Here is a 72,089-nt window from a genome sequence, read left to right as displayed (position 1 = left end):
CTGACGTGTATTTCATTAACGCATGAGCATCTATCAGGTGGTAGCATGTTGTGATGACTGGAAGGCGAAGCAGGGCGGATATCAATAGGAGAAAGTAACGTTTCTTTATAAATTTCTCAGTGAGTACAGTTGCACTTGTAATCGATATGAAATGTGAGGATGATTTTGATCAAGAAACGAACATACGTAAATATTAAATGGCACAAAGTGTATAGACCTATGTCGTATCAACATAAAACCCGCTAATGTAAACATTAAATACACAAACTTCCAATATCGTCATACACACCCAAGTTAGATTAGCTACATATGAACAAATTGAATAAACAAAATCTGGATATGTCCATATGGCGTAAACACGAATATAAACCTTACCAAGTTGAATTGACACAAAATGTTAAAAAGAAAAAGAAAGTCCATGTTTGTTAAACATAAAGTGTGTTTATGTTAATATTACAAAAAGCACAAACGTTCAAACACACAAACACACACACACACACACACACACACACAAATCGCGGAAACACGGAAATATATGCGTCTATTTCAAATAGACAAAAAGTGTATCCATGATGGGTTAGCATAAAATGTGCTAATGTAAACACTGAATACGTTATACTAAGATACAATTTTACACACCCCGGTTAAGTAACCACGTATATGTCAAAAGTAAATAAGCAATGCAATGTGAATATATCTATATGATGTAAACACAAAATACAAACACGTCCTTAATGAATAGACACAAACTGCAAAACATATTCACCCATACAAGCTGCGTTTGTGATACTTAACTATATTCGTACACACCCCGGTTGAATAAACTATTCATATGTCAAAATTGAATAAGTCCATATAAGGTAAACACAAAATACAAATACGTACACGTCCATACCTGTGTTCTGCATGTAGAAATCACAATCAATAAACAAACAGTTGATGTTAACACAAACTTCAAACTTAAGCACACGAACAACATCATGGAGTGTTCGCAGTGGACTGCAGGCTCTACAAATTGATTAGAGGACAACAGGAGACAGCTACACAACTGGTTGGAGATTACCTCATAGCAAAATGAATGTTGATACGAGGCAAGTTTGTCGGGACACCACGTGGTATTTTCCATGTACCTATGGTGTGTGGGCGGCAATCAATGAAGCAAGATCTGCAACATTATCAAGCTAACTAAAGGTCGACGACAACTGAATAGGTTTATATTTTTCGTCATGCTTTCAAACTAGAATTCAACATGATTAATGCAGCAGAAGAAACATGCCTGCTATAATCAATTATAGGTTACTGATACATTTAGTTTGAAAACCATGACAGTATCACCATCCAGTCAGGCCAGACACACATCCAGTCGTCTCTCCAATGCTACATGTACAGAGTTTCTAATGTTTATAATAACAAGGACACTGTCAGACAGCTGTACTGCAGGATACGACAGACATTCCATCATTAAATACAAACATGATACTCAGTTGCCCTGAGATACCACAGTTATCGAGTATCTGTGTTCAGTCCAAAATATCTAGCACATACCACCATGCGACTGTAGACTGTCTACTTAGAGTTTTTCTAAATCTGGAAATATCAAGAAATCAACCACTGAACATCAATATCAGAACTCTTTTATATTGTCTGTATACTCTACTTGTGAATGCAGTCAGGCACCCGTGTCCATCACAAGGGATAAATATTTCAAATCACCAACTATGAAAGATCTTTTTAGTAACATAAGTTCTCGTTTATTTTTTGCATTTTTAAAAGAATTGGATTTGCTAACGGTTTTGTAAATAGATAAATATTTTATGATCGGAGGTTTAAATTGATAACAAAGATTGTTAGTAACTAGAATTGTTAGTGGTTGTACCCTCAAAGGGGGTTGAAGTAGTGTAAAAGTATTGTCCTCCTGAGAGGGTACGTAAGCCCACAAACATTCCAAGTAAATTCAAACTCTCTGCTATTTTAATCGTAATATATGTGTCCTTTTAAATGCATGGCTAGACGTGCCTAAATTGCTAACAACTGAGGGGATGGTGTAAATCCAGCTAGGAACCATGCAGGTAGCTGAAGTAATGTAATTCCCCATGGCCCCTAGAGTGGTGATCTACCTTCGGTTGTTGGCAATCTATAGTCCATTTTTATGTTGTATTGTCCTCTATAATTAAACTGTTTTATAACTCCTTACTAGTCTTAGATGGATATCTGTGATATATACTAGTGGTTTTACTGTTCTTCGTTAACAAGGTTTTAGTTTCTTATATTCTTTCATTCCACAATGTCATATTCTTTCATTCCACAATGTCATTCTTACTTGTTCCCGTCACGATATGGCTGCAATATTGCCGATGTGACGATAAAATTTAACTCACTCACTCAGGCACCCGTGAACGGCACCTCCTCGTGTTGGGTGCTGGGTAACGCTGAGAGCCGTTCACCTCTGTTGTGGCCTCCGGGGGAATATTTGCTCCACCAACCCGTTTGCCATGGGTTGCGGCCCTGTGTCGGTGGAGGAAGGGAACCTGGTGGTTGAGGGCAATAAGTGACTGTAACCGTGTTCCTGTTGCTCAATACACTGACTAGACGGGAGGTTGAATGGGCCTGGTTCAAGATAGATAGATAGATAGATAGATAGATAGATAGATAGATAGATAGATAGATAGATAGATAGATAGATAGATAGATAGATAGATAGATAGATAGATAGATAGATAGATAGATAGATAGATAGATAGATAGATAGATAGATAGATAATCACTAACGATCAAAACATCAGTCGACTATCTGATTACCGTTGAATCAAAGTGAGATAGTTCCTCCACTCGCATGTCTACTCATCAAGTTTACATGTATGTCTATTCTCTCTGTACTGAGGGGTGATATAGTTGACGCCTCGTTTGTCTCCGTCCTTCCCTAATCATGTTGTTTGGAGCGTAACAAAAATACCCCAAAATACAAAATCATCAATATCCAACGCAACAACAAAATACTCTTCATGGATATTTCTACCAATAATGATTACAGTATGTCAATGTTTTGGTGTGCATGTGGTAGAGTGGAGAGAGTGTGTTGTAAGGTTTTACAGTTCTGCACCGGAAAAGGACACAACCATCAAATTCAGTCGAGGTCGAAATTGTTGCCATGGAAACGCAAAAATATATTTTCAGAAATACAAACCGACCAAAATGCACCAATATACCACCAGATCTATGTGTCAAGTTTAAAGAAGAAATAGTGACCGATTTTAAAGTTCAATCAAAGTTCAGTCAGTCACACTTGTTGTCATGAAACCACAAAGAATAAAAATAAAATGAAATTCACACACACCGTTGCGGGGTATATTGATGACTTTGTCTTCTAGTTCTTCTTGGTTTCCATGGTTTGGCAGATATATCAAACAGATCTCGAAGAGGTCCTTGTTTGTTATTTCAGCCTTATTGTGACTAAACAAGTGGTTGATATTGTTAAAATATGATTCATTGTCGAAGCCCTGAAATTCCTTGTGATGGAAGTGTGAATACAGCCTGGAGAACAGATAGATCATGCTTGACTGTGATTCATTTACCACGAGGCATACAGATTGGATGACCATCATCTCTTAACTGATATCCACCAATGTGTATGGTATGACCTTGTTCAGCTTGACCTGACCAAGTTAATACTAATGCAGTCCTAGACCGTGCACAACTGGTTGAGTCCATTACTGTGAAGGGGTGCACCTTTTCTCAGTTGATTGCTAACATGTTCGAACAGCCAGGACAGAGTCGCCGTTTGACATGTCAATGTAGAAAAATCTTCGGCAATGTACTAACTGTCTTTAAAAATCTGATGGTAGAGAGTGATAACGAGAATGAATCTAATTGTGAAGGTAACTGACGTCTGTAAAGGTAGTAAACCAAATTAAATAGCATCCGACTATATAAACACATAAATTCATATATGAAATTTCTGTGTTCCAGATGTGAGGTTTTCCGGACAGGTTCTGTAACGAATCCAAGTATGCATGTGTTGCAGGAACGCAACATTAATGACATTGTGTGTTCCCCTGTTTAATGAAGTTAACTCGACTTTGACCTACCGGGTGATGCATATGTATAGTAGCTTAGATCAAGCTGGACAAAATGTATAATTGTTGTAAGGGATACAACGTGGTGTTAAAGATTTTATGAGTGCTGCCGTAACCGGTCATCACAACAAAACACAATGCCATACTGACCACTAGCAAGATAATTAAACAATTTAAGGATATATATGTATATTTTACATGGTTGTAATAACAAGGAATTGTATATGGCCTGTTTATTGATACATCTATGATTCGTTAAAAAATGACCTTTGTCAGTCTAAGTAAACTTAGGGTCAGTACTTTTCGTTACACTCCACTACTGAGTCTAACAAAACCTTAGCTAAAAGTATCTGTAAATAATCGAGTGTGGACCATACAATCAGGCCTGATAGGTTAAATCTATTTAACCGTCTCGCGTTTCACAGGTCGCTCGAATGTTTACCTGACGCGACTTTCTACTGGGGTTTGTTAAACTCAGTGGTGGAGTGTAACGAATAACACTGACTACAGACTGTAAGTGTACTTAGACGGGACCTTTATAAAATCTTCTTGAACTGGGAACACATCCCACTATGGCCAGCGTTGATACACTGCAACCCCAACATATAGGTATTGGACTTAACTGCTATTCCCTCATTCATGACGGTGAAATACTCCTCTGCCGTAACATCCTCATATTCAGGCTCTCCAGCAATACCCTCCTCAGACATATCACAATGAGCCCTTTTTATGTGATACTGTCAACAGAAATCGGACGTCAGTGCACAGACACAGCAAACTAAACACTAGCAAATGATTTGATGTACAAACATAGAGTTTTGGAAACTGTTAAAGTAACGTGGCTCTGACATACCTGTAGATAAATGGTTTAAGCATTGTAATGGACGTTTAAACTGTATTTCCTTTGATGATAATATTGAGTATGTGTGGATACCACCAGGACCCAATTGGATTAGTTACTGACTTCTTTAAACCTACTAAAAATTAAGAAGATGCTGATACATATACTGATATCGACTCATATTCCTGATGTATTTTGTCTATTATTTGCCGGTGGTGTATTATGTGTATCAGACACAGCTTTACAGCTCCAAAAGAAAATTAGTATTGTTGAAAGCATCTGTACAGGTACATAAATGAATGAAAGTTAGTCTGAGCTTAATCTGTAGTCCTCTTCGTTCTTATGAGAAATGTTTTAATGGTGAGCGGATAGAAGTTGTGAATATGCACAGATATTTTTCGATTGTGTTCACTCATAAACTGTCATGGCCTAAAGCACAGTCACTTTCAGCAGCTCAAGGGTGTAAAGCTATATTCTCCATCATTAATTACAAAACCATGTTGGATGTGTTAATTATTTTTAAGATATTTCACTGCATAATTACACCTATTCTGTGTTATGGATCACCTATTTAGTGAAACACGTATTGCAGTCATACTGAATCTGTACATATAAAGTTTTGGTTGACTCAATGTCAGCAAGCATACTGCAACAGCATGGTGCTTGGAGAGTTTGGCAGACTGCAATTGTACAGATGCAGATTGTTGCTGCTACAACATCGTAGACTTCCTTACCAGGTCTACCAAATGCTCAAATCGCTTGGTGATTGCAATAACCTACCTGACAAATCATTTCCAGTATGGTATTGGGTTTGTATGGACCTCACAAGAAACTAACTGCGTCGGCACATTGATATATTTCTTTGAGCAGCGATTTTATGAATGCTTCCTTCACTTGACTCTTCATCTAACTCGAAATGCTATTCATAGTTGAAATCTTCAATTTACTTCAACACTACTTGTCCAGTGACCTCCCACCATATCAACGAAAAGTTATATCTATGTTCAACTGTAACAATTTTCGACTGGCAGTAGAAATCGGCAGCAACCCAAGTACATCTTATGATTAACGTTTCTGTCTTTACTGCAAGTCTGCTGCTGTAAACTATGTTGAAGATGGGCTCCATGTCCTATTTATTTGTGGTAAATATTCTGAAGTCAGCAATAAGCAGCCAACCCTCCAACGATTGACGCTACTGTGCTTTTAAATACTTGTACCGATATGGATTATCTAAAACCATAACTACGTTCCTCCGTACTGTGTTATCAGCAAACCCACTACTACAACTAACTGACCCTGTATTGTATCCTACATCCAGCATGGGACGGGGGTGCAGTTGCTTGTGCTACTGTCATTGGATCCAGAACAATATCTTCTAGATTACCAGATAATAGTTCTATTTTTACAGCAGAAGCTAACGCCATATTAACAGCTCTTAAATATATTCAAAGACACCCTAAACGTAAACAGTATATAATATATTCCGACTCTCTTTCTTGTCTTCAGGCTATTAAAAACATTTCTTGTAAACATCCGCTTTTAATTGAAATTATTGAATTGTATAATACTCTTGCTACTGGCCAATACGACATCGTCTTTTGTTGGTTACCCAGCCACGTAGGTATTTCCGGTAACGCAATGGCCGATCTTGCTGCCAAGGCAGCACTCAACAAATCTGTGACACCACTTCTTATTCCATACTCTGATTATAAAGCTAGCATTAGAACTTACATCCGTGATCTGATGCAGAAGAAGTAGGACACCCAAGTAGGTATAAATAAATTACATGAAATAAAACCGCATATAGGTTACACTTACTTGGGTTGTCAGTCCAGATTTGAAGAAGTTATTTTAAGACGATGTCGTATTGGCCATACTAGATATACTCATGTGCACCTTTTGAAAGGTGAGGATCCTCCGTTTTGTATCCCTTGTGATGAGAGAACCACGGTCAAGCATATCCTGCTTGACTGTGTTGAATTCTCCATCACAAGGGAGAAGTATTTTACAGTTAAAACAATGAAGGATCTTTTTACTAGCGTTAATTCATATTTAATTATTGGTTTTTTAAAAGAGATTGATTTTTTGGTTGAATTTTGAATGTTATGTTGTGTAAATAGATGTATTTTAATTACTGGAAGTTTGGATTAGTAACTTGAATTGTTGGTGGCTGTACCCTCGAAGGGGGTTGAAGTATTGTAAAATTATTGTCCTCCTGAGAGGGTACGTAAGTCCAAAAACATTCACAGTAAATTTAAACTTTCCACTGTTCTTAATCGTAGTATATGTGTATTTTTAATTTTTGGCTAAATGTGACTAAATTGCTGACAGCTGAGGGGATGATGTAAATCCAACTAGGGTCCATGCAGGCAGCAAAGGTACTGTAAGTCCCCATGGCCCCTAGTATGGTGATCTACCTTCAGTTGTTGGCAATCTATAGCCTGATTTTATGTTGTATTGTCCGAATAGTGATGTTAGTTTTAACATTCCACACTAGTTTTAATCCTAGTTGTGATATTCTAGTTGTTTTACTGTCCGTCGTTGACAGGTTTTTTATAGTATCCATATATTTCATTTCAGTATTTAACGTTCTCGTCACGATATGGCTGAGATATTGCCGATGTGACGTTAAATATTAACTCACTCACTCACTCACTCACACATCCAGCATGTATGTTTTCTTTATATTTGCACCGTGTTGCATCATGGGCCAGTGGCCTGCATTATTGAAATAAAAGGTCTGTCTGTCTGTCGAGGTAGGTATATCCATGAACACTGCCCGGATGGCACCACGAAACATTCTTCATTCCCCTCAATACTAGGAGACAGGTTTAGGAAAAACAGCATGCTAAGCTGAATGTTAAGATTGGTCAGAACGTTCACTCACTAGGAATCCTACTCAGGAATAATGTTCAGTTGTATGATGTTGTACGTCTATGGGTCTCCCTTTTCCAACCAGCTTGTGGTGACATCATGGCATCATATTGTGTCTGGGGACATGTAAAACGTAGAGCTTATGTAGAGCTTAAAGCCACTGAAGTCATCGTGTGGAGTTAAACTTGCACTCTAGCATGTATGTAAGCTTTACTCAAATCTCAGCTTTCGACTGTACTTTCAAACTTTTGTATGATAACAAACCAAGTCGATCCCACCTTTGGTAAACGTCACATGAAAAGGGTGTTGAAGTGATATCTTTATTAAACCCAATATTCCGAAGTATAATGTAACCCACAAATACCATTACACTTGTGTCGCTAAGTCATACGTCCAGATGTCATTTAGTTATCACAAGACTGAAGAAAGATGTCGGAAACACCACATTATACAGACATTGATGTTTGATTAAAAATGCATATCATTCTGCAAACGTCTTTCTTCTGGGATTAACAGAAGGGAGAACGACTAGGGCAATTTTCTTGAAAATTATGGAGAAATCTTAAGAGAGAACAATTTTATTTCTTATTCATATAGTTTGTTTTGTTTACAAACAATCACAAGCCGTAAAATGTATCCCATGAAACAATTCCCGTTACGGTTGGACATCCTCTTTATTAATGGTACTGACGCATGAAGGGGTAGAATAGGCCTTCAGGAACCATGATTGCTGTAAAAAGCGACTCAGCTTGTCGTAAGAGGCGACTGACGGAATCGTTTGGTCAGACTCGCTGACTTGGTTGACACATGTCATCGGTTAGCAATTGCGCAGATTGATGCTCATGTTGTTGATCACTGTATTGCCTGGCCCAGACTCGATTATTTACAGGCCGCTGTTAGTGAGTGCAGTGACCTTTAATGCAAGGATGCCGCTATATATATTCAGTGCACCAAGCAAAATTCCCATTTCATGATATGAATAAAGTTCATGTCAATGCACGTATGGTTTGGTAAATAACATTCGTTTCCAGCTGAACATATTAGCCATTATGTTTGGCATTTTTTTTATCTCTCACATTGCGTTACTGATTTCAAAATGGACATAATTCCTTAATGAAAAAGTTTCCTTTAACTTTACGCAGCATGGCATCAGCAGTATTCATCTTGTAAAAAGGGAATATTCAAAATTGCATTTCCTTTCCTGCCGTCGATGTGAGCGCTTAAGGGGATGTACCTGGTTTTGGGGTCCTTAATCTGCTGTTTATGGACGCGCATTCTGTCCCTCTGTCCAATGTATTCTTCATGACACCCTTGGCATATAATAACATATATAATACGTTTTGCGGAGCAGTCCATGTTAGAGCGTCCATGAAACATTTGTTTCCTGTTTTTGAACTTTATACATGAGCTTTCATGTATGTACTCACAAGTTTCACAATTTCCCCGTTTTTATTTTGAGACACTGAATTCTGTAGGTTTAATACATGAGTCAAATGTGGCATGTGTCAATATGTGTTCAAGTTGCGGTGTTGGCGTTTACTTTTTATCATAGTTACATTTGCCATAATTTGATTCACTTTAATATTAGCATGTAACATTGGAACATTTTGTCTTATGATATGAAAAAGTTCCGGATTCCTGGGGTTGTGTGTTGACATGTAGGCCAGTTTGAAAGCGTTATTTATTTGGTCATCACGAACTTTCAACAGTGTCTTTCTGTCTGTGTTCATTGCCTTCTTTATTCCATCTTCCACAAGTAGAACTGGGTACCCACGGGACTGTAGATATGATTTTAATTCTTAAAGTCGTATATTCCTTGTCGGTATTTGAGACACAACCATGCAGATACATCTTTCTAAATTATATGAAGTATATTGATGCCTTTATATGACTAGGATGGCAAAATGAAAAATGTAAATATTGTTTAGTATCTGTAAGTTTATAATAGTTTCTAGGTCACGTCCACATAGTTTTACCGTAGTGTCTAAAAATGGAATTTCAGAGTAATTTGAGTTTATGGTAAGATGTAAATGTTCGTTCAAGTTATTTAGGATGTTATGAATCAAAGTTAACTTTTCATCTCCAAAGCCTTTAAGGGCTATAACATGAAGGAATCGTCAAGGAAACGTCGCCAATTTGTTCTGAAGTATTCCGCGACTTCAGGCCCTAAATGTTCTTTCATTTTGGTTTCCAGAGTTCATTCCAGATATCCTAAAACTAACACAGCAGACGTGGGTGCAATTTTAGTTCCCATTGCTATACACTTTATTTTTCTATGGCACCCATGGCGAGCCACTTGCTCGTGGTGGGTGCTGGGTAACGCCAAGAGTTCGCCGACACCCCCGTAGTGGACCCGGGGGGATATTTGGTCCACCAACTCGTTTGCCGTGGGTTGCGGCCCTGTGCCGGTGGAGGAGGGGATCCTGGTGGTTGAGGGCAATGGGAGCAGGACCAGTGTTCCTATTCCTCAACACACAACTTCGGCCCTTACTTCACCTAGACGGGTGGTTGAATGGGCCCGGTCCAACCAATCGGCTGGTCATGCCAAGCCCTGTACATGGATTTTATGTCATTGCACAGAATTTGATTTGGAAATGTTTACATTTTAGTCTTGGCTCCCTTTGTTCATAGAATATTATTTGACTTGATTTTTTAGTACATGAACTTTGCCTAGAGTCTTATGCCCAGAAGGCGGTGGCACATGGGCCAATCTGGTGGAACTGTTAATATTTTTAATGTTTCTGCTGGAGTATATCATCCGAGTATCCTTGGTGCTGTAAGCTGGAGGCCCGCTTGCTTTAGCATTGTCCTTGTGATACTCCGTGGTGGGTGGGGAGCTCGGATTACGAACCAATATACCAATAAACATGGATTACCAAACCCCTAACAAAAAACCAAACGTCAACTGGAAAATGATGATGAACATCGACCCTCTATACAAACTGATCATTGGCCACGTTTTTTGATTATGGAGACCCTTGACCAGACTCCTTTGAAATTAAATCCCTTTGCAATTTCAAAAGGTATTTCTGGCATTGCAGGTGAGGTAAAAGATATCAAACGCTTGCGATCAGGTTCACTGCTGATTGAATGTAGCAGAAAACAACAAGCTACCAACCTGTTATCAACTGATATGTTTGTCGGAGTCCCGGTATTAGTTTCTGCCCACAGAACACTGAATACAAGCAAAGGTATAGTTGGAGACCGTTAGCGTCTTCTAGCAGACATGACTGAGCTTGAAATATAATGTCCGAGATGAAAGATCAAAGAGTATCTTTCGTCAAACGTTTCACAACATGGAAAAATAATAAGACTGTCCAAACCAACACATATCTGTTTTCATTTTCAGGTCCAACACATCCAAAGTCAATCAAAGCAGGTTACTTCAATCTGAATGTTAACTTACATATTCCAAATCCTCTGTGCTGCTTTAAGTGTCAAAAGTTCGGACATGGTGCTAATACTTGCACATTTTCTGTTACATTTGTTCACTGTGCTGAGAATACACATGTAACCGAAGATTGTGACAGTATTCACAAAAAGTGTGCGAACTGTTCAGGAAATCATTCATCCTTTTAGAACGAATGTCCCATTTGGAAAAGGCAAATGGAAATTAACAAAATCAAATTTTCCAGGAACGTCAGTTTTGCTAAAGCAAGAAAGATTATACAGTCTCCTGAGCACACTGAAACTTACGCCTCTGTCACAAAAACATCTGAAACCTTATCAAAAGGAACAACTACGCCAGTACTAACTTCGTCAAGCTCATGTCAGACTGACCTGACATGGGTAAATTCAGATATTACTCAGTCTGTCTCTCCTGATCTTCCACAGTCTATCTCAGAACAGTCTACTCAGACAGCTCAGTCTACACAAAAGACCGTATCTCCTTAATCAAAGTATTCTTCCGATCACAAATCATCATCATCACCATCTCAGTCACACTCAAAGTCTCAATCCACAGTTGATAGTCAGCCACCTGTTAAAAGTAAACCGAAGCCTAAGTCTGATGCTTCAAAACAACAAAGTGGCAGAGCTCCTAAAGGGTCATAAAACAAAATTCAACTGTTTAATAAATATGGGTCTCTTGAAGACATGGATGTTTCTGAAAACGTCCATTATAGGGCACATAGCTTGTCGCAATCCTAAAGAGTGCCGGGTAGATCCCCAATAAGTCCCCCTAAAAGATAGCTTATTCCAATAATATTGTACAGTTTAACTGCAGAGGATCAAAGGCTAATTTACATGAATTGCAGCTATTAGTCCAAGATTTTACACCTACAGCGTTTTGTCTCCAAGAGACATATTTGAAACAAACAGATACATTTGACCTTCGTCATTTTAATGCATGTCATTGTTTTTCACCTCCGGTCAATAGGGCCACTGGCGGACCATCCATTCTAGTCAGACAAAACGTTATTCAAAGCCCTGTTTCACTTAGTACTAATATGCAGGCTGCTGCAGTGAGAATTACTTTACATGTAGCGTTTACACTATGCTCACTCTATATTTCGCCATCTTCGACGTTTGCCAAAACTGATCTTCAGGCTGTAGATGACCAACTCCCGAAGCCCTGTATTGTAATGGGAGATTTAAATGGGCACAACCCACTCTGGAGTAGTGTAACTAAATACACTAAAAGTAAATTGTTGGAGGACTGTTGTTCTGACAATGATTGATGTATTTATAATGATGGTTCCAACACATATTTACACCTATTCTGCTCTTGACTTGTGATTGACAAATTCAGAACTACAAAATGAATTCGAATGGTCAGTCCACGATGACATCTGTGGAAGTGACAATTTTCCTACTGTATTAAAAGCTGTAACTCCATCCGATGCGAAATTTTAAAAAGGCTAACTGGGCTTTATATGAAACACTGTGTGCTGAAAAACTTAAACCTGAACGTTTTATTGACGTTCCTGATGCTATTAAATGCTTTTCTGATGAACTAAATTCCATAGCTGATGAGTGTATACCAAAGTCCTCTGCAGTTTCACACATTCGAAAACCATGGTTCAACGATGACTGCAAACACGCTAGGAAGGCAAGGAAAAAAGCAGAATATTATTTCCGTCGCCATCCCATGGTGCATAATTTCAGTAAATTTAAGATTTTAAATGCTAAAGCACGGCGTACTTTTAAAAAGAACAAACGCCAATCTTGGCAAAATTATGTATCCAAAATAAATTCTCGGACACCCATGTCCAAGGTATGGAACATGGTCCAGAAAATCAAAGGTAAAGGTACTAAATCTACTGTCCATCATCTTAAACATGGAGATCAATTACTTAGTGATAAATCAGATATTGCGACTAAACTGGGCGAAACTCTTGCTAAACATTCTTCCTCCTCTAATTATGTACCTAAATTTCGGCAATATCAAAAACAACAAGAAAAGAAAACTATTAATTTCAATTCTGATAACGGGGAAGATTATAATGAAACGTTTACTATTCATGAACTCCATACTGCTCTTGATCAAGCTCATGACACTGCTACAGGAGCTGATAACATACATTATCAACTCCTGAAGCATTTACCAGAATCGTGTTTAGAGACGCTCTTATCAATATTTGATGATATTTGGACTTCAGGGAAATTTCCTTCTTCTTGGCGTGATGCCATAGTAGTACCCATACCTAAACCTGGACGTGATCATACGGATCCGTCCAATTATCGTCCGATTTCATTAACTAGCTGTGTTTGTAAGACCATGGAACGCATGATAAATAATCGACTTGTTTGATACTTGGAAACAAATAGCCTTATAACAGATATACAATGTGGTTTCCGGAAAAACAGGAGTACTGTCGATCACTTAGTGCGTTTAGAATCATTTCTGAAAAACGCGCTGATAAATAAACAACACGCTGTGTCTGTCTTTTTTTATCTTGAAAAGGCATATGACACCACTTAGAAATATGGCATTTTGAGAGATTTACATGACTTCGGGTTACGAGGTCGTTTGCCTGAATTTATAGCCAAATTTTTAAATAACAGACAATTCCAGGTCCGTGTGGGTTCTACCCTGTCTGATCATTACAATCAGGATCAGGGTGTTCCACAAGGCAGTATTTCGTCTGTTACTCTTTTTAGCATAGAGATCAACAATTTATCTAAAGTTTTAAATGATTCAATTGATGGATCGTTATTTGTGGATGATTTTAATATTTCTTGAGGTGGTAAAAATATGCATACCATTGAGCGGCGATTGCAGTTGTGTTTAAACAAGATTAATAAATGGTGTCTTGAAAACGGCTTTAAATTTTCTAAATCAAAAACCAACTGCATACATTTTTGTCGTAAATACAAACCACAGAAAGACCCTGATCTCTAGATGGGGCGCCTATTAAAGTTGTGAAGGAAGCTAAGTTCTTGGGTCTTATCTTTGATTCCCACTTAACGTTTTTACCACATATTAAAAATCACTTAAAACTAAATGCCTGAAAGCACTTGACTTGTTGAAAATGGTTTCAAATTCGAAATGGGGAGGGGATCAAGCTACCCTTCTCCATCTCTATCGATTACTGGTTCGTTCCAAACTCGATTATGGCTCAATCGTCTACGGTGGAGTCTGCAAAAGCAATCTTAAACGTCTTGATCCTGTCCATCACCAAGGTCTAAGACTTTGTCTTGGGTCCTTCAGAACTTCACCTATTGACAGTCTTTACGTTGAGGCCGATGAACCATCTCTTGCACTACGCCGTATCAAATTTTCTTTACAACATATCACAAAACTATACTCTAACGAATCTAACCCTGCCTATAACTGTCTTCAATCCTCTTTATGAGGATTTGTATAGCAAAACGTCTTCTCTTGTTCCACCTGTTGGGCTCAGAATATTGCTGCTGCTGGTATTGACCTGGACAATATAGCTCCTTTCAGTCTTCTTTCCTCTCCTCCTTGGCAGTTGGTTAGACCACAGGTTGACCTAAAATTAACTACATTTAAAAAATCAGAAAAGAATGAATTACGGCGTAAACAAGAATATAATCAATTGAAACATACATATAACAATTACAAACTTTTTTTTACAGACGGGTCCAAGGACGGCGGCACAGTGGCTTAGGCTACTGTCATTGGATCCAGAACAATATCTTCTAGATTACCAGACAATAGCTCTATTTTTACGGCAGAAGCTAACGCCATATTAACAGCTCTTAAATATATTCAAAGACACCCGAAACGTAAACAGTATATAACATATTCCGACTCTCTTTCTTGCCTTCGGCCTATTGAAATATTTCTTGTAAACATCCACTTTTAATTGAAACTATTGAACTGTATAATATTCTTGCTACTGGTCAATACGACATTGTCTTTTGTTGGTTACCTAGTCACATAGGTATTTCTGGGAATGTGATGGCCGATCTTGCTGCAAAAGCAGCACTCAACAAGTCTATGACACCACTTCTTATTCCATGTTCCGATTACAAAGCTAGCATTAGAACGTATATCCGTGATCTGATGCAGAAGACGTGGGACACTCAAGTAGGTATCAATAAATTACATGAAATAAAACCGTATATTGGATACACCTACACCTTGGGTTGTCAGTCCAGATTTGAGGAGGTCATCACGCGACGATGTCGTATTGGCCATACAAGATATACACTTAAATATTTACTTAGAGGTGAGGATCCTCCATTTTGTATCCCTTGTGATGGAAGAATCATAGTCAAACATATCCTGCTTGACTGTGTTGAGTCACAAGGGATCAGTATTTTAATTCACGAACTCGTAAGGATCTTTTTAATAACACAAGCTCTCATTTAAGTATTGCATTTTTAAAAGAATTAGATTTATTGACCGAATTGTAAATAGATAAATATTTTATTATTGGAAGTTTAATTTCATAACTGTGCTTGTTAGTGGCTGTATCCTCAAAGGGGGTTGAAGTACTGTAAAACTATTGTCCCCCTGAGAGGGTTCGTAAGTCCACAAACATTCAAAGTAAATTCAAACTTTCCACGTTTTTAATTGTAGCATAAGTGTCTTTTTATTTGCATGACTAGATTTCCCAAACTGCTGACGGCTGAGGGTATGATGTAAATCCAGCTAGGTAGCAAAGATACTGTAAGTCCCCATGGTCCCTAGTATGGTGATCTACCTTCGGTTGTTAGCAATCTATAGCCCAATTGTATCTTGTATTGTCCTCTATAGATAAATTGTTTTAGTTATAGTTACTAGTTTTATATTCCCATCTGTGTTGTTCTAGTTGTTTTACTGTCCTTCGTTGACAGGTTTTATAATAGACATATATTTCATTTCAGTATTAAATGTTCTCGTCACGATATGGCTTAGATATTGCCGATGTGGCGTTAAATATTAACTCACTCGTTTTATTTTTCTATACTGTTCTCCATCAAAATTAAATGTATTATGATTCAATATGAATTTAACACTTTTTATGACGAATTCTTTCGAGAATCGTGTTGGCAGTAATGCTCGATTTTCGTGTAACTAGAATGACATACCGATCACCAAGAGACGTTTTACAAATAGAGGAATGTAAGGTCAAGTCCTTCGTGTGTAGTTCTTTTAACTTGGTACTGTTTCGTTGTGTCCGGGACGATAAATCAAACATACTATGCAATAGGTCACATTACAATGCAAGGCATGATTTTTTTTCACATAACTGCCACCAAAGTACACCACTGCAGAGACAAATAGGCATCACGATCCACAGTTAGCATTGAGTTCACCTTTGTAATAAATCACATCTACACGGACATGTTTTCTTCACATACCTGTCATCGAAGTAGGCCACATTATAAACGCATTAATGTCACAGCTAACAGTCTACACAGCAAGCACATTCTATTAGCTTCGTTATTGTCCACACTTCTCCGGCATCTGATGGCAGTGAGATGATCTGTGAACACCGCATTTTTCAAATGGAGCTTCATGCTTGTCTCATCATAACCTGCAAATGTTTTCAAAGAAAATCAGCCATCAACCTACCTGCATTACCAGTTTCCTATACTATTTTGTGACAGTGTTATTCATTGATGGACCGTGGGTGCAATTGTTGGTAAGTGGTGCAAGTTACTATACACAAGTCTGCGTTTATAACAAACACCTTTAAAACAAACTGACAGATATAACCTACTGGATGTTTTGAATGTTTTGGTACTTGCTTTGCATTTAATCGAACTGGGTAAAAAGAACTATGGTTATCACTACATTTATCTTTTCTTTAGGTTTGTTAGTTTACTTTTTTGAGAATGGTCGACACTGGGCATTTTGCCTGGATATTTTTCTGCTTATTCTAATATTACCCGACCCAGAGGGAGGCGGGGAAAACTTGGTCATCTCACAGTAAAAGAAAAACAGTTGTCTGGAGATCACTTTTGTTTTTACTTGAATACCTGCTCCAGCCTATTTAGGACTTGTGAGCACGCTTCTGAATGTATCAAACTATGTCTATACCGAACTTTCTATTTACGAAAGGGTTGATTTCACTAATAATTATTATACATGGATCCTTGGCACTAACATATATTATATTCCTTTCATATTTGATTCTTTTATACAAGTGTGTCCGTACGCATAGGTTCGTATATCGTGTGCATGTTGCTCGTCACCATGATCCGTGAAGGTCCTTTTCTTGAACAATCCTCTTTGAATCCATCTTCTCTGGTGTTTTTTTCCCCACCATATTCTATGGGAGAGTGATACTGGGACCACTATTCTCTATAATATTCTATTACTACAGTAACTACGCCACAATCAGTCTGTTATCAATAATCATTATTACAGATTTTGATAATGGGGGCAGCCATGCTTCTTTACAAAATGCAAAACCCTCTCTAAACTTGGGATCATATGGCGAGTGTTGAGTTTTGTGAAAGTAGTCCGTGTATTGACCTAATTTGCGTATTTCACCATAACGAGATACCACGTTTATAAGTAAAGTTAATATCAATTATCAGCTTGTTCTCCCTGCGGCCATTTCCACAGTGAGTTTGTTTGCCACGCTTTTGTTGTTGTACGAAGGGAGAAAATATCTCACTTAGATCGTATTACACTTTCACCAATGGAGGCAGCAGGTTATATTCCTGCCTTTTTTCATCACCCGCCTTACTCAATACTGACTCGATCTCAGACTAATTAATTATAAACGCTTACTTCCTGTGTCAATGCTTAGATGACGGTTGTAGGAAGAGGACTACACAGTGGGGACTCACAAAGAGCTGAATACGTATTATTAAGTGTCATGCACTAAATATATCGTTCCTGCCTTTTCATTTATACACTATGCTATACAAATGTATTTACGATTTATAGAACATCTCTAATGATCGATGTGTCTGACGTTATGATAGTAACACCTGTTTTGATGTTCTCTGCATATTTTCTTGGCAGTTCTCTGCTGCTTTTGTTTGAAATTCAATATATGTTAAGGTTTTAGTATATGCAAATTTGGCAATAACGATAGCTGCATATAAAAGTCCTGATCATGTGGAATATGCCGTGTCACCTCTTGGCGACCAGCTATGAATCATGGCATAAGACAGCTCATTACATTATGTTACTGTTCTCGACGCATGAAACAACTCATATGCATATCCTACCATATTATATTTTCCGTCACCCTTGACTTCCACACAAAATGCTGTGGTGGTGCTCCGTTAAGCAGTTTCTCAAAATTACAATGCCCAATCTGTTCACAAAAATATGCATTCCAAAACTGAAAACAAAGCAATCGTAGCATTTATGGGCAATACATTTATAAACCTGAATGTAAAATATTAAGTGACAAACATCTTCCTGAATCTAAAGACAATATCAACACGTTTCCGCTAAATAAAAACAAATTATCTTTGGGGAGGAAAAAACAAAATAAATGCAAATAAATAAAATATTTAATTTCGCTATTCATTAGAAAGGAACATGACTGCTAACTAGCATTTACCATATTGTAAACAGGATTGTCCTTAATACAAAAATGCCAAGGTAAACGATATATCATTTAGACCTATTGTTGGAGTACAGTTCCTACGTAAAGTACAAGCGACTTTGTTCAGCATAGAATCATTGAATGCATACTGGAGGGCAGTACCATTTTTCAACAAGAATTTTGTTCATGCAAATACATGGAGAAGACATGGAGGCATCAAACAGCCCCTGTCAAGTACTGCTTTTGGGATAGGATATATAGATGAAATATTACATTCCAAATGATCTGAAAACTGATTGATGAAACCACAGTTACACAATATTCGTAAAACATGGAGACGATAATATACCTAACAAAACTTTGTCACAAAATCGGTTACATTAACAATGTTTGTATCCTGTTGATATTTAGATGGACAAAGGATTTGGTTATGAATTTTGCCTATTCCTACGCATAGGTGTACTCTTAAAAACCACATAAAACAAAACAAAAACGCCAAACATAATTAAGCCACAATTATCACTTATTCATGACACAGTACACGTTGCTGATGGTGAATAAAGAACAAATATTGTAAGCGTACAGTATCGAGTCAAAAGTGCAATATTTTGTACTTGGGGTCACTTCCCTCGAAACGAAGCACCCAGGAGACCGAAACCGGTCATAGCGGGGGTGTGTGCACTTAAGCGTAAGGAAGACATTTCATAGGCTTGTTCATTTCCCGATATACAGGGGGCTCATTGCGTGATGCATATATAGAGTGAATGAGTGAAGTATAATTTGTCACATCTGCAATATTCAGCTGCAGCCATTTAGTGACGAGAACCAACATCAAAGAACTGTAAAACAACTAGCGTGTCACAATTTGAATTTATAACTAGCATACGAGTTTAAAACTAATATCACATTTTGGACAAGACATAATACAAACACAGGCTATAGATCACCAACAACTGAAGGTAGATCACCATACTAGGGTCCAAGTGGACTTACAGACTGAGTACGTTTGCGTAAGTTTACTGAGTAAGTTTAAATTTGACAAGGGGACAATAATTTCACGATACCTTAACCCCCTTTCTGGGTACAGCCACTAATAATCGCAGCTGCTAATTCACACCACCATTTTTAAAATACCAACTTTTGTTCACAAAACATTGTATATAGAGATGATCTATTTAGATGTCTGGTGAGTAATAAGAAAGTAAGATTGTTTTTTTATGAATAACAACTTCTTTTATTGTTTATAATGCAGTGGTTCCATATGAATTCATATACCGTTGTCAAGCAAGAGTACGTAACGGTATAAGAATCCATACTGAAACGTTGCATCATATACAATAGAAGAAGTTGTTATTCAGAAATAATGTATACACAGATGTTGGCTTTTGTAAACACATGCACTCTGCATTTGCGTTTAATCCACTCAAGAAACACTGAGATAGTGAACTACTGCGTGACACGAAGCTTCCGTTCGTCCAAGTACCATGCAGAGTTTGCATCGGTGTCCGTCCGATTCAGTCATCCGGGAAAATTGGATGCAGTTTGTTTTCAAACCACAGACATAATAACATGCCATATGTACAAGTATCATACCTGCCGTTCTGTGTAATTACATAATGCAGCACAGACGGAACCCAGGTGCACGAGTCACAAGTGAATGTATTCTGTTAATAGTGTATAGCCTGATAGGTGTTAAGTTCAAATTGCATGTGGTCAGTGATTGAAGTTGTGTATTAAATTTTGCGAATTGTCATTAGCTGACAGGCAGGCAGACACACAAGTGTCAATAATACAGACACTGAGTTTTGTGAATTAAAAAGTTTCAAAGCATGTTTTAACAATGAGATTGGTATAATACACATTCTTGCAAACTTGGTTTGCACATCCGTAAGTGTGGGACAAGTACATTTTTATTACTGCAGACTCAACGTGCTTGTGATCACTTGTAAGAAACAGCGATAATCCTCCTACGCATCACTCACTGCCTATGCGCTGTGGGAGCACAGCTGTTGAAACCACCTTTTCGCTGGTGGAAAATCAGTGAATCGTTTGCACTCTGATTTTGCTGGGGTTTTTTAATCTCGCTATTTTTCAACTTTCTATATTTTTCAACTTTATATAATTTGCATTTTTGGTAATGTGTTAGTGTCTATACCAAAGAAATCCGAATCTGGAAAGTTGCGTTTTGCGTTGCATGTGACGTTTAACTGAACATGTTTTTCAGCAACAGTGGAACGCTTGCCCTCAACGTGGGTGCAAACAGCTTTGGGAATGACGTCTATGTAATAGTTTCCTTTGTTTTTATAAGTGTTTATCACTGGAATGTTCATGGCCGAGAGAGTCTGAATATATCTAGGTGCCCTTTTGACAGATATCTTCAAAGCTTCTGTCAAGGGCTTAACTATAAAGAAAGTAATTATAGAAATGATCGTAATCATATACTCTTAACTAATCACACGTTAAACATTTCCATCAGCAGTGTTCTCTTTTGCACGGACACCGAGGTTTGGCAAAGTCTCCTTGTGATGTCACTGTACCATTCTGAAAGTTTTCTCATATCTGCGACCATGTCCATGAGTTTAGCAAACCTTCTCATTGGGTGCATGTACGTTGCCTGCAGGTGGGTGAGAAGTATATTTACCATCTGCCACTGGACGGCATTGACGATGTCAGGTTCACTCAGTGAGCAGCGGTCTGCAAAATAACTTTAAATGTTTATACAAACACACGATTAAACTGGTTTACTCTCTGCGAAGGCATTTGATGTGTTGCATATATGTTTTACCTGTTTTAACAAGAATAGCATGAATATAGTAGGTTACAAACAGGTTTTCACCACTGTAGCGACATTCCTGGCAATATCAAAAAGGGAACACCAAAAACTTGGCTGACACATTGAGAAATCGAACCTGTGTCGTTGTCGTACCAAACAGTTGATACATCGCCCAAGCAAACTAAATGTGAGCAATTTAAGAAACATGTATAATCGTCATAACAGATATACTCTTATTTAATGATAGACATACCTTTACTAAACTCCAGGCTAGTTGTTTTCACCTGACAAACTGGAGTGTGACAGCATGAGTATGCACTTAAATGGGGTACACTATGTGCATTTCAATGTCATTCCACGGCTTTGTATTAAAGAGGTAAACACATGTGTACCTGTTGCTAAGACGCAGATAAGTTCAGCGAAGATAATTTCCTTTAGTGTCATGTTCAAGTGTTTTAGACGTTGTGTGAAACGGACGACTTCATTGACGAATTCTGTTCCCCAAAGATCGTTCAGTTCCTGGATAGGTCTGCATGACAATGATGATGTGCAGTACACGTTCAAGGCTTCGTTGAAGCCAGGGTAGTCTTCCAGTAAGAAGAAGTCGAAATGGCCATCTGTTGAAATAAACTAACGCCATTGTAACCAAAATATGTATGTATAAAGTACATGTATACCTCTTCTTACGATCGGGATACATGTATCAGTGCATGTGTTGTCGATGGAGTACCCAAACATTGTATCTGATCTTTTATTTTTTATTTATTTTTTTATTTATGTTTTTTTGTGTGTGTGGAAAGATCATGCCATTGTGTTATATTTTTAACTATCTATCCATTTTCAAGTAAACATATTCTCTAGGGCAACGAAAAAGCCCCGTCATTGGTAAGTGAAATTTATCCTAGAAACGATTTTTTTCAGTTTCATCTAACTATTGCCGTTTAGAAACCTAGGGCGGTGTCACAGAAGCATAACATACTTACATTTCAGAAGTTGGCATTTATCATTGGTTGACATTTTCCCAAACCCAGGGATTGCTTTCAGATAGGAAATATAGCGTAAAATATTCTTTTCCAAGTCTGTAGCTGCGATGTCAGCATGTACTTGACACAATAAGCTTGAGAGATCAGCTTGGGCAACGCCCCTACTTGCAGGGTCTTCACAGGATGCTGGCACACATCTGGTAAGCTTTCTGTCCAACACTTGTTGTTTCTGAAATATCAAGAATATCAAGAGACTGAAAACAAATTCAGTTTCTACACCAATCAATCACGGTACGTGTGCATCTCAGATAAATTTACAAAAGTCTAATGTTGTAAATTTGCACAAAGATCTCTCTGCTCTTAGAATATGCTCAAAATGTTGACTTACCTGCTAAACTCATCAGAGAAAACACACTCCAGTTTGACAAGTTTGAGGCCAAAAGAGATGAACAATCAACTAAAATCCAAGCTCTCATGGACAAAGGTAAAGCCTATCAAAATGAAATCCATGAACTGAAGAGACAGATTAAACAAGCCAAATACATTGAAATCCTTACATCACAAACCGCCCATGTAACAAGACCACCAGAATACAAATGGCATTGTAATCACAGGCAGGCGGCAACGTTATCACGACCTACCCAAACATATCAATCAAGCTGTGACATAACAGAGTGTGCATTCACAGTTAGTCCCCAATAGTCAACCTCACGTGGGAATTACCATTAAACCTTGCTGCCTCTCGTTTGACGCGGACGACAGCCGACGCCAATGTTCGGATTAAGTCACAACAACAATGAAAGTCTCCTGTCATGCATAACGATTCACCCCGTATCTCGGTATCATGAAACAGAAAGACAGATTATCTATTTTCTCGACCAGGCATTCGTGAAACCACTCATAAAATTCCAGTGAATGCACAAAATGACAAACAGGGATTTATGAACAAGAACATACAATGCAGTAATTTCTCTGTCCGACTCGATAGACAGCATTCCAACACCAGATCTGTCACAGAAAACAACTAGAACAACTATATGGTCACGGACTCGTGATCGATTAGCAAGATTCTATATTGGTAACATAACTGATCATGAAAACACAATTGAGAGTGACATCAGCGAGCTTCTAACAGGGAGGGGAAGACATGCCACGCATATTTATTTGAAGCACAACCCCTATTATGTCATAACCTGGGCACAACTTACACGATGCCATTTTAGAAAGTGGTCAAACGCAACATAAGTCATATTTTGGATTTCACTTTCTTAGTAAAGTACGAATTCTAGTACCTTTTGGGTTGAGTCCCATTCGGGATTCGAACCCGCACCCTCAGAATCAGGCACCTAATCCCCAACACACAAAGTCAGCCGCCTAGCCCACAAAAAAGCAAACAACAAAGTTGGTATCCATGAATATCATGACCTGGAACTGCTGGGGTATCTACAGCAGCATCTCATACCTCTCTCAAACAGCAATTAAACACGAAATTGATATTTGTGGTCTAACTGAACACAAACTCTACCCCCATAAGCTTGCTGTGTTAGACAGCATATCGATGTCCCACACGGCTCATACAAAAATGCTTTGGAGATGGACAAGTATTTGATGCTCAGTAGCTTTCGTACTGTGATATTTATTAGTGACATGAACAGTAAAACTGAAGGACCAAGATGCTGTCCAGGACAAACGCACGTAGGCAAGGACACGTAGAATGCATTATGGACTCAAAAGAATGAAATGATCTCAGTAAATGTACAGAAAAAATGCCAAGGCCCAGACTGGACATTCAGGTCATACGAAGGAGGACCAAAGACCATGATAGATCACATCCTGATCCCCGCAGCAAATATGCGTGATGTACAAAAAGGCTGAAATCCTATCAGATCACACTTTCAGTGTGCCAGATCACCATCCTGTACTATGTTCATTTGATGTCCGCAGTGTGCATACACACTCACGAACAGATCCTACCCACAAAATCAAGAGTAGCATTGGACAAAGCATCACAAAACGTTACATCAGGCGATTACATAGTAGACAGCAAAACAATGCAAAATTGTCCTTTTCAGTGTTTTCTTAGTTGCTGCGAAAAAATGTCACAAACATTGCAAAATATGTGGTGATATTTTACGTGTACATCTATGAGTAGATGGAGCTATCTTTCTTCATTGGTTGGTCACGTGACCTGTTGCATAGCAGACGACAACAAAGCAGTCTCGATGTCACAAGCTGAGCTCAAAAGTAGACTGCCCGTTTTATATGAATCTTGTGTCAGATTTGTTAAGCAACTCAGCAGATTAACAGGACTTCATGAGGACACTGCTTACAGAAATTTGCACGGATTAAATCTGGGCGTCCCAGGCTGTTGTGGGATAGAGACAGACGTTGTACATGTGTTGCAGTCTTGCGTTGTCCTATCACATTTGGTCGACGAAGCAGATTGCCATTAAGGCAGCGTCGTCAGGAACACCTGATATGTCAGAATGGACAGTCAGACGATCTCTCAAGAATAGTGGTATTTTTAAAACCGTCCCTATAAAAGTGCCAATGATGACTAACGAACACACGGAGAGAAAACTGTCCTGGTGCAGAGGAATTGGGGATTTTGACTTTTCTTCTGCCGTTTATACTGAAATGTCAGTTGTATAGGCTTAGTGAAAAGAGATGGTCATTAGGTGGGTATAGCGACAAAATGATTCCGAAGTTTCCCCCCTCAGTAATGGTTTGGGGTTGCATCAGCAAGCTCGATACAACTCCTTTACTGGAAAACGCTGATGAGTGGAATGAGTGAGTGAGTGAGTGATTCATGATACGTGGATAAACATACCGCAAAACTACATTGATACTACAAGAAAAAACATGCCAAGACGTATCCAGCAATGTATTGAGCGTGATGAGGGTCTGACAGATTACTGAGAAATTGAAATATTCATTTCGGAGACATATAGACATGCTTCAGACCTACTTGGGTTTACCCATTCTGACACTGATTCTTGGTATGAGGTACCTGTCATGAGAAAATTATAGTGATGTCCATGACTTCTGTTGTCCAGACAGCATAAGATTCTGATAACATCCTTAAAAAAATCTGACAGATACAACTGATGTTGGTATCAGTGCAATGGCCAGACGTTGGAAGGAACTTTGACATCAAGATACCTATTCCACCTCTGTCAGAACCACATATTGTGCTGTTAGCCCAGGAACAATTTAAAAGGTGCGTGGTTACTACTTTCTACCCCGCCTAACTGTACACTGATCAGTTACATCATTTGCTTCAACGCCAAATGTGCTGAAGCTTGTGTTCGTATAAATCTGATTTTAACATTATCGCTTATTCTGATTGAAAGTGATCATCTTTAACTGCTGACATGAGTTTAATTTTGAGAAAACATATATCAAAACTGCCATGTATGTTTTTCCTATTATTAACTATTAACTATTATTTTACTACTATTAAGACCATGGGTGTCATCATGGTCTTTCTGTGTGTGCTATGCTGCCTTTGAATTTGCACTGTTAATGTGTTTTTTTTAGTGTATGACTGTCACAATGGAGGTTGCGTTCACACAAGGCTGTTTAATGGACAGGTTTAATGTTTTCATCTGTATTGTTTCTGATCAGCTTCTCGGACATCTCAACGAACTACATCCCCACATCAAATTCACCATTGAAACAGGGCACAACAACCAACTACCTTTCCTCGATGTCCTTGTATCCCGCACCTCATGTAACCAACTTCAGATCTCTGTGTACAGAAAACCTACCCATACGGATCAATACATCCACTACAAATCCAACCATCCCCCCAAAGTCAAAACCGGCTTCATCTCTACATTGACCAGAAGAGCCAAAAACATCTGCTCAACCAATCTACATGAGGAACTTAAACACCCGAGGAAAGTCTTTGTAGAACGTAACCACTACCCGCCTGAAATAGTCAGCCGAACCATTGAAGCCTCACTGTCAACCCCTGTCAAAAGACCTAAACCAGAATCAGCCTCAATCTAGATATCCATTCCCTACGTTGGAAAATATCGCATCAGATCAGACGGCTCTGGAAACAACAAGCCAACATTGGCACAACCTTCTCAGCGTCCCCCAGCCTCAACAACCTCCTCCATGCTAACGGAAGAAAACAACCCACTGTCAACAACAACAACCCGAAATGTGTCAGATATAAAATAAACTGTGATTGTGGACAAAACTACATTGGTGAAACATCACGACCCATCAAAACCCGAGTCAAAGAACATCCCACCTCTGTTACTTATTCGGACAGCAATTCAGCCATCTCGGACCACATTCATTGTAACCCCCTCTATTTGTACATGTCTGGCTTCCATTCACTATCCTTTGTGTACTACTGGCTTCTCCAGCTTTCTGTTTCTCCAATCACGGCATTATGTTGCTCCGGTTGTCAATTGTGTGTCTTTGTATACTGTGTTATCTCATTGTTTATATATATATAAATAAGTTCTGGATTTAATGCATCATTCCTGATTGACAACGGTACAATAATCTGTACCGAAACGTCGCAATCACGCAATAAAGAATTTGATATCCATAACAATTTGTCCTTTCTGTATTGTTGTCTAGTCCATTGCAGCATTCTAGTTATATTCTAAAAATATGTTCCTTTGAAACTACCTTTGAATGCAGACTGTAGTCAGGCAGACTACGCAGACTTACCTCCCTTCCCTTGGGAATCTTTAGTCAGCGAAGGTTCACTAGTTGTTCTCCACGGGTGCTAAATTTTAATAATTACATCCGTTCATTTCAGTTATTACTGTATACGAATGGGCTTGATTCCCGCAGGTTTTATGCATGGTGGTACTTAGCATTGGATTATGAACATATATGCATTCAGTTAAAACATCAAAGACAATGTAATATGTTTACTAAAACAGAGAGAGGGTAACAAAGGTAAACAAGTTAGTTAGCGGCTTCACTAATTCTGAATCAAACAGAAAACACGTACCTCATATTGGTGTTGAATAGCTGCAATCACAGAACGACTGACATAGTGGATAGAAGTCAGTTTTTGTTCATGTGCAGATAATATATCGTCTTCCAGAAGATTATTATGTATGTCTTGCAGATGAATTGCATGCCCTGGTGATCTCTCAGCCGTCATGTTTTGGGGAATTGATGGTAGTTTTGACATTCCCACATCTTGGCATTTGGTCATACGACACCTCTGGCAGAGAGATCGCGCAGTCCCTGTGACGTCACATGCACCATTCTTTGCACACATGGGCATGCCTCGTTTGCCGTAGTTTCGGTGATAAAAAGCCTGATGTAATAGTAAGAAAATTAAGTTCCTTCTCAGACATTTATGAAATGCTTTTAATTAATGAAAAGCATGATAAGTTTCTGTTGAATTTGCAGATGGGATACATTCTCGTGCTTTCCCGGCAAAGGTATAATTGACCTTTTGTACCCATTAATGGGCATAAGACCCATACATGTCACTTAGTTGAAGATTACATGTCTTATAAGTGATCTAATTAAGCCGAGTGAACAGAACACTGCCACAAGGGGACTCACGGAAACCGACAACTTGCTGGACCAATTACAAGGTGTGATAATCTCCCTTTCAGAAATTAGACTGCCATAAATATAACTAAATCATCTTAACCAATTTACGTTTAACTGGTGGTACCACCATGGTCTACTTCACTGCATCAAAAGAAGGAAGTACCTTTACCTTTTGCATGAAATATGCCCGTGTCCTCAAGTCTGACATTTTGAAGAAGAAGCGCATTCAGTATAAAGGCCAAAGGCCCATGTAGATTATATGACAAACAATATTAACATATTGCTTAAGGTGGTTCGAAAGCTGTATAGACGAGGGGTATGGCATTACGATGACGTTGAATGTATAGATGGAGTGTTACATGTTGCGTCAAATGCTGCACGTTTTGCTGTATTCATTTGTTGTATGTATTTCGTGACGTGCTGTATTTCGAATTGTCAAATTTAGAAAATGTGATTACCTTCTTGGCACTAGTATAGTTTACATGGTACTAAAACGTTCCTTTTAGCGAAAGGTAAGCAGGAGTACTACTGGAGACATGATTACACAAACGATCGCCAAGTACAATCAATAGATGACCTTGCATGCATCACAGGTTACAACGCCGTAGTGGACCCCTGTCCCTCTCATGCCACAGACGCAGCAGTTGACGTGTACAGATGTAGCCTGTATATGGTTTTGTTGGCGGCCGTACTTCGTCTCTTGCATAGTAACCAAACCTGAAATGAAATGATAAAGTCAGCAAGTAGAGATCTCAGCGGAATTAAAGTAGGGAAATGTGTCCTAACATTTATAACTATATCCTGCCCTGATGGTCGTGCAACCTATCTGTTTTGAGACATTTACTGCCATGCTTTTCTAGAGGTATAAGGTTTGCATATTTGCATATCTTAACATAAACCTCATTAAAGAAAGACGCGTAAGCTGTTAATCAATAGATGAGACATATTCAACACACACGAAAGAGCACAAAATATCTGTGACATGACCCCTTGCGCCAGTAGGCAGCGAATGCACTTCATGCCGGAAGAGTCGACGGTCCGTTGTCATATCTGGCTCAGCGACCTAACTGCACTCTACAGTCTGATATATTGATTTTAGCAGCTATTCGTACTTTTGGCCGATTCCACGAGTAAACATGCTTTTCTGTGTATCCTCTTACGAATCCCACTGAATGCCCAGTTAGCATCAAGTGAGTTAATTCGACATATGCCTTTTGCAGTTGTGTAAATATGAGGGATACAGAGCAACAGTCAAAAACAGCTTTCTTTTTCTATTTCCGACAGTACTTCACCATCATATTTGGACAAAGGTAATGAACGTATACATACGTGAATCCAGCCAGACATTAAAGTAATATGTGCCATTTTTCATTTAAGATATTAAGGAGAGTGACAGTGTGAGTTTAGTTTTATGGAGCACTCAGCAGTAGTCCAGCTATTTGGCGGCTGTCTGTCAATAATCGACTCTGGACCAGACAATCCAGTGATCAGCAGCATGAGCATTGATCTGCACAACTGGGAACCGATGACATGTGTCAACAAAGTCAGCGAGCCTGACCACCCGATCTCGTTATTAGCCTGTTATGACAAGCATAGTCGCCTTTTATGGCTAGCAGGGGTTGCTGGAGGCCTATTCTACCGTGGACCTTCACGGGTTACTTATTAAGGAGAACATACAATGGGTCATAGACTTTTAATCATTCCACCAGACATGTGGTAAATACGGGGTTCTCCAAATTTGAGACCATTATCACTTTCGCCAGGAATATTCCGCACCCGAGACGTCACAGCAGTACGTATGGCTTTCCCATTCCATTTTGCTTGATGAAATTATTTGGAAAAGGAGTGAATTCAGCCATATAGTGACGAGAAAGTTTGCTAGCACACTAAATGTAACCATTAAACAATCAGTAACCGAAGGACTATCACATAACTATAGAATCACAGATGTAGTCTTTAACTAGCATAAATTACTATGCTATTTACGAAGTCAATGTAAAGAATAAATAAAATGTTATAGCTCGCCCCCAACTTAGGTAGATGACCAGAATTACAGTACCTTTGCTACCTGCATGGTCCCTAGTTGGGTTTACACCATCCTTTCAGCCGCTGGCGATTGTAGGAAAATTCAGATCTAATTCAAAATGACACAAATACTACGTTTAAAAAATCTGCTAAGTTTGTATTTAACACTGAAAGTATTTGGACTTATGCACTTCCATAAGGAGTGAATGAGTAAGTGGGTTTAGGTTAGCGCTGCTTTTAGCAATATTCAGGCATAACCACCTCGAGGGACGCCAGAAATGGGCCTCACACAATGTGTCTATGTGGGGAATCGAATCTCGTCCTCGGCGTCGCGGGCGAATGTCTTAGACACTGGACGTACCCACCGTCTCCTTAACGAAAGTCATTTGTTACAAAATTTACCACATAACAAACAACAAGCTATTGATGTTTGAGTTATTTTGTTTCAACTTAAGATGCTATCCACAATGCTCTCATCACGATATGGCAGCAATATTGTCGATGTAGCGCTAAATATCAACTCACTCACTCACTTCAGTTCAGTCTGATCATTACGTGATCATCAGAATTTGCAATTCAGGGAAGGTTTTGTTTCTTATATTTTAGCTATAAAATATAGTATTTCGTAAGTAGCAGAGTTGAACGTTTTTGATGCTATAATTATTATGTTAACTGCATATGTACTCTGTACAGTTTTCACACACAACTCATCAAAACGGCTAAAGACACTGAATGTGTTAATATATATATATATATATATATATGTGTGTGTGTGTGTGTGTGTGTGGGTGTGTGTGTGTGTTCACTGCATACACTGTATGTTCAAAACTGGATTACGAACACACCACATGTGGTATAACATACACTAGCAAACTTAACTATCATTATAGCTAAAATGGGTAGAATTATCAGTAAAACGACCGCACGTTATCAGAAATGAGCGGTCCAGTGTGACTTGATAACGCCCGCAAAATTCTTGACGACGGGCCATTATCAAGCCCGTTGTTAGGTGACGTCATAAGTAGCTCAGCTGTTGAAGTTCAATCACCTACGGCTCGTTTGAACAAGGGTTCATTATTGACCATATATCTGGCTCACATTCGTCACATGTGCCTGTGCCATTGTGCACTTTCCTGCCTGTGCCAGCCATAACAATTGTACCATAAATGACAACATACAGCAATGAAAATATCGACTTGAAGTCTAACATTGTTGATCACTGAAAACAATGGCGGCTGGTAGTATGAGCAAAGGTCAAGGTCGAATGTCGTCACTTTCAATAGTGACGTTACCTGTGTTGTTCTATGACGTGTCTACATTTGCAAAATGTGTGTAAGTGACCTCTGTCGTTTTGTTGGCAGTAAATGCTTCTAAACCGATGCCGCTGTTTTTCTTCTTATTTTATTAAATATTCTATTCATTTTAGCTATAATAACGGTAACGCTATATTTCAGGGCATTATCATTTGCAGAAGCCCGTGGTCTTGCATTAACTGCCCGACGAAGGAGCACGTTTTAACTCCATTTTAGAATCTGCATATGTCCCTAGTACATTCAGAATGGGTGTAGTCATCCCAATCTATGAAGATAAAAAGGTGAAAAATGATCCTAAAAATTATAGAGGAATAACGTTAACTTCTTGTATTGTGAAACTTTTTGAAAAAGTCTTATTGGCCTGACTAGAAATCTGGGTACATGAATAAATACCCTCATTTCCAGAAAACTTCAGTTTGGATTTATAAAGGAACATGGAGCAACCACTTCAGTCTTTACTCTGGACGAAAGCCTTAAGTTTCTTATTATCTAAGCAGAGATTCTCCAGTTTATAGATCTTTCATGGACAACGAGAAGGCGTTTGATCGCATATGGCATAATGGGCTCTTTTTAAAGTTATATCAAATGGGCATTAAAGGCAAAATGTGGCAACTGCTATATCAAATTATACAAAAAGCTCTGCTTTTGTGCAATATTATGGTCTCAGATCAAATGAATATGTTATCAAGCAAGGTGTTGGGCAAGGAAGAATCCTCTCTTCTTTTGTTTTTTCCTTGTTTTTATTAATGATTTGATATGTGAACCTGAACAACGGCATTTGTGTACGGGGTACTTATATCCCATGTATTCTATTAGCTGACGGCACAACACTTGCTTCTACTTCGACAAAGGGTCTTCAATCAACACTTGATACTGTCTACAGCTATGCTTGTAAGTGGCGTCTAACGTATAACGGTTCTAAAAGCACTTGTGTCATTTTCTGGAAATATAAGAAACATCTGGGTAATGATTCATTCAAATTTGGTGACTCAGACATACCAACAAGTGAATGTGTCAAGTATGGAGGCATTTTACTTTCGTCTGATCTGTCACCTAAATCTAGAGTACGCTCATACTCTCAGAAAGCACGGCAATCTGTAATTTCTCTAAAACGTCTTGGTTTCAACAGTAAAGATCTCCACCCTACTTCTTCTGTTAAAATATGGAAAAGAATGATACTTCCGACAAGCTTTTACGGTTGTGAACTTTTACCCATTCTTCGAGGTAAAGATTATGATTCGGTAGAAAGTACACAGAGATATTTCGCCAGGTGCATTCAGGGCTTCGGTAAGCACTTTTCCCCTGCTTCAGTCCCAGGTGACCTTGGATTGTGGAGCATGGATGGATATATAGATAAATGTGGACTATTATTTCTTGGCAAACTGTGTAACAGCAAGTGTAATTCTTCATTCAAAGATATTTTCTGTGTACATCTAGCTACCTTCCAAACTAGAACAGCTGCTTCACATAGTATATGTGATACACTTATTCAAACCAGTTTAAAATACAACCTTTTCAGTTATCTTAGTGCCTATCTAGATTTTGGAAGGTTTCCATGTAAATCGTCACGGCGAAGAATAATTATAAGTTGTATAAATGAATCGGAAACTGAACGATGGGTTTCTCAAGTGTGTGTGAGACAAGACATGAATAGATATCGCCTGACCCACAATGTCTTTGGTATACAGAGATTGTATTGTTTGATGTGTTTTTACCCACAGTTTAAAGATATATTACTGTTTTGTGTACAAATCAGCTCAAGGGGAAAATTCTCAAAATCCTGCGAACTCTGCAAAAGATACTGTAAAGATTATGACTGCCACATAATTCTGCACTGTGAACACTATGTGAACAACAGAAACAACGTCTTTTCAAAACTCATAGATCTCCTTTATGTGGATGTTTATGGACAAATGGAACTACTATCTGAAGTTGAAATGTTGTCACTGTTTTCTGGGGGTGAACTACCGATAACTGACGATATTCTTTGTACATATGATATAGTTATATATGACTATATGAATCTATTGTAGATATATTGCTGTGATAATGTTGCTGTAAACATTTTATGTATATATTTACAATGATCTTCGGACTGCAGTCTGGAGGAAATAAAGAGATTCATTCATTCATTCATTCATTCATTCATTCATTCATCGTCATTCTGATAACAGGTTTTATAGTGCTATCTCACTGTAATACCATGCCTCAGTTAAGCACAAATACCCCACTCAGACACAGTATACTGACACCAACCAGTCCTTGTTGTACCCATTAATGGCAAACGCCAGACCGGGATCAACAAGTACCATATTGTAACGACGGTATTTTGGCACGACTGGAGCGTGGATCGAACAGGCTCTTCATCCTGATACAAGGCTTAACCTATGGCCGAGAATGCGTTACGTCTAAACGTTATGATACTGTTTTCAAAGTACTTGTACCACGTTTACGAATGTCAGGACAGAATTAATTTTGTTCAAAGAATGGGTTTGGGGATGAAGAAAATACGTTCAACTCTGACCTATACTGGGCGATGTGTTCTGATAACGCCAAAGAATAAGTAGAATTGAGTTGATGAGCTGAAGAGCTGAAACATGCTTAATAGTACAGTGATGAAGGGGATAGAGCGTGAAAATAGCGTCGCATTCTTAGGAAGTGAAGAAGACCTTACCTTATGAATGAATTCTAACAAAATCCCAAATGATATCAGGGGAGAAATGTCACCGATATATATGCTATACATTAAAAAAGCTAAGCTAAACATGGAAGTGCAAACACATAAAAATATTATGCACTGCATTGAATGTATGGTTTGTCACATGTCTTCTCAGATGACACAATATTCATTGTCACTTCAAAACAGCATTAAAAGGCCTCAGTGAATGCTACACTGTCCTAGTACATGCTGTGTGTTGCATTGTGTGTGGTCGAGTTCAGGAAACTTTTGATGTGAAGACCTGACATAAAAAGGATTAAAAAATAACAAAATATATTATATCTTGAAATACTATCAGGAAGTTGTAATAGATTTAAACTGTAAGTACTTCTATGTGTGATATAACATCGTGTGCTCATTATACAGGAGTGTTTGTTTTTACTTGCAATCACACTACTGCGACCATCAAAACATTGCTAATTTCTCTTCATAACTGACCACGACATTTTATCTCGCCTGCTTGTCACGGATACAGCTTGACTGGTATTTCTTGTTTTTAGTTTCTGTTTTGCTTTGTTTTTTGTTGAAATATGAACTAGTTGAAGTATTGTTGGTTTGGTTGTTGTTTGACGCCGCTTTCAGATATACTCCAATAATATGGTGGTGGTGGTCTGTAAATAATCAAGTCTGAACCAGACAGTTCTGTGATCATCTGTGTCACGTACATCGGTATACGAAATTGGGGCACGAGAACATTGTCAACCATGTCAGCGAGCCTGACAACCTATTTATTTAAACATCTCTTACGACAAGCACAATTGACTGAAGACCAGATGTTCACAGTTGTAGAGTTAAAGGAAATTCAGCTGAATTTGCTAGGTGACATGACTCATGTATAATACGATACCTTAGTGAACATTTCGCGAACGTTTGGTAAGGTGCTCATGAAATGTAGACTGTAGAACTCCTTACCTTTGGAAATGTAACGATGATGTGCAATACATGTGACCTGAGGTGTTATAAAGTCTACTTCTTGCACTTGAGTCATACATTGAATTACTCATTACTGACACATTTATCGAAATCTGTGAATAATAGAGTCTGGACCAGACAATCCAGTGATCAAGATGTCAGTGGGCATCGATCTGTGCAAATGGAAACCGATGATTTATGTCAATCGAGTCAGCGAGCCCGACCACAGTTGGTCGCCTCTTACGACAAGCATAGTCGCCTATGAAGTTGCAAGAAGAAAATCTATTCTACCCCGTACCTTCACGGCTCACACATCCATCGAAATCCAGTTGAAACATCGTGGTTCATTCACTAATATAGCCTGGGCTTATGAATTGATTTATCACCAATTGTCCTCTCAAGCCATTTCGAAATTTAAAGTGTGTTTTCAATACTTAATATGTCTTGGTTTCCAGTAACTGAAGTGCCTTGTGAAGAGATTAACATCTGTGGGATTCTGCTGACAGCTAACATATTTGAGGATAAGTTAATAGTTTTAAAATTCAAGACGCACATTTTTCTTAGAGAACAATCCTACCGACATTGATACTTAGGAAACTGTATTCAATGACAAATGGAATATGTAATCAGTCGATATTGTATTATATTGCATCATGCTTACTGTGGTTCATAACCTATTCAGGAAACTGCTTTCGTTTTTGTTTCTTGTTTTTTTCGTTAGTAAGATGTGGAAGTTAAGTACTTCTTAACTGAGTGTATATTCCATGATTGGTGAATATTCTGAATAATCGTTGTTTGTGATAAAGCTTCATGTCTGATGATAACAGCGTACTTCACCCCCAACTGATGATGGCTAGCATGACGTTACAACTGAGTGAGTGAGTGAGTTAAGATTCAAAGTCTCATCGACTAAACAACAGTCTTCTTTCGGTTCGGGCCAGCAGCAATGGGAACTCTGTGGCATTTGGATCTTGACAGTACCGGAAGTATTACACAATGTGTGTGTCGAGTTCTATTGTGAGGAAACACAAAGAACTTTGAATCACAAAAGATTCAAAAGAAATTTTACCCGAATCCTCTCTGCTGCATTTAATCTTAATCTGTAAAACAAAGTATTGGGTATTAGAGACGGAGAGAACGAGTTTGGAGGTGCTATATAGGGTACTGGGCGAGATCCAGACAGACAACGGCAAATAAGGCACAGAAGCCGGAACTGAATACCGTAGTGGATGGGCTGCCAGTGTAATGAATGAAGAAGTGACAGAGCGACTTCAGTACCGGAAGTATTACACAATGTGTGCGTCGAGTTATATTGTGAGGAAACGCAAAAAAACTAGGGGGTAGTGTTTATGAAATCAGCAACCAGTTTGAATGGACGTCGTGACGTATTGATTTATGGGTCGAACCTGTAAGCTACCCACAAATCATTCCATAAAAATCGATGTGAAACCAACACCTAAACGTGATCTGTATTCTAACATTAAGCGGCGTAAAACTAAACTCACTCACTCTATCATTAAGTAACTTTATAGATCGCCGTGAAGGTATCACAAAATAGAAATTGATTTGCAGTATACACAGAGGAAGCACCTGTGTCTAAATTGCTGTAAATGTTCCAGTTGCACTGTGTCCTCTAGTGGTAAGCGCGTATTGTTGTGAAGAGACCGGTATACGCACTGGGCTGAACCAAGAGTGAGTAGATGGGTGTAGTTTTTCGCCGCACTCAGCAATGTTCCAGCTATATATCGGCGATGTAAATAATCGAGTCTGGACCAGGCAATCTAGTAATGCCCGAATACATTCAAGTGAAAAGCAGCTCTTCATATTCGAGACTAGGGGTTTTGTAAGCTTGAAGAAATATACTTGGTGATATGTTTGCGAGATTAAATGATTATAAATATGGATAACTATGAATTTTTTACAATGGTTGTGATCTTATCCATTGACAAGAAATAAATGCTGTTTTATCATTAGGTTACAATTTTCTATGACTTTCATTACGTATAAAGACGATACATTAAACACATAATGTAATAACTTACATCACATTACGCTTTCTTCACATAATTGTCACAGAGGTTGTGCTTAAGCGTCTAAACGAAAGACTTATAGTCAATTTCATCTTCTTAATAAATCACACCATGTAATAATTTCCACAACGTATGCTTTCTTCACAAACCTGTCATTGAGGCGGGTCATTGTAGAAATGTATTAGCGTTGCCGCTTTTTGTTGAGCGTGTTCTTCTAGCATCTTGTATAACAAAGGACTGTGTTGTATGGCACGTACACGATTTTACCATTCAACAGCAGACGGTCTATCGACTAAGCGAATCGTATGATTCATATAATGTGATATTAGATCATTCCAGCATTGAACATGAAAGGATTGCATCGTTGTTAGCTCTGCAGCAGTTTGACGTTCACCTGGATCGCACTTTGACTTCGGTGCAATTGAATACTCATCGCAATTCACTGACAGTTCTTTCTGAAATGAACAACAAAAGCAGCTTCCAAGCTCTGTATTAATTAGTACAAGGGTTGGAAGTCGGCATAAATGTGTCCGAACATTCGTAGCATGCGTACACTCAATATTTCGTTCTTGTTTTCTTCAGAGAATCAATTAATGCTTACAAAAATGAAACTCAACAGAAATAGAAATTTGACACTCGTTTCAAAGTCAATAATTTGAACATTTTGTAAAATGGGTTTGAAATAACGATTGTATTCAATTCTCTTGTCGTTAAAGATTCTATAACACACATATCATATTTAAAATGGAATTTCTGTTGTTGGCGATCTATAGTCTGTTTTTATATTGTATTGTCTAAATAGTGATATTAGTTTTAACTGACCATGCTAGTTTTAATTGAAATTGTGATATTCTAGTTTTTTTACTGTCCTTCGTTGACAGATTTTACCACATGCATATATTTCATGTTCTCGTCACCATACGGCTGAGATATTGCCGATGTGACGTAAAATATTAACTCCCTCACTCACGTATCATGGAATCGGTTCTACCGGAAATGCGACGTCGACTACAGTATCCATGATCAAAAACTGTGTCACAACTTAAAGAAATCATGTCAGCATCGGGTGTGTCCTCTATGGGCGTTAACAACCTCTATACATTGTCTCCTCATGGATTGGATGATGCGTCTGAACACACCTTGGGGAATGCGCCGACATATTTGTACTAACATGGCACCAAACTCCTGCTGGTTGTGTAGAGGGTTCCTTACTTGACGGAGCCGCCTGCCTAACACATTCCACACATGCTCTATGGGGTTGAGGTCGGGAGATCCTGATGGCCACTTCATGACATTGATGCCAGCTTTCCTGAGGAAAATCGTTCTTAAATTGGCCTGTTGAAAAGTCATACCTGGGCCATGAGCAGCCATGAACGGCAAAAGCTCTGGAATGAGCACCTGATCCCTGTATGCTGCCGTATTAAGGTTTCCTTGGATGACAATGAGTCGGGGTCGAGCATGACCGTCAATACACCCCAAACCATAACGCTACCTCCCCCAAATCGATCCACTTCCTGTACGCAACACTGAGCATTGCGTTCTCCTCGTCGTCTCCAAACTCTAACCCTTCCATCAGTAAAGGTTAGTGTGAACCTTGATTCATCACTAAACAACACCCTATTCCAATCTCGCTGCGTTCATCTCAGGTGCCGTCGTTGCCGACGATGAAAATAGGTTAGAATTGGTCCACGATTTGGTTGCCGTGCATAAAGACGACCAGAGCGCAGGTGATTTCGAATGGTTTGGGCAGTCACTCGGCCTCCAAACAATACATTCCCGGGCATGAATGAGGCATTGACAAACCGATTACGCAAATGACGTATGACAATCTGTCGGTCTTCTGCGTGTGACGTCACACCTGATCGACCAGGACGGAGGCGGTCAGCTGTGGTGCCAGTTTGATGGACACGCGTCTGGAGATTATGAATGGTCTGTCGACTGCATCCCATAACCCTCGCAACATCAGTAACAGACGTTCCCGTATTCAGCATGCCAATGGCACGTTCACGCTGAATGTTTCACAATAGTGGCATTGCAAATTAACGAATAATTAACCACAAAGCCGTGTTTTTCTGAGATGACACAGTGCTCTGCTAAGGTGAGATCAATTGCACGTGTATCAATAGGTCACGTGATATGTGGCACGTGGAAACGTGATTTTAGCGTGCAGTGCTCCCCCCTTTGCTACGTAGGCCCGACCAGTAAAATGAATGTGTGACATAATGCCCTTGACAATGCATTTAACCATAATCACAAGAACTCCATCAAGAAAAGTTTCAAAACACTACTTGAAAAATAATGAGTGCCAAGTTTTTATTTTTGCTGAGTATACTTTTTTTGTGATCACAGAACAATTTATCTAACAATTTGCCACAACGTTGTTACAACGTTACAGTTTCGTAAACACCACTTCCTATTCCATACTCAGATTATAAAGCGACAATTAGATCGTATATCCGTGATCAGATGCAGAAGAAGTGGGACGCCTAAGTAGGTATCAGTAAAGTACATACAGTAAAACCTTATATTGGCTGCACCTACTCGGGTTGTCAGTCCAGATTTGAGGAGGTCGTTATGCGTCGATGACGTATTGGCCGCACAAGACATACACATGAATATTTACTTGTATGTGAGGATCATTCGTTTTGTGTCCCTTGTGATGAAGGAATCACGGTCAAACATATCTTACTTGACTGTATTGATGTTGCCATCACAAGGGATAAATATTTCAATGTCACAACAACAATGGATCTTTTTAATGTTAATAATCATTTAATCGTTACACTTTTAAAGGAAATTGAGCCTTAAAGGTACGGGGTAGAATAGGCCTTCAGCAACCCATGCTGCCATAAAAGGCGACTATGCTTGTCGTAAGAGAAGACTAGCGGGATCGGGTGGTCAGGCTCGCTGACTTGGTTGACACATGTCTTCGGTTCTCAATTGCGCAGATCGATGCTCATGTTGTTGGTCACTGGATTGTCTGGTCCAGACTCAACTTTTTACAGACCGCCGCCACATAAGTGGAATATTGCTTAGTGCGGCGTAAAACTGGCTCTCTCACTCACTTTAATGGAAGTAGAATTATTAGATAAATTTTGAATAATATGTTTTGTAAATAGAGCGTTGGAATTTTAAACACGGTGGTATGAATTAGCAACTGCGATTGTTAGTAGCTGTACCCTCAAGGGAGGTCAAAGAATCCTAAAAGTATTGTCCCCTGAGAGTGTAGGTAAGTCAAATTTAAACTTAGCAATTTAAACGTAGTATTTTTGTCAGTTTCGGCTACATTTTCCTACAATCGCCAGCGACTGATGGGATGGCGTAAACGCAGCCAGGGTCCATGCAGGTAGCAAAGATAATGTAAGCCCCTAAGCATGGTGATCTACCTTCAGTTGTTCGTGATCTATAGCCAATTGTCATATTATGTCTTGTAATGATTGTACTGTTAGTTGTGTTAACACTTCATATGCTAGTTTTTTTAATTCGATTTGTGATACGTTAGATGTTTACCCTACTTTGACGACGGGTTTTATAACATGTACACATTCTTCATAATCATCTCGTTGCGATATGGCAGAAATATTGTCGATGTGACGTTAAATTATAACTCACTCCCGCACTTATTCTGCTCACTTACTATTCACTGGCTATTGTTGTGATAACGTTTTGGTCTGACTTTGTAATGCCACAGATAGACTTCTGGCTTTTCGTAAGGGGAAACATTCCCCAAACTGAATTCTCTTTGGTCTCCATCCACGAAATCCTTGATGCTGTCTCAAGAAATATCTAAAATATTAATAAATACAATTAGTTATTATTATGCCAGGTTTACCAAAATATTTAAATCCATATTCATCACAAATGATTCAAGACAATATTCACCCGAACCCTCTCTGGTGCATTTTCATCTTAATCTGTAAAACAAGGTATAATTCATTCTTGACAAAATATTCTTGTGTTTCGAAATTATATATATTGTATACAAGTACAGGAAGATTTCAAAGAACGTAGTAACAACACGTAAAATATATATCATTCTACAGAATTACACAAATTATGCAGTGCTGTGAATGGATCCCTGTGCCTCCCGATTCCCTGTTCTACCAGTTAAGGGGCTTCTTGCGAAAGGCGATATACACACTGACACCGTGGCATGTGCCTTTGCCGTCAAAGCCAGTGCGAGTGGAACACTTCCGAATGTTTTATATTTTCAAACCTGATAGTCCCACTGCAGAATATGTTTTCTTATGTTGCTCTACGCATGTGATACTGTTTGAGTGAGATCTTTGTTCTGGCCATCTGTTTCTGCACTTGAGAGAACATTTTAAGGAGAATCACATGAACATTATACTTTGTGTATTCTTAAATAGCTTCATCTCCTTTCATCGCTATCATCTAAATGTTTCTTGAATTCAAACTGGAGAAGATCCTGTGTAATGAATTCACGGAAAACAATAAACCTATTCTTGTTATATGAGTGTAATGTACCACTGCTCCGACAATGATGCACCACAACGAAAGGTACTTAGCCAAAGCTGCGCTGTATTAAGTGATATGCATTTGTAGTGGTGTGGACGCTGACATTAATGGACAGCTGGTGTACACATAAGTGAATGGGTTGGGTCGCGCATACTGTGATGAATGGGCATTTGATGGGCAATGCAATGAGTCGGGAAGCGTGGACACTGGGATGAGTGGGGAGGGATTGGATACTGAGACGGATGAACAGGTCGTGGTCAATGTAATGACTAGGCAGTGGAGGCTGAGATGAATTGGTAGGTAGTGGATATTCTGATGAATGGGCAGGTGGTGGATACTGGGATGGGTGGGCAGGTGGTACATTCTCAGATGGATGAGCAGGTAGTGGATGCTGAGATGAGTGGGTAGGTGGTGAATGCTATGATGGATGGGCAGGTAGTGGATACTGAGATGGATGGGCAGGTGGTGCATGTTGAGATAGATGGGCAGGTGGTGGATGCTGTGATGGATAGGTAGGTGGTGATTACTAAGATAGATGGTCAGGTCGTGGATGCCGAGATGGATGGGTAGGAAGTGGATGCTGAGATGGATGGGCAGGTGCTGGATGTTTAGATGCATGGGCAGGTAGTGGATGCTGAGATGGATGGGCAGGTGCTGGATGCTGATATAAGTGAGCAGGTGGTGCATGCTGAAATGGATGGGCAGGTGGTGGATGCTGAGATAGATGTGCAGGTAGTGCATGCTGGGATAGATGGGCAGGTGGTGCATGCTGGGATGAATGGGCAGGTAATGGATGCTGAGATGGAATGGCAGGTGGTGGCTGCTGGGATGAATGGGCAGGTAATGGATTCTGAGATGGATGGGCAGATGGTGGATGCTGAGATGGATGGGCAGGTAGTGGATCCTGAGATGGATGGGCACATGGTGCATTATGAGATGGATGGGCAGGTGGTGGATGCTGAGATAGATGGGCAGGTGGTGGATGCTGAGATAGATGTACAGGTAGTGCATACTGGGATGAATGGGCAGGTAATGGATGCTGAGATGGATGGGCAGGTGGTGCATGCTGGGATGAATGGGCAGGTGGTGGCTGCTGGGATGGATGGGCAGGTGGTGCATGCTGGGATAGATGGACAGGTGGCGCATGCTCGGATGAATGGGCAGGTAATGGATGCTGAGATGGATGGGCAGGTGGTGCATGCTGGGATGGATGGGCAGGTGGTGGCTGCTGAGATGGATGGGCAGGTGCTGGATGCTGAGATGGATGGGCCTGATGTGGATGCTGAGATGGATGGGTAGGTAGTCGATGCTGAGATGGATGGGCAGGTGGTGCATGCTGGGATAGATGGACAGGTGGCGCATGCTCGGATGAATGGGCAGGTAATGGATGCTGAGATGGATGGGCAGGTGGTGCATGCTGGGATGGATGGGCAGGTGGTGGCTGCTGAGATGGATGGGCAGGTGCTGGATGCTGAGATGGATGGGCCTGATGTGGATGCTGAGATGGATGGGTAGGTAGTCGATGCTGAGATGGATGGGCAGGTGGTGCATGCTGAAATGGATGGGCAGGTGGTGGATGCTGAAATAAATGAGCAGGTGGTGGATGCTGAGATAGATGTACAGGTAGTGCATACTGGGATGAATGGGCAGGTAATGGATGCTGAGATGGATGGGCAGGTGGTGCATGCTGGGATGAATGGGCAGGTGGTGGATGCTGAGATAGATGTACAGGTAGTGCATACTGGGATGAATGGGCAGGTAATGGATGCTGAGATGGATGGGCAGGTGGTGCATGCTGGGATGAATGGGCAGGTGGTGGCTGCTGGGATGGATGGGCAGGTGGTGCATGCTGGGATAGATGGACAGGTGGCGCATGCTCGGATGAATGGGCAGGTAATGGATGCTCAGATGGATGGGCAGATGGTGCATGCTGGGATGGATGGGCAGGTGGTGGCTGCTGAGATGGATGGGCAGGTGCTGGATGCTGAGATGGATGGGCCTGATGTGGATGCTGAGATGGATGGGTAGGTAGTCGATGCTGAGATGGATGGGCAGGTGGTGCATGCTGGGATGGATGGGCAGGTGGTGGATGCTGAAATAAATGAGCAGGTGGTGGATGCTGAGAAAGATGTACAGGTAGTGCATACTGGGATGAATGGGCAGGTAATGGATGCTGAGATGGATGGGCAGGTGGTGCATGCTGGGATGAATGGGCAGGTGGTGGCTGCTGGGATGGATGGGCAGGTGGTGCATGCTGGGATAGATGGACAGGTGGCGCATGCTCGGATGGATGGGCAGGTAATGGATGCTCAGATGGATAGGCAGGTGGTGCATGCTGGGATGGATGGGCAGGTGGTGGCTGCTGAGATGGATGGGCAGGTGCTGGATGCTGAGATGGATGGGCCTGATGTGGATGCTGAGATGGATGGGTAGGTAGTCGATGCTGAGATGGATGGGCAGGTGGTGCATGCTGAAATGGATGGGCAGGTGGTGGATGCTGAAATAAATGAGCAGGTGGTGCATGCTGAAATGGATGGGCAGGTGGTGCATGCTGAAATGGATGGGCAGGTGGTGGATGCTGAAATAAATGAGCAGGTGGTGGATGCTGAGATAGATGTACAGGTAGTGCATACTGGGATGAATGGGCAGGTAATGGATGCTGAGATGGATGGGCAGGTGGTGCATGCTGGGATGAATGGGCAGGTGGTGGATGCTGAGATAGATGTACAGGTAGTGCATACTGGGATGAATGGGCAGGTAATGGATGCTGAGATGGATGGGCAGGTGGTGCATGCTGGGATGAATGGGCAGGTGGTGGCTGCTGGGATGGATGGGCAGGTGGTGCATGCTGGGATAGATGGACAGGTGGCGCATGCTCGGATGAATGGGCAGGTAATGGATGCTCAGATGGATGGGCAGGTGGTGCATGCTGGGATGGATGGGCAGGTGGTGGCTGCTGAGATGGATGGGCAGGTGCTGGATGCTGAGATGGATGGGCCTGATGTGGATGCTGAGATGGATGGGTAGGTAGTCGATGCTGAGATGGATGGGCAGGTGGTGCATGCTGGGATGGATGGGCAGGTGGTGGATGCTGAAATAAATGAGCAGGTGGTGGATGCTGAGAAAGATGTACATGTAGTGCATACTGGGATGAATGGGCAGGTAATGGATGCTGAGATGGATGGGCAGGTGGTGCATGCTGGGATGAATGGGCAGGTGGTGGCTGCTGGGATGGATGGGCAGGTGGTGCATGCTGGGATAGATGGACAGGTGGCGCATGCTCGGATGAATGGGCAGGTAATGGATGCTCAGATGGATGGGCAGGTGGTGCATGCTGGGATGGATGGGCAGGTGGTGGCTGCTGAGATGGATGGGCAGGTGCTGGATGCTGAGATGGATGGGCCTGATGTGGATGCTGAGATGGATGGGTAGGTAGTCGATGCTGAGATGGATGGGCAGGTGGTGCATGCTGAAATGGATGGGCAGGTGGTGGATGCTGAAATAAATGAGCAGGTGGTGCATTCTGAAATGGATGGGCAGCTGGTGGATGCTGAGATAGATGTGCAGGTAGTGCATACTGGGATAGATGGGCAGGTGGTGCATGCTGGGATGAATGGGCAGGTAATGGATGCTGAGATGGAATGGCAGGTGGTGGCTGCTGGGATGAATGGGCAGGTAATGGATTCTGAGATGGATGGGCAGGTGGTGAATTCTCAGATGGATGGGCAGATGGTGGATGCTGAGATGGATGGGCAGGTAGTGGATCCTGAGATGGATGGGCACATGGTGCATTATGAGATGGATGGGCAGGTGGTGGATGCTGAGATAGATGGGCAGGTGGTGGATGCTGAGATAGATGTGCAGGTAGTGGATGCTGGGATGAATGGGCAGGTAATGGATGCTGAGATGGATGGGCAGGTGGTGCATGCTGGGATGGATGGACAGGTGGTGCATGCTGGGATAGATGGACAGGTGGCGCATGCTGGGATGAATGGGCAGGTAATGGATGCTCAGATGGATGGGCAGGTGGTGCATGCTGGGATGGATGGGCAGGTGGTGGCTGCTGAGATGGATGGGCAGGTGCTGGATGCTGAGATGGATGGGCATGATGTGGATGCTGAGAGGGATGGGTAGGTAGTGGATGCTGAGATGGATGGGCAGGTGGTGCATGCTGAAATGGATGGGCAGGTGGTGGATGCTGAGATAGATGGACAGGTGGTGCATGCTGGGATAGATGGGCAAGTGGTGCATGCTGGGATGAATTGAGAGGTAATGGATGCTGAGATGGATGGGCAGGTGGTGCATGCTGGGATGGATGGACAGGTGGTGGATGCTGAGATGGATGGGCAGGTAATGGATGCTGAGATGGATGGGCATGAGGTGGATGCTGAGATTGATGGGTAGGTAGTAGATGCTGAGATGGATGGGCAGGTGGTGGATGCTGAGATGGACGGGCTGGTAGTGTATGTTGAGATAGAGGGGAAAGGTGGTGATGCTAATACGAATGGGCAAGTGGTGGATTCTGAGATAGATGGGCAGGTTGTGGATCGTGGGATCGATGGAGATGGTGGTGGTTCTCATGCCTGCCGGTGTTAATAACTCATTTTAAATAAATAATTTGTGAAATGTGCGTGTGCGTTCCGGTTGTCATGGACGGGAATGCTATCAAGAGGATGAAAATCAGATATATGTCATTTGCGTTCAAGAAATGCAAATTACCTGAGTTATAGCTGAAATTGTAAAGAATACTGTGAGTCTTATTTCGTTTAACAATGGGGATGATGTCAAAGACGAAAAACATTATCCCTTTTGGTGATGACAGGAAGACATTTATGGTCCATGGTCAAGCTTTACGGTGACATTTGCTGTTTCAGATTTATAATAATATATACGTACATGTTTAGTGTCGATACACCGTGAGATACACCTGCCCATACACAAGCTGTAGGAAATTTAGCAGTATGTATCACGTTGAGAAATAACTAACGAAAATCCAATGGGTGCCTGAAAGCCAGGGAACATTTCTAGAAGCCTTACCAGCTTCTCAGTAATTTATACGTCTACGATTTCCTTAGGCACCAAACAAAACCTGAAGGAGATAAGGTAGAATATACAATTTTCACATTGTTTCAGTTAGGTTCCCGTTGTCCTGAAATTAATTTTATTTTATGTAACGATGTAACGTGTGACGTAGGTTGTGGCAGGTTACTGGATAATGAGCAAATGGAGTCAACTGTATTTTTCTACAATCGTCACTAATGGAAAACGTCAGTGATGTTTTCCTGCTGCTATAATACAACGGAAAGTAACAATGGTATTTTCCAAACTAACCTTGTTGGTTCCCGGCAGTTTCCTGTTGCTGAAACTGACAAGGTTATTTTCATTGACTGGAACTGTCGGAAACCAACAATCATATTTACCCTGAGCGGAAACCTATATGATTCCGACATTGCCCAGTTTCATGTAGGTTTCCGGAAATCTAGAAACCGTTTCCATATTTGCTGTGAAATACAGATCACCCTCCGACGTAACTAGAAGAGCTGCCCCCGATAGTGACATATCCCTCAGAACTCTCGAAGTTGTTGATTTATCCAAGCTTGTTGTGATGCTAGTGATCTGTCGGAAACGGTGACTCTCAAACAAGCTCGGTTTAACCAGAAACTAATGAAACGATTATACAGCGCCTTACGGTTGTATACTGAACAGCAAAAGTTCGAAGTTTCGAAAACATAAAATCTTATGAAAGTAAGCGTTCATGTTTATGTATTCTATTTGTTGTTTGTTTGTTTTTTCAATGAAAAAAACCCACCCAAATGCACTAAATAAAATGCGACGGGCGTGAATTATTTATATGTATATCTATTTAAAGTATACATTAGCTTACGTTGCTATACTTGAGGAAATATGGAAATTTGCATTCTATCAGTTAAAGTATGTCTGAGATTATAATGATTAGCAATGTTGACAGCACTACAACGCCTAAGTATTTAGGCATTTCTTAAAGTACTTTCTCTGGTAACATAACAGACAAGCAAATTGGTTAACGTGAAATAAGTGATTTATGTTCGTCAGTATCCTATGATGTTCCGACAGTTTTAGTGAACGTGAAGATGTGAACAAAACATTTGTGGTCTCAACTTCTTGAAAGTCGATCCTGTTCATTAAACATTGAGAGATGTAGCATAGGTGTTGCTCATTTTTGTTTCATGTGATCCCTTTCCGCATACTTGGTCACAATTTATCTTTTAAAAGTGTTCAAAATGTAATTATCCACAAATAATGTTCAGGAATATTTGATAAAGCCCTTAAATACCTATGAAAATTCTTCCTTTTAACCGTCTTCAGTTAATTACCAGTATGCTGATTGTAAGTTTTGTTCTTATCGTTGGTTCTCAATAATTCACCGGCAGCGTTAGCCAACGGGTGATTGTTTTCGTCACGTCATTCACATTATGCACAACGACCTGATCCCAAGGTGACAAAGTCGTCACTCCTACAGTGTCACAAACTGCGTGCTATTTATTAAGTAAATAAGTAATACAAGAAATCCCCATGAAAGTAAATTATAAATTTCATTATAATGGAAAATGTAAGCCAGGTTGGAATGAAGTAAGTGATAATTTGCACGATAGGAACACAGCTCATGCCTTAAATCCTAAGGGCTTAAACACATGTCTGTGTATTAGTAACCAGGTTCAACTTTCACGCACTTTCTTGTAGGGAATTTACACCAGAGTAAGATGTAGATCATCATGTGAATAAACTCAGAAAGGTTACGTGACAACGCCTCGGTAAATATCAGGACAAACCGACGTCCTGATTTGGCGTTACACATTCAGCATGGGTTGTCTGAAACCCAATCGATTCTGCCTGTTTAGATGTGTTGTTATTTGATATTACTTTGACGACGGACAGGAAAGTTCTGTGCTCGATACACAGCATGTATAGCATTTCCCCTAACGACGCACCATTCATCACAACAATGGCACAAAGATATCAGTGGTGGGATAATGAGTCGGCCCGTGGAACCACATGGTTCTGTTTGGACTGTGTAATATTCAAGACATGGGCTTGACACACAAAGAACAACATCTCGACAACAGGAAGTTACATTAATCACTTAAATTTACATCATGTTTTTACAGTCTTTGACAGAGAAAATACTTGGTGGTGGGGTACAGTATCGACATTTTCAGATAAGCATACAATCGGTATTGCAATGCATTGAATAGAGCCTGCATATCCCGATCCCCTGTTCTACCAATTAAGGGGCTTCTTGCGTAAGGCGATATACACACTGACACCGTGGCATGTGCCTTTGCCGTCAAAGCCAGTGCGAGTGGAACGCTTCCGTTTGTGTTATACTTTCAAACCTGATAGTCCCACTGCAGAATATGTTTTCTTATGTTGCTCTACGCATGTGATGCTATTTGAGTGAGATCTTTGTTCTGGCCATCTGTTTCTGCACTTGAGAGAACATTTTAAGGAGAATCACATGAACATTATACTTTGTGTATTCTTAAATAGCTTCATCTCCTTTCATCGCTATCATCTAAATGTTTCTTGAATTCAAACTGGAGAGGATCCTTTGTAATGAATTCACGAAAAACAATCCGACATTTCGGGCAATAAACCTATTCTTGTTATATGAGTGTAATGTACCACTGCTCCGTCAACGATGCACCACAATGAAAGGTACTTAGCCAAAGCTAAGCGATACTGATATGCATTTGTAGTGGTGTGGACGCTGACATTAATGGACAGCTGGTGTACACATAAGTGAATGGGTTGGGTCGTGCATACTGTGATGAATGGGCATTTGGTGGGCAATGCAATGAGTTGGAAAGCGTGGACACTGGGATGAGTGGGTAGGGGTTGGATACTGAGACGGATGAACAGGTCGCGGTCATTGTAATGAATAGGCGATGGATGGGCAGGTAGTGGCTGCTGAGATGGATGGGCAGGTGGTTGCTGCTGAGATGGATGGGTGGGTGGTGGATGCTGAGATGAGTGGGTAGGTTGTGAATGCTAAGATGGATGGGCAGGTGGTGAATGCTGAGATGGATGGGTAGGTAGTGGATACTGGGATGGATGGGTAGGTGGTGGATGCTGAGATGGGTGGGTAGATGGTGGATGCTGAGATGGATGGGTAGGTGGTGAATGCTGAGATAGATGTGCAGGTAGTGGATGCTGAGATAGATGGGTAGATGGCGGATACTGAGATAGATGTGCAGGTAGTGGATGCTGAGATGGATGGGTAGGTGGTGCATACTGTGATAGATGGGTAGATGGTAATTACTAAGATAGATGGGCAGGTAGTGGATACGGAGGTAAATGGGTAGGTGGTGGATGGTGGGATCGATGGAGAGGGTGGTGGTTATCATGCCTGCCGGCGTTAATAACTCATTCTAAAAAAATAATTTGTGAAATGTGCGTGTGGCTTCCGGTTGTCATGGACGGAAATGCAATCGGTGAGACACCCCATTACGAGGTCATCAGAAGTTAAACAGACTCCTCATATAAACACTGAAACGAAACTACACCATTTTTGTCTGAATCCCATAGGGGAATGGCACAAATGGCATTCGTGAAAAAAAATGCAGCTGGCCAAAAGCTTCAAGTCATCAATCTTACAAAGCCTCCAAGGACTCAGCTGCGTACCTGATTCTCCTGAGAGGCTTCTTCTATTGGCTGGCATTATGTGTGTGTTTCTCAAAACAGCAACCACTACTCTGTTTTTCTAGGTAAGTAAATTACACAGAATACCACCTCTCATTGTTGTTCGTTGCTGTGAATCTACACGTATATTTATCACCACCCCCTTGATACTCAAAGTAATAAACTTAAACATGCATAATTAGTGGTTATTCCACCCAGTGTTCCCGTTGGTATTTCTTGTGTCTGGAGTAATTACTTATTATTTCAGGTCTCATGTGGAAAACGTGTTGCATGTTATGCTAAATGCAAGCGGAAACACTGTTGAGTTCCCCAAACACCGATCCAACAGTTAATTTTCATTGATCAGTTAATGTTATCATGAACAATGGTTTAGTTAGTAGTTAGTATTGTGTGTGTACTTTATCCCCTGCTGGCGGGATACACTCATACCCTGTCGGCAAGAACCTGTGTAATAAAATATCGCTCTATGTTCAAATGATTAACTGACAATATCATTGTTTTAAAACCAAAGTTTCAAAGTAGTTGTCACGTGTGCTGTCTCGGCTGACCAATGTGAAGGGCCCGAAACAAAGTCACACAACCAGTTGAGACACTATGATCAGGCATATTATACCATGATATCCATATTGCTGTCTCTTTCGTTGATGACCGGTCTGCGTAACCTATGAATAACACAGTCAGTTTAACACAATCCAGGGTATTACAGTCATGTTGCAAATTCACAAAACACCCAGATCGACATACATCATTTTATAAAGTTCCGAACTGATAAAAGTAAATACATCCATAATGCCAGGAATATAAGCCATAAATACGCAGACATTTAAACCTCCAGTGCACCTTTAGTGACTTGGAAACAAAAGCAATTTATTTCTTGCACCAGTTATGATAATAAACGAGGTGGACAAACGCTGAAGCCAGTTCGTGAAATAACTGAAATATCAGGGGTCTCTAATATGACTACATTTCCATTTCTATTCCTAGATGAAGGTGTTTTTTTCTCTTTGTTGATTAACGAAAAGGCAGCTGATATTAGTGCGACGTCGTACCATCAGTTGCACTTTCGGCTGGCGTGGCAGAGGTGGTGTTTAAGAATAGCGGGATGTCAACCATGTACACACACGAGAACACGATAAAAATAGCAACAACCTGTCTCGTGGAACTGCCCTTTTAATCATAAATCAACTTCATGCTAATCATCCATCCCTTACTAAACATAAGCGGTTTAGATTGCACATAAGATAATGTTGGTTCAGAAAAAAAACGTTGGTTAAAAAAAACAACAACAATAGACGGAAATTTTCTTCGTTCGTTTTCTAAAGCATATCACACGAAAAGTAGGACCAACTCACACAGTTACGCTGACTGCTCCTTGTATTTAAATACAATTGACAACAGGAGACCCGATTCTCTGAACTCTCAAAACTTCATGTGATGACTCCCAGAAGCCTACACATCTCAGTGTATGCCATTTGGAATTTCTGCGTCTGCATTTTTAAGGAAGGAGAGTCAGCCAGAAGACGACAGTAACTTTCAAGCACTGATGATCGATGATGACGGTGTTTGTTAATGGTGCTTACTGAAGAATCAAGTTCAGTTTGATCTTTCCGTTGCACCGATGAAACAACCGATGATGAGAGGAACCTTTCTAGTTCTACAATTACCAGCTCTTGCTTTTACTGAAACATGTAACCCTCATTCGGCAAACAAAGTTGATGCTTATAATGACCGAACGATTGTACGAATTTGTTAGGGCAATCAAAATTGGTTTTGAGCAGACTATTCTGTAGGCATCGGACTACCTAACCATATCAAAGTTCACTTTGCTGTCTTAATAATTGCATTTTCCTGATCTGAACATAAAATGTTTTATTAATATATCGAGTGAAAGGACTGAGAGGTTTCATCCTGGTCAGTGTCTGTCGCTTACATGGTCTTCTGACGCACCTAAATGCTTAAACAAATAAAGTAATACGGGTACGGTGCACTGCTCATCGACATATCGCGCCTTACGTGTGAATGTAAGATTGACGCGATAGAATGTATATACACGTCTTCAGTTTAGTATTGTTCCTGGAATCCAAAAATACTTTCCTGTGTTGATGTGTCGTTGGAGAATGTACTAGTTGTACCAAAAGACTGCGCATTGATTGTAATTCTGATACTGGCTTGCTGCCTTCGTCGAACATGCTCAATGACACAGTAGTCAAACTGTTGGGATACCTATCTCTTTACCTTTTTTAAATATTTCTGAATATAATGATCATGTCCAGGTCGCTGAGACTGAAACCAATACATCCATATTCATTTATTGTAATTTATGTATATTTGAGTTCATAAGTCCCTACGGTCTGCCTCGCAAGTTTTATTTTGGCGTCATTTACAAAATATTTTAGTAAGGCATTCAATAATCAAGTTCTTAACCAGCGGTACCTGAAACACATGTAAATAGACAGCTGAGTGTCCGTCTATTTTAACATACTCTTAAACGTGTGTATCGGACAGCCAGATAATATATACGTACATTCATATGGTCGACGGATGAAAAGTGTATTTTCTAATGTGAGTAGACATTAGGAAAAATAGTTCCTTCTTGTCGTTCACGTGGTATGAAAAGGCGGCCCACATCATTACACTACGTCACCATGCCTGGCCATTTCATGTATGCATTTTCGAGCACTACGTTCCCCATAACTCTTGTAAACACGACATATTCTGTTTATACGGAGAAGTAAATTTTCAGCATTCAGTATCATTGTTTCAATCATACAAAAAATGTCAAAGTTCATCAAGAATGACACAAATGCATAATCAAGTAGTTTAATCAAGTCCGTGTATATTCCATGAACAAAGAGTCAATATCGAATCAACAGTTTCTTTTTGGTCAGACACACATTAGTGGTCTGGGCCACGGCCGTCTTCCTATTCCCGTGCAGAGTGGGGCGTTTGGCTCCGGGGTCTCCATCCTCGTCTGATACCCACCCGCCGGATATCCTCCATGTTGTCGTCATACACGTACACAGCTCCGTCTACTGTCAGTTTATCATAACTGATAAAGGCCTCACAATTATCATCACGGAATTTCTGCAGGAATGGGAAAAGTTTAGATCTGATTTTACGAACTTTCTGTGAAATCTTCTGATACCCTGTGGGTTTTGTCTCCTTTCAAAACTTGACATGTTGTACTAAGTATTTCAGATTTATCCTTGAACGATGTCAGCTTGACAATAACCGGTCGAGGTCCTGACTTGGCATACAGTCTATGGGCTCTCTCAGTCACAACAGTGTCAGCGCCCTCAATATTTAGTGTATCTTTCATAAGGTCTCTCACTGATCTTTCACAATCCTCCCACGTTTCGATTTTCTTATCAGTGAGACCGTGAAAAACTAAGTTGTTTCTTCTTGAATTAGCCTCATGGAATCGAACTTATTTTCAAGTTTCCAGAGTCTATCTTTCAGTTCTTGATTTTCGCTGTTGAGACGTGTTATTTTGTCGTTGAAGTCATGTGTTATCACATCAAATTTGTTGTGAAGGGAGGTAATTTCTGGCTGAATATTCATCAGTGTTACATTGAGGTCATTGAGTGTACACGATGAATTCTCACCTGTCCTGTCGGGTAACACACAGGTACCAGAAATATTCCTGGATGATAATCTAGTCTGTACCCTTTCTTGTGATAACGATCGGTAGCCTCTCTTTTTCTATATATTGCCAACAACGGAAGGTAGATCACCGCACTAAGGACCATGGAGCCTTACAGTTCGTTCGCTACCTGCATGGACCCAGCTGGATTTACATCATCCCCTCAGTCGTTAGCAATTGGGACACATCTAGCTATAAATTAAATAATAAAATACACATATTCTACGATAAAAAAGTGGAACGTTTAAATTTACTTGGAATGTCCTGGGACTAATAATTTTACGGTACTTTAACCCCTCTCGAGGATACAGCCGCTAACACGCTTAGTCCACAGAGTCAGAACAATTTAAGGAATGAAAAGTGAGCATAGGTCTTGTGGGAATTCAAAAAATTCAAAGTTCCGCCGTCTACGCTTAAGTCACGTGTGTAATTATATTTCTGCTGTTAATATTACTTTCATGGATTCATCCTACTTTATCTATAGCTGTGCTGTAGTTTTTTTCCGTTGTAGGAATTGAAGTAAGTCAAACACAGAGCTGAGATCATATGTCTTTAAAACAATATGCAAATTACTGCATCTTGTATTCCAATACAAAACGTTCGTAGTGCTACATTAGCATGCCCATGATAAACTATAGAGTTGGCCTCAAACACTGACTGGATCTCATTCTCAGCGGTCAGCAGAGAAATTTCAACTTCTCTCATTCTTGGAATGGAGGCGACATTTTGTGTCTCCATTTTTTTTGGTAATCCGGAAGCAATCAGAAATATGTGGAATATGGAAGTTAACCACACTGTTAAACTTTGATGGAGACGATAGCTAACGATATGACTAACAAGGCATTTGTAACGTTCGGTAACTAAAGGCCGGTTAAGGATTTCACTAGCCGTAAGGAGTTAACCTGCTGTTCTGATAACCGAGTATTGAACAACTAGGCCCTCGGAGACAAACGTAATCCTCAATTTATCTTGTATAATAAAATAAGTTGAAGCCACTTTGTAAAATAAAGCAAATATTAAGAGGTCTAAGAGATGACTACTTTTCCCTTTATAATTTCCAGAGGAAGTTGTTTTTTCCTCTTTGTTGATCAATGTGAGTATAAGCTGCTATACGATCAGTTCTGCTTTTGAGTGGCATGGCACCCGTCAAGAATTATGGGATGTTTTCAGAGTACCCATTAGAAGAAACAATAACAAAAGAAACAACCAGTCCCGTGGAATTGCTCTTTAATTATACAATACTAGCATGCTAATTATGATATATACCAAATATGACTAAGGATTGATGGATCGGAAGGATCATTTCATCCCAAGGAGTTTCAAGTTGGTCTGTTTCATGGATGTTCCAAACCAATATGAGAGATCGTTTCACCCCTAAAACGAGTGGTTTCACCCAACTAACTGAATAGGGGGAGTATTCTATATGTGTTACACCATGCATATCAAATAAACCGTTGGGAGACGTTGACTGCTCTTGTGGCCACAGGAGACGTGATGCCTATTCGACTTCATCTTGGACTCGAGCACACCTTCCTCGGTATTCACCATATGCTGCTGCATCTTTAGAAAAGAAAAGTGATCGCGAAGACTTTGTAAGTCTCCAGCATCAATAGCTGATAATGCTCGTGCGTGTTAACGGTGCTTAGGGAACATCTCGGGAACGTTTCTGCTTCCGCTTTCTGCATTTTGATCGGCTATTATAACGCTGCTTCAACGTGTTAGGACAGTCAACGAGAAGACGACAGTACGAGTCCAGCATCGGCAAAAACAGTAGTGATTTTGTCTTTGTGCTGGAACTGTTTAGAGAACCACCAACGATGAGAGGAATGTTTCTACTCCTACTTTTCCCAACTCTTGCTGACGCCGAAACATGTGGCCCTTTTTCTGCAACGAAAGTAGATACTTATAATGACAAGAAAATATCCCAGTCGGAAATGTGGATTGTAAACAATCTGGCCAAGGCTAAATGTATGTTCGGGTGTGTGAAGGAAAAATATTGTGTCAGCTTCCACTTCAGTCCTTCAGGACAGGTTTGTGTAGCCCTACGGGAACGGTTTGAGGGATCCAGTGCGGCCTCCACGAACACCGTTGGTTATCAGCTCTATCAAACCAATAAACGTAAGTAACTGAAATTGCTCGAATGATGTGGCACAATGCAAATGCACTGTTTTTGAGCAAACGATTGTGTACACATGACATTAGAACTATTAATTCATTCCAATGCACTACATATCATTACTCAAAAAGGGCAGCATGGTTTGAAAGTCTGCCATATGCTCGTTGTCTTCGTAAAACACGCTAAAGAACCCGGTTTCCACATTGTTGAGATACCCATTTCAACTTAACGGCTTTACATTCTGGCAGAAAAATTGTGATAAAACCCAAGTCGTCGACAAATGATACCAACAGATATTGTTATGCTTCCGATCGTAAGTATATTTGACTACGTAATACATCGCTTAATTGTGGAATGTGTGACACAGTACTTAAGGATTGCAGGACGTCCACTCTTTTGAACAGTGGGATACTGAGGTCTACTCGCCTTTGTGAGAACTCCCAGTTGTGCGACACTCAGTTCTGAGACGGTGGAGAAGGTGATTAGCAAAGAAAATACACCTTACATTCCTGTCTTATATAATAGATTAGCCCTAGAAAATTAGGTTTTAGTTAGCGAATTGGAGTTTAGCTACGTACCTGTATCTGTGTAGAAAACATATTGTTCTATAAAACCACACTGAAACATTGAATAAAGTCCACTTTTTACAAGTGTTGTTAATTTACAGTTATTGGGAATGAAACTGATGTCTAGGCGCAATTAGTGCTGGACAGTCTACTCACAAATGATATAGGTCTGTTACATTTTGTCATTTCTGTCACAACATCATGTCTCAGAGTTCTAGGTTTAGTTAACCAGAGTCTATAGCAGTAAGGTAATTGTAACAAATAAGCTTCTAAGAAAGCAAATGATACCATACACCTGACTTATGATTACAATGGAAAATTAAAATCACCATTTGAAGAATACAAAGTGTACATATTACATTATTTAACATGTCATTACAACATAACCGTTCCGTCCAGTTTGATTTCATTTATATTTTTACGGATATACTGATGGGGTATCTACCTAATTCACCGTAAATGATAACATCTGACTGCAGTAACTGTTTAAGCATAGTTTATATAATGTATTTATCAACCTTTTTACTGATCTTTTCGATCAACATTGTATGACATTCTATCATGATTCAAGAAAATACTGGATTCTGATTGGTTGTTCAGAAAAATCAGACAGCATCAATTCTGGATTGACGCTATCTGATTTTAGGCCGTTTCACCGCGCATTAACAAGTCTTATTGTTAGAACCACTTCCATTTGGCCACAACGATGGCGGGCCATAACAACAACAACGCCATTGATTTTGAGGCTGATTCGGGAATTTGCCTCACAGATCTATGCAGTTCTAAATTTTTGGGTTGAACATGCGTCTGATTTTACGGCGATTCAGAATGCCTTGCCAAAATATACCCCTATCTATACAATATTGTGCGGCAAAACGTTAGTAAACATTTAACTCCTGGAATATGGTATAATTTTCTCCATTTAGAATGGGAAATTCGCAAGATAACGGTCTGGCGAAACACCATATTTACGCTACTCATACTCCATCATGTCACAATAATATCCATATGTAAAATAATTAATCAGTCACTGTTATGTTCGTACAATCCCCAAATGATGAAAACAAAGTTTCCAGGAATCCCAAGTTAGTCGCATGTACACACATTTTGACAAAAGGGCACTGTCACTCTTTTGCCGCATGCCAGGGTGGAGTCAAGTACATGAAAGCACAATCGACAATGTTTAAAAAATACGAACGGCACCAACCAGTCCCTTCACAGACGAGAATAACTCGCCTATCATCCCTTGCCGGATCACGCAGTGTCTTCCGCAGAGCGAGGAAGTTCGATTTTAAATGGGTCATGGTAGAATGGTGATCGTATTTAGTCGCCATCAATTCAGTACAGCATGATTTTCAAACACAGTAGGGTGATCTCCTAAGTAAAAACCGGAGTCGACCTGGTCACTGCATATGTTTGATAGTCTATTTCATTACGTCTGTATCTATTGATTTTCTTCATTGAAAAGGCACCCGTGGCGAGCCACCTCCTCGTGGTGGGTGCTGGGTAACGCGAAGAGCTCGCCGACACCCCCGTAGTGGACCCGGGGGGATATTTGGTCCACCAACCCGTTTGCCGTGGGTTGCGTCCCGTGTCGGTGGAAGACGGGATCCTGGTGGTTGAGGGCACTGGGGCTGCGTTCCAGTGCCCAACACACCACTTTGGCCCTGACTTCACCTAGACGGGTGGTCGAATGGGCCCGGTTCGACCAATCGGCTGGTCATGCCAAGCCCTGTGCATGGAGTATATATATCATTACACAAATTTTATTTGGATTTTTACTTTCGGTCTTGGCCTCTTTGTTCATTGAGCTTTTCGAATTTTAAAATGCATTTTTGAAGTTCTGAACTTTTGCCTAGAGTCTTATGCCCAGAAGGCGGTGGCTCATGGGCCAATCTGGTAGACTAATTATTTCTAATTCTTCTGCTGGAGTATATCATCCGGGTATCCTTGGTGCTGTAAGCTGGAGGCCCGCTTACTTTAGCATTGTCCTTGTGATACTCCGTGGTGGGTGGGGAGCTCGGATGATGAACCGTATTACACTAACCATGGCTTATGAAACTCCAACCGAAAAAACAAAACGTCCAATTGATATTGACCCTGTTGATACTGACCATAGACCGTCTACATCGATTGAGTATTGGCCACGTTTCATTGTGATTGAGACTCCTGATAAGACACCTTTGAAGTTGAACCCCTTTGCTGTATCCAAAGGTATTCAAGGCATTGCTGGGGATGTGAAGAACATCAGACGCTTACGTTCGGGTGCCCTGCTAGTCGAGTGCGGGAAAAAGCAGCAAGCAACAAATCTGATGAATATTAAATCTTTCGTGGGCATTCCCGTCACGGTTTCTACACACAAAACCTTGAATACAAGTAAAGGCATCGTGAGAGATACAGATCGGTTGTTTGATGACATGTCGGAACTTGATATAGGGTCTGAAATGAAGGATCAAGGTGTACTATATGTCAAGCGCTTTTCAACTCGCAGAAACAACGAAACCGTCAAATCAAATACGTATCTGTTTACTTTCTCATGTCCAAATGCTCCAAAATCAGTGAAGGCAGGCTACAGCAACATTCAAGTTGATACCTACATCCCCAATCCGCTCAGGTGTTTTAAATGCCAGAAATATGGACACGGTGTATCTACCTGTACATTGTCTGTTGTGTGTGCTCACTGTGGTGAGAAGACACACACAACAGAAGATTGTGACAGCGATTATAAAAAATGCACCAATTGCTCAGGCGACCATTCGTCCTTTTCTAAACAGTGTCCTATTTGGAAAGAGCAAATGGAGATCAATAAAATAAAATTCACTCAAAATATCTCTTTTTCGGAGGCCAAAAAACTGGTAAAGAGATCTGTTGGAGGACTTTTGTTCTGACAATGATTTGTGTATTTATAATGATGGTTCCAGCACATAATTACATCCTGGTACAGGGACTTATTCTGCTCTCGACTTGTCAATTACAAATTCAGAACTATTAAATGAATTCGAATGGTCCGTCCACGACGACCTCTGTGGAAGTGACCATGTTCCTACTGTATTAAAAGCTGTAACTCCATCCGATGTTCCTCCATCATCAAGAAGAAATTTTAAAAAGGCTAACTGGGCTTTATATGAAACTGTGTGCTGAAAAACTTAAACCTGCACGTTTTATTGACGTCCCCGATGCTATAAAATCCTTTTCTGATGAACTGAATTCCATAGCTGATGAGTGTATACCAAATTCCTCTGTAGTTCCACACATAAGAAAACCATGGTTCAACGATGAGTGCAAACAAGCTAGGAAGGCAAGGAAAAAAGCAGAACATTATTTCCGTCGCCATCCTATGGTGCATAATTTAAATAAATTTAAAATTTTAAATGCTAAAGCACGACGTACTTTTAAACAAAACAAACGTCAATCCTTTCAAAATTTTGTATCCAAAATAAATTCTCGGACACCCATGTCCAAGGTATGGAACATGGTCCAAAAAATTAAAGGCAAAGGTACTAAATCTACTGTCCATCATCTTAAATATGGAGATCAGTTACTTACGGATAAATCAGATATCGCAAATAAACTCGGCGAAACCCTCGCTAGACACTCTTCCTCTTCTAATTATTTACCTAGATTCCAGCACTATCAAAAACAACAAGAAAAGAAAACTATTAATTTCAACTCAGATAATGGGGAAGATTATAATGAAACTTTTTTCTATTCATGAACTCCATACTGCTCTTGATCAAGCTCATGACACTGCTACAGGAGCTGATAACATACATTATCAACTCCTGAAGCACTTACCAGAATCCTGCCTAGAAACTCTTCTAAATATTTTTGATGAGATTTGGACATCGGGTAACTTTCCTCCGTCATGGTGTGACGCCATAGTAGTACCAATACCTAAACCTGGACGTGATCATACGGATCCGTCCAATTATCGACCTATTTCACTAACAAGCTGTGTTTGCAAGACCATGGAACGCATGATAAATAATCGACTTGTTTGGTACTTGGAAACAAATAACCTTATCGCAGACATACAATGTGGTTTCCAAAAAAACAGAAGTACTGTCGATCACTTAGTGCGACTGGAATCATTTGTGAAAAACGCACTCATTAATAAACAACATGCTGTGTCTATCTTTTTTGATCTTGAGAAGGCATATGACACAACCTGGAAATATGGCATACTGAGAGATTTACATGATTTCGGTTTGCGAGGTGGTTTGCCTGAATTCATTGCTAATTTTTTAAATAACAGGCAATTTCAAGTCCGCGTGGGTTCTACCCTGTCTGATCATTATAATCAGGATCAGTGTGTTCCACAAGGCAGTATTTTGTCAGTCACTCTTTTTAGCGTCAAGATCAACAGTTTATCTAAAGTTTTAAACGATGTAATCGATGGATATTTATTTGTGGATGATTTTAATATTTCTTGCCGCGGTAAAAATATGCATACTATTGAACGGCAACTGCAGCTGTGTTTAAACAAAATTGATAAATGGTGTCTTGAAAACGGTTTTAAATTTTCTAAATCAAAAACCAATTGTATACACTTCTGTCGTAAATCCAAACCCCATAAAGAACCAGAGGTATTTCTCAGTGGTACTCCCATCAAAGTCGTCAAGGAGGCCAAGTTCTTAGGACTTATTTTCGACTCACATTTGACCTTTTTGCCGCATATTAAATCCCTTAAAGCCAAATGCCTGAAGGCACTCGATTTATTAAAGGTTGTTTCAAATTCAAAATGGGGAGGGGATCAATCTACCCTTCTTCACTTATATAGATCACTGATCCGATCTAAACTTGATTACGGCTCCATCGTATATGGTGGCGCTTGTCAAAGCAACCTAAAACTACTTGATCCTGTTCACCACCAAGGCCTAAGACTTTGTCTTGGTTCTTTTAGAACCTCTCCTATCGACAGTCTATACGTCGAAGCTGATGAGCCTTCTCTCAACTTACGTCGTATCAAACTATCTTTACAATACATTACAAAATTAGCTTCTAATGAGTCTAACCCCGCATTTAATTGTGTTTTTAATCCTCTCTATGAGGATTTGTACAACAAAAAGTCTTCCCTTGTTCCGCCTCTTGGGCTCAGAATTAAGCCATTTCTTGCTGCTTCCAGCATTGAGCTGAACCATATAGCTCCTTCCCGTCTTCTTTCTTCTCCTCCTTGGCAGTTGGTTAGGCCACAAGTTGACCTAACATTAACATCACTTAAAAAATCAGAAACGAATGAATTACAGTATAAACAAGAATATAATCAATTGAAAGATAAATATAGCAATTATAAATCCTTATTTACAGATGGGTCCAAGGACGGTGGTGCAGTAGCTTGTGCCACTGTCACTGGATCCAGAACAATATCTTCTAGGTTACCAGATAAAAGTTCTATTTTTACAGCTGAAGCTAACGCCATATTAACAGCTCTAAAATATATTCAAAGACACCCTAAACGTAAACAATATATAATCTATTCTGATTCTCTTTCTTGCCTTCAAGCTATTAAAAATGTATCATGTAAACATCCACTTTTAATTGAAATAATTGAATTGTATAATAATCTTGCTACTGGCCAATACGACATCGTCTTCTGTTGGTTACCAAGCCACGTAGGCATTTCTGGTAACGCAATGGCTGATCTTGCTGCCAAGGCAGCACTCAACAAATCTGTGACACCACTTCTTATTCCTTACAGTGATTACAAAGCCACCATTAGATCTTATATCCGTGGTCTGATGCAGAAGAAGTGGGACACCCAAGTAGGTATCAATAAATTACATGAAATAAAACCGTATATTGGTTACACCTACTTGGGTTGTCAGTCCAGATTTGAAGAGGTTATTTTAAGACGATGTCGCATTGGCCATACTAGATATACTCATTCATACCTTTTAAAAGGTGAGGATCCTCCATTTTGTATCCCTTGTGATGAGAGAGTTACAGTCAAGCATATCCTGCTTGACTGTGTTGAATTCTCCATCACAAGGGATAAGTATTTTACAGTTAAAACAATTAAGGATCTTTTTACCAGCGTTAGGTCTCATTTAATTATTGATTTTTTAAAAGAAATTGATTTTTTGGTTGAATTTTGAAAATATGTTGTGTAAATAGATGTATTTTACTTATTGGAAGTTTGGCTTTGTAACTTGAATTGTTGGTGGCTGTACCCTCAAAGGGGGTTGAAGTATTGTAAAATTATTGTCCTCCTGAGAGGGTACGTAAGTCCAAAAACATTCACAGTAAATTTAAACGTTCCACTGTTCTTAGTCGTAGTATATCTGTATTTTTAATTTTTGGCTAGATATGTCTAAAATGCTAACAGCTGAGGGGATGATGTAAATCCGACTAGGCTCCATGCAGGTAGCAAAGGCACTGTAAGTCCCCATGGTCCCTAGTATGGTGATCTACCTTCAGTTGCTGGCAACCTATAGCCTGATTTTATACTGTATTGTCCGAATAGTGATATTAGTTTTAAACTTTCCACACTAGTTTTAATCTCATTTGTGATATTCTAGTTGTTTCACTGTCCTTCGCCGACAGGTTTTTATACAATACATGTATTTCATTTCAGTATTAAATGTTCTCGTCACAATATGGCTGAGACATTGCCGATGTGACGTTAAATACTAACTCACTCACTCATTCTTCATTGAAAACAATAAATGCTCTTCAGCAAACAATGTTTTCTGTATTAATGAACTCATTAATGAACTATTGCTCCTGTGGGTTCTCTTCAGCAACAGGGCCGTTCCCCCTTTCATTGCAGGGATGTAAAAGCACCACCTGTGTGCACTGAAGCATTAATTATTGTGTCTCACAACTGGGAGTTGTTACAAATGATAGAACACTGATATTGATAACATTCTGCTCTATGTGAATGGATAATACAATCTTTGAATATCATCATAGCTAACGCTTTTAACAAAAAGTGAAAACTTAAATCAATGACCTGTTTGTGGCATTATAGAAGCTGAGACGTACAATATGCAACATTATTTTCTGGATAACAATTTCTTTATTTCGTGAGTGTGACGTTTTGATACAGTCTCGGATACCGTTTATTGAAGTCAATTAGGTTGGTGTCGAGAAAGAAGATCATTGGGGTTTGCTTTTATGGCTGATTTGCATTAGCAACGATGGTGTGACATTCTTTGACTCGGCCGTTGATGGGTCGCGATGTTTCTTCTATGTAGCTTTGTCCACAGTCACAGTTCGGGTTGGTGCTGGTGTTGATGGTGGGTTGTTTTCTTCCGTTGGCATGGATGAGGTTGCTGAGACTGAAGGATGCTGAGAGGGTTGAGTGTATACCTGCTTGTTGTTTCGGCTGATTTGATTCGACAGTTTACCAAGGAAGGGAGTGGATATCTTGATGGTGGCTGATTCTGGTTTCCGTCTTTTGGTGACAGAGTTGCTTGAATGGTTCTGTTGAGTATTTCAGGCGGGTAGTGGTTGCTTGCCACAAAGAGTTTCGCCAGGTGTTCATTTTCTCTCACGTGGTTTCGTAACTCGTTGAAAGCTCAGTGTAGCGTGATATCATGACAGGTCCTTGTCCAGGAGCTGAGGCTGCACACGGCTGATCATGGTCCAGGTCACCATTTCGGGCACGCAACACATGCAAGGTATACAGCTACAGTACAATGGACTTTTCCACAATGACCAGGAATTAAAAACGCGGGGTGGACATTTGAGAAGAGGGAAAGTGATACTGCCATTCCTAGTAATCACATATCTATCACTCGTTTTAACTGTCATAAGCACAGGTGAAACTGCATATTGTGTTGGGACGCGTGGACCTTTGTTAAAACAAGTTTCAAGCCTCGTATTTAGTAAGAACACGATTTTTTATAAATGAGAAATCTTTGTTTAAAGTCGATTTTTTTACGCGTCTGAAAGTATCATGGACATGTATTTGTGAATCACTATCAAACAGTGATGCCGCGCTAGCAACACAACGACGCCTGAGAATTACTGTTAGGGCTCCTGAAACAGGGCAGAAATGACGTGGAGACCTTTGAATGGGTGAGTGAGTGAGTGAGAGTGAGTGGATATTTAACCTCACATTTTGGGATATGAGGGGTAGGGAGGTATTAATGAAATATGCATAGCTATGATTAGTCAAATAAACCACACAATTGTGTACTTTGAATTAGGCACTTAAAGGTTTATGTACTTGTGTATAAATCTGTCCGTGTTTTAACTGTAAAAAGTAATATATGTATAATAATATTACATTATAAATATTAGTAATAATGCCATTTCCATAACAGAAGATGAAACACAAATGTTACACACTTATCAGAATGGCCTATAAAACCACACACACACACACAACACACATTACCTTTCTCTCTTTCACACTCCGAGTTTCAAACTAAAAGTGACTAGAAGACGAGATATAACAAGTAGTGTGTTTTGACGAAAAGCTGGTTAACATTTGTAGCAACATATAATTGAGTAACAACTGTACTCGGAACAGTAAATTAGGCTGATGAAGAACTCAATAAACGACGAGATTAAGTTGTAATAACAAGTTGGGTATGTTCATAGTCTGCTTTTTTATTAATTCTTCACATATTTATGTGTTATGTGGTATCCTTGGTCAGTCGCTGTTGATCAAAGGTTTGAGGCGGCTGATTTTGATGATTTCCATATTTTTTCTTTAAGTCCTCCTTCTTGATTGATGGGATGAACGAATTTGTCAAGGTTGATTTGGTGGATAGGGAATTGCTGTTGCGGTGATCCGAGAGGAATGATTTGTTTTCTGGTGTGGCTTTTGAGGTTTTATGTTCATAGTGTACATCAATATATAAAATGTCGCTTGATACCCTCATGTGTGTGCATACTGAATTGCTTAATTGTTTATTTCAACTTCAACGTGTGTAGTAGGTTAAGTTTTCATCAATGTCTAATGTGTCAGAAGCATTATGTTTCATATGATTGTTTTCGTTACATTCAGCGCTGGCCAGGGTAGGGTCGGACTGTGAACTGAAAGTGGATTGTGTGTCCCTCCCTAACTCACACTGTAACGACGGAGTCTGCAGGTGTGACGTAGGCTACGGCCCAGACGGAGACAGCTGCCGCATCCTCACGGGTATGTTGAATATCTGGGATCGATACCGTCCTTTTTTGTTTAGACAACAGTGTGTGGATGAGTGACACAACGTGAATCGGTGTGTGCACAGGTGATATGACGTGATGCAACGTGTTGACGCCTGACATGTTGAGAAATCAGTCAATACGAAAATAAGTAACACATTCACAGTTGTACTCTTGCAACTCATATCAACAACAGTTTGTACGGATCACACTGTCTATATGGTTGTGATGCTGGTATTTATTATGACCCATTCAAATCTGGACACGCTTTACTCCTGCTGGGTAATGTTCTTGGCTACTGCAACTGAAATGCAAATACATTTCCTTGACAAGGGAAGAGAAACAATACTCATAAAAGATTGGAAACACTATAATTCAACCATTTCCTTAGCATTGTAATATGTACTTTGTGGATAGTCTTCAAATGCACAAATAATAAAAACAACTCACACACACGCTCAACTCTTCAGCGTCATACACAGTTAGATCACCGAAAAATCACGCAAACGATCGCTGCATTGTCCTAAATCACTTATTATTATCTTTTGTTATTCAGAATGTTCCACATTCAGCAATAACTTTACACTTTACAAGAATCTGGTCATAGGGGGACACGACATCTTGAACCGTCCATCATCTAACCACGAATCCTGTCCCGAAGCCTGTATCTCTACCAACGGTTGTAAGTCGGCTGACTTGGACTTCCAAGCTAACATTTGCTACATGAACACCCACACCTTTCGAGGAGTGCCTGTCGCCGATCAACAGAACAGCTTGTTCTTTGACTTCTTCCAGCGGGAATGCCTTTGGTAACGGAAAAAAACGTTAATTAACTGACAAATTATTATTCTTAAAGGGGAGGACATATTCCATAACGTAACTGAATTTCTACAAAATTGTTGTAGGTTTGAAATTTCCCAAGCCTTGGAGACAGTGTTTTGTAAAGGTGTAAAGGCAATTGACATGAAGGGTTTTGAAAAGCATTTGTGGACAGATGTTAGACAAAAAGGTTGAGGTCGGCGATTCCTCAGATAAATACTGAAAATAGACATGTACTTGATAGGAACGAGAAAGACAAACACAGTCTAGACCGTCGAGGATTCCAAAGAGATTTTGACTTACCCAGTCGCTAGACGTCTGAACTGTTTCCATTCAACAGACAACAACACTAACAGAATAAGAGACAATCACACACTTAATATATTGATACAGACACCTTGGTTGACTGACTTTCGCCGATGGAATGTGAGTTCTGGTTGTCCAACGCGTTTGGAAGTGCTGTTTTTACTCCGCTTATCTATTCAGGTTTGACTTGAAATCCGACGGAACTGCTCGGGGAAATAGGTTGATGCTGAAGTAGTAAAAAGCCGTGTAACTTGCGAGTGATTGGTACGTCCGTATAGCGGATGTATGTGGCAATACATTCAAACCATAGTCTCATGTAACAACCAGAAACGTGCTTCGCAATACAGCAGCTGCATGCTGTCCTTTTGATAATGATGTCCATCCCCGTTATCACGGAACACAAAGGACTATAATTACCTGCGTGTATTGTAAGTCTTTTCTGTGCTGCATTTTTCTATTTTCAAAAGGTGACCCCTGCTTACCTTTTTTCCAAGGTGTCTGTGATGATATGTATAGTACTCTCCCACCAAGACTGACTGCCGACCAAGCTCAGTAATGCCCGTATTGTGGATGAGCTGAACAACATCTGACTGTGACTTCCAGGATGAGACTCTTGCTCGTTGAGCAGCATATTTGTTCTCTTATTTACGTGGCTTGTTTTGGGGCTAGTTGTTGAAAACTGCACATTCCACACATCTGTCTATTTCCCATATGTCACAAGACATTAATTTACTGCTTTGTTACAAGCGAAACAACTGGCGCAGTTTACTTATTTTACTAACTTTATTACATGACTTACACGTAAAATGCACGGTAACCTATTTCCTTCAACGCGGGACTTCGGAACTTGTCAGTTCAGTCCAGAGATGTACAATGTCATCAACTGTAACGTCATTTTGATGACAGATCCTCGTGTTTATGTTGTTTGCTGGAGCACTCTTGGTAGTCAGTCTTAAGAAAGGATGTTACCCACCTGTGCTCAATCGTAAAAGGTCACTTAGATTGTATGAGCTAAGCCTGACACATTCAAGGTCCAAAGCTGCCATCTGGAATGGAGGACGCGAAACTGAACTGGACATATTCTTGGACGGAACATCTGGTCACTTTGGGTAGCATTGCCCCCCACCACCTTCAGATTTGTTCTTCAATATAACTGATGTGACTATGAATACTTAGTCCCTCCCTATATATTTGAAGACCCCATAATCTGTATGTACAAAACAAGTGATCTCCCTGCGTGCCATATACAAGGGCAATGACATACATGTACAAAATTGATGGTGCCCCACACCCTGCCGTACGTGTGGACATCATTGATGGACATCCTCTCCACACTCACCCACCCCCTTATCATGACCAAACTAAATGGTAAAAAGCTTTGCGAGTTCAATGAAAACGCATTACATATTTCAGTTTGAATTATTGGATTCTGGGTATTGTCTATTGCTGGACGATGTATTCTTTCTTCTTGTTTTTTTTCCCCATCTGCTCCAAGATTCAATTTGTCAATCGCAAATTAAACGTCACCAGTTGTTTCAAAGTATTTTATATTTACCTGCTCTCACTTCTGTTTGTTGGGCTCGTTTCGATATGTACGGATAGATACTAAGGTGAGATATGATATTGTGGTGAACGTTGAAATGTGACTCTTCGGAAGGAAAAAGTGTATTGGTATTGCATTTGCCGCAGCTACATCAGTCCAGTATTCTCAAAATCACCGATGCGTTTATTTCTTTTACTTTTTTGAAGAATGTATATTAATCGACGAGTACACGTTTTTTTTCTTTACGATGCTTTACAAACTGGCACAGGGAAGATAAACATTATTTATGGATAAATAAGTTGTTTATTGTAATGAATGCGATTGTCTGTCTAGATATTTATACCGGGATTATTGTAATCCCAATATCAAAGCCTGGTAGGGATCATACAGATCCGTAAATTACAGGCCGGTATCTCTACCTAGCTGTGTCTGTAAAACCATGGGACGTATGGTGAATAACAGATTAACGTGATATCTTGAAACCAATAACCTTATAAAAAATATTCAGTGTGGTTTCAGGAAACACCGTACCATTGAATCAGCTGGTACGATTAGAATACTTTGCTAAAATTGCCCTAGTAAATACACAACATACAGTATCGATCTTCTTTGATCTTGAGAAAGCATATGATACAACCTGTTAACATGGCATTTTAAATGATTTACATGGCTTCGGTTTAAGGGGTCGATTACCTCTTTTTATATCACTGTTTTCAAATACAGGCAATTTCAAGTCCGAGTAGGTTCAACCCTGTCTGACCATTACAATGAGTAGCAGAGTGTCCCACAAGGGAGCATTTTGTCTGTAACACATTTTAGTATCAAGATAAACAGTTTATCTAAGGTTATAATTGAGTCAATTGATGGATCACTTTTTGTGGATGGTTGTAATATTTCCAGTCGTGGTAAAATATGCATACTCTTGGGTCTATTTTTTATTCCCATGTAACATACCTGCCACATATTAAATCTCTCAAAGCTAAATGCCTGAAGGCGCTCTATGAGTTAAAGGTTGGCACCAATTCAAGTCAATCAGTTCATATTTATCGTCACATCGGCAATATCGTCGCGAGAACAAGTAATAATGACATTGTAAAATGAATGAATGTAAGAAACTAAAACCCTGTTGACAAAGAAGAGTTATACCACTAGTAAATATCATAGATATCCATTTAAGATGTAGTTAAAAGGAGACATATACTACGATTAACAAGGCGAAGAGTTTGAATTTACTTTGAATGTTTCTGGACTTATGTACCCTCTCAGGAGGACAATATGTTTACAGTACTTTAACCCCCCTCGAGGATACAGCCACTAACAATATTAGTTATCAATTTAAACCTCCAATCATAAAACATTTATCTATTTACAAGTCTGATATCAAATCTAATTCTTTTAAAAATGCAAGAATTAAACGAGAACTTATGTTACCAACAAGATCCTTCACAGTTCGGGATTTGAAATATTTATCCCTTGTGATGGAATATTCGACACAGTCAAGCAAGACATGCTTGACCGTTATTATTTCATCACAAAGGATGCAGAATGGAGGATCCTCACCTTTTGTTCTGGATCCAATGACAGTGGCACAAACTCCTTATCTATAGATGGGGCCATGAACGGTGGCGCAGTGGCTTGTGCCACTGTCATTGGATCCAGAACAATATCTTCTAGATTACCAGACAACAGCTCTTTTTTCACAGCTGAAGCTAACGCCATATTAAAGGCTTTTAAATCTGCTCAAAGACACCCTAAACTTAAACAGTATATATTCAGATTCTCTTTCATGCCTTCAGGCTATAACAAATCGTTATTGCAAACATCCACTTTTAATTGAAATAATTGAACTGTATAATGATCTTGTTACTGGCCAGTACGACATCCTCTTTTGTTGGTTACCTAGCCACGTAGGAATTTCTGGTAACACAATGGCCGATCTTGCTTCCAAGGCAGGACTCAACAAACTTGTGACACCACTTCTTGTTCCTTACTCTGATTACAAAGCTAGCATTAATATTAGGACTTACATCCGTGGTGTTATGCAGAAGAAGTGGGACACCCAAACAGGTGTAAACAAATTACATGACATAAAACCGTATATTGGTTACACCTACTTGGGCTGTCAGTCGAGATTGGCAGAGGTTATTTTACGACGATGTCGTATTGGCCACACTAGCTATACTCATGCATACCTGCTAACAGGTGAAGATCCTCCTTTTTCTATCCCTCGTGTTGAGAGAGTAACGGTCAAGCATATCCTGCTTGACTGTGTTGAATTCTCCATAATAAGGGATAAGTATTTTACTGTAAAATCTTTTTTGTAAGGATCTTTTTAACACAGTCAGTGCTCATTTAATTATGTTTTTGAAGGTAATTGATGTCCTTGTGGAATTTTGAGTAATGAGTTCTGTAGACATATGTATTTTAATGATTGGTAGTTTAGATTAGTAACTAGAAATGTTAGTGGCTGTACCCTCAAAGGGGGTTGAAGTATTGTAAAATTATTGTCCTATTATTATAAGTCCCAAAACTTTCAAGTCAATGTAAACTTACCAGGTTTTTCAAACGTAGTATTTTTGTTGTTTTAATTTTGGCTAGCTGAAGGGATGGTGTAAATCTAACTAGGGTCCATACAGGAAGCATGGGTCCCTAGTGTGGTGATCTACTTTCAGTTGTTAGCGATCTATAGCCTGTTTTTTTTTTACTGTATTGTCCATTTAATGATATTAGTTTTAACTTTATATTCTACTTGTTTTACTGTCGACAGTTTTTTTTATAATACACATATATTCCATCTAACCGTTAAGTGTTCCCGTCATGATATGGCTGAAATTTTGCCGATGTGACGTTAAATATTAACTCATTCACTCACTCACTCATACCGGGATTATTATCATCTGGGTCACTTGTTCCTCTTGTGTATTCGTTGTGCCTCGAGGAACTCTGAACATGTATATTTGTTATGTATTATTTTTATAAATTGAGGATAGCTGCTACGTTCCATTGTTTTAAAATTTCACTTTCTAACTTCTACATAAACATTATTTACATATTAAATGGACAGAAATGTCCTTTTCGCCTCAGTTGCGTTAGCTTTGTAAATAATTGAAACAGCATCGTTTACACACATTGTCCGTTCTGCGTAATATTCGAATAGTTACCCGTAAAAAATAACTTTGATGTTACCCGCAAAGATAGGAACAATACTTTCTCCTGTCCTTGGTCCATACAATGGTGACGTAACCTCAGTTATTGGCATGCATAGCCTGTTTGGTGGGTTTTTTTATAATATTGTGATGTCATCTACGGTTAAAATGTTTTAGTGCTCATTATTAGCTTTAAATTGAAATTTGGGATCAACTAGTTGTTCTTTCGCTGGTGTTTTTTTCTTTCTACATGATTTACCTTTATTTATTGTAAAGTTAAGATTTGTTTGTAATCCCGATATTGCTGAAAAAGTGTCGATGTGGCTTAAAATCTTAACTCACTCACTAACTTTCTCTTGTACGGAATTTTATGTGACTACTTTCTAGAACTAGCATCACCGTGTAACTAAACACAGTAGGATTACTTGATAACGCTTCAGGAGACAAACTAACCGACGTCATGATATGACGTCCTACTTTCAGTATGGGTTAACTTCTCACTTAGTCATTTCTGCCTCCTTTAGTTTTGGTGATGTTTTGGAGGTTATTTTCCCGATGGGAAGGAGAACTGTGTTCCTGACCCGTCTCAGGTAAGTACTCCTTTCATAAAACACCATTTATCACACCAATGACATCAAGTGGAATATTTGGTGAGTAGAAGGGACGACTTCATTCTTTTTGTACTATGAACCATCC

At 39.9% G+C, this 72,089-nt stretch overlaps 9 protein-coding genes across 11 annotated transcripts in view; 8 read left to right on the top strand and 1 right to left on the bottom strand.

Moving 5' to 3' along the window:
• The first annotated feature begins 16,606 nt into the window (after window positions 1-16,606).
• On the top strand, window positions 16,607-66,697 carry LOC137291929 (uncharacterized). 2 transcript variants are annotated; one of them, XM_067823487.1, is made up of 4 exons: window positions 16,607-16,829; window positions 64,414-64,502; window positions 65,440-65,574; window positions 66,136-66,697. In XM_067823487.1, exons 2-4 carry the CDS (start codon window positions 64,499-64,501, stop codon window positions 66,390-66,392), a joined length of 396 nt encoding a protein of 131 aa, XP_067679588.1. In that variant the 5' UTR covers window positions 16,607-16,829; window positions 64,414-64,498; the 3' UTR covers window positions 66,393-66,697. The 2 variants fall into 2 exon arrangements, with proteins under 2 accessions (XP_067679588.1, XP_067679595.1); XM_067823494.1 differs by lacking the exon at window positions 16,607-16,829 and adding an exon at window positions 63,889-64,102.
• LOC137279290 (vitamin D3 receptor-like) lies at window positions 19,747-28,674 on the bottom strand. The gene is made up of 5 exons (XM_067811805.1): window positions 28,576-28,674; window positions 27,439-27,753; window positions 22,455-22,683; window positions 21,864-22,088; window positions 19,747-21,392 (listed from the first exon to the last, which is right to left on the bottom strand). The coding sequence occupies exons 1-5, from the start codon at window positions 28,624-28,626 to the stop codon at window positions 21,151-21,153; spliced, it is 1,062 nt and encodes a 353-aa protein (XP_067667906.1). The 5' UTR covers window positions 28,627-28,674; the 3' UTR covers window positions 19,747-21,150.
• LOC137273006 (high mobility group nucleosome-binding domain-containing protein 5-like) lies at window positions 42,116-42,775 on the top strand. The gene has a single exon (XM_067805449.1). It carries the CDS (start codon window positions 42,116-42,118, stop codon window positions 42,773-42,775), a length of 660 nt encoding a protein of 219 aa, XP_067661550.1.
• Window positions 43,007-43,504, top strand: LOC137272996 (uncharacterized). Its single transcript, XM_067805437.1, has one exon. It carries the CDS (start codon window positions 43,007-43,009, stop codon window positions 43,502-43,504), a length of 498 nt encoding a protein of 165 aa, XP_067661538.1.
• LOC137272986 (uncharacterized) lies at window positions 43,520-43,909 on the top strand. The gene has a single exon (XM_067805428.1). It carries the CDS (start codon window positions 43,520-43,522, stop codon window positions 43,907-43,909), a length of 390 nt encoding a protein of 129 aa, XP_067661529.1.
• Window positions 43,925-44,503, top strand: LOC137272976 (uncharacterized). Its single transcript, XM_067805417.1, has one exon. It carries the CDS (start codon window positions 43,925-43,927, stop codon window positions 44,501-44,503), a length of 579 nt encoding a protein of 192 aa, XP_067661518.1.
• Window positions 44,519-44,908, top strand: LOC137272967 (uncharacterized). Its single transcript, XM_067805406.1, has one exon. The coding sequence runs from the start codon at window positions 44,519-44,521 to the stop codon at window positions 44,906-44,908; it is 390 nt and encodes a 129-aa protein (XP_067661507.1).
• LOC137272962 (high mobility group nucleosome-binding domain-containing protein 5-like) lies at window positions 44,924-45,610 on the top strand. Its single transcript, XM_067805391.1, has one exon. It carries the CDS (start codon window positions 44,924-44,926, stop codon window positions 45,608-45,610), a length of 687 nt encoding a protein of 228 aa, XP_067661492.1.
• A 4,515-nt stretch (window positions 66,698-71,212) lies between the features above and the next one.
• The window catches only part of LOC137291916 (uncharacterized), a 14,106-nt gene continuing 13,229 nt past the window's right edge, over window positions 71,213-72,089 (top strand). For both annotated transcript variants that reach the window (XR_010957289.1, XM_067823477.1), the window contains exon 1: window positions 71,213-72,089. This exon is cut by the window's right edge. The gene's annotated coding sequence lies outside the window, so the exon portion shown is untranslated.

Source organism: Haliotis asinina, chromosome 1 (assembly GCF_037392515.1).
Source record: "Haliotis asinina isolate JCU_RB_2024 chromosome 1, JCU_Hal_asi_v2, whole genome shotgun sequence".
NCBI classification, from domain to species: domain Eukaryota; kingdom Metazoa; phylum Mollusca; class Gastropoda; order Lepetellida; family Haliotidae; genus Haliotis; species Haliotis asinina.
Note: the sequence above shows the minus strand (reverse complement) of the source record. Positions and strands in the feature narration are given on the sequence as shown.

Coding starts and splice junctions, on each gene's coding strand:
- LOC137279290 (XM_067811805.1), bottom strand. CDS start 28,626: ATGAGAGGGACAGGGGTCCACTACGGCGTTGTAACCTGTGATGCATGC. Junction 27,754..28,575: donor TAACCTGTGATGCATGCAAG/GTCATCTATTGA, acceptor CTATTACATCAG/GCTTTTTATCACCGAAACTA. Junction 21,393..21,863: donor TATCTGCGTCTTAGCAACAG/GTACACATGTGT, acceptor GTTATTTTGCAG/ACCGCTGCTCACTGAGTGAA.
- LOC137291929 (XM_067823487.1), top strand. Junction 65,575..66,135: donor CAGCTGCCGCATCCTCACGG/GTATGTTGAATA, acceptor TTTGTTATTCAG/AATGTTCCACATTCAGCAAT.
- LOC137272976 (XM_067805417.1), top strand. CDS start 43,925: ATGGATGGGCAGGTGGTGCATGCTGAAATGGATGGGCAGGTGGTGGAT.
- LOC137272986 (XM_067805428.1), top strand. CDS start 43,520: ATGGATGGGCAGGTGGTGCATGCTGGGATGGATGGGCAGGTGGTGGAT.
- LOC137272996 (XM_067805437.1), top strand. CDS start 43,007: ATGGATGGGCAGGTGGTGCATGCTGAAATGGATGGGCAGGTGGTGGAT.
- LOC137272967 (XM_067805406.1), top strand. CDS start 44,519: ATGGATGGGCAGGTGGTGCATGCTGGGATGGATGGGCAGGTGGTGGAT.
- LOC137272962 (XM_067805391.1), top strand. CDS start 44,924: ATGGATGGGCAGGTGGTGCATGCTGAAATGGATGGGCAGGTGGTGGAT.
- LOC137273006 (XM_067805449.1), top strand. CDS start 42,116: ATGGATGGGCAGGTGCTGGATGCTGATATAAGTGAGCAGGTGGTGCAT.